This window comes from Nicotiana sylvestris, chromosome 8 (assembly GCF_000393655.2).
Source record: "Nicotiana sylvestris chromosome 8, ASM39365v2, whole genome shotgun sequence".
Lineage (NCBI taxonomy): Eukaryota > Viridiplantae > Streptophyta > Magnoliopsida > Solanales > Solanaceae > Nicotiana > Nicotiana sylvestris.
In genome coordinates, this window is record NC_091064.1 from 137,080,706 (window position 1) to 137,152,794 (window position 72,089).

General features: G+C 40.1%; 1 protein-coding gene across 1 annotated transcript; it reads left to right on the forward strand.

Annotated features, from left to right (window-relative positions):
* Window positions 1-15,830: 15,830 nt before the first annotated feature.
* LOC138875724 (uncharacterized) lies at window positions 15,831-16,202 on the forward strand. The gene has a single exon (XM_070154587.1). The coding sequence runs from the start codon at window positions 15,831-15,833 to the stop codon at window positions 16,200-16,202; it is 372 nt and encodes a 123-aa protein (XP_070010688.1).
* The last annotated feature ends 55,887 nt before the right edge of the window (window positions 16,203-72,089 follow it).

The following is a 72,089-nucleotide window of genomic DNA, read 5'->3' on the forward strand; positions in this document are numbered from 1 at the left end:
TCTTTCAATCAAGTCCAACAAGTTAGATATTTCTATTTGTTAAAAGAGGTGAGGATAGGAGTTTGTTAGGAATCTTTAGGAGCAAATGCTCCCACATATTACGGGATGGTATCGATATTTTGTAGCATGTTGAATTATAAACTGAAATTTTCTCTCCCATTTCTTTCTTCTTTATCTCCTTTTCCTTTTCTCTTTCTTCTTGGTTACAAGAATCTCGAAGAGAACATGAAGATAATGAAATGTAATCCCAGTCTCAGTTTACTCATCTATATTTTACTTAGAAAACGTGTAACTCTATCCATATTATAACATAGCCTGCCTATATATATTGATAAAACACATTGGTCGGCAGGGGGGGAGAATTGGGTGTTATTACTGCACTCGCGGAACAACTTCACCAAGTAATTCAAGGGGAAGTCTTATGGAAAATCAAGAAGTATTCTTGTGTGCTAAATCAAAAAAAAATTGAAATTAGGATTTCAACAAACCAAGATTTGATGTTCATGGGAGATTAGGGAAAACCCATCGTGAAGTTCATGAGATATTCAATTTTTGTTTCTTTTTCTACAAGTAATGTTTAGTGATAACTAGGGATTTTGCTACAATTTATACTCCTTCTTGCTTAAGTTTTTATTAGAAATGTGTACAAAAGGCTCACAATTGTGCTTGATTGCAGGTTTGATCAACAAGGTGACAAGATGTCAAAGATCAACTCAAAAAGAATGAAACTTGCACAAGTATCAAGACAAGACAAAGCTCAGACAAAACGAGGCCAGTGCGGCCGCACAAGTGAGGTTCAGAGAGTATGATATTCAGGCAAAAAGGGCAATACGGCCGCACTAAGTTTTGTGCGTTCCACATTGGGATCAATGCGGCCATACTCGATTTAGTGCGGTCTGCAGTAAGAAGGATCAGAGAGTTGCCAGTTCCGAGTTTCAAGCCAATGCGGTTCGCGCTCCATTTCATGCGGACCGCACTAGAAACCTCCGCAGTTGCACTCCATTCTGTGCGGTCCGCATTGCCTGAGTTCATAGAGATGGATTTTATGTCAAGAGCCTTAGTGCGGCCGCACGTGATTTTGTGCGGTCCGCACTAGCCCCGCATGATATTTTTGTCCAGATTTTTCAGCTTAGTATAAATAGTTTCTTTTCCCATTTTTAGGTCATCAAATAGTTTTCTCTTCAGAGCTGCGCTCGTGACTTCATAGTTTTAGCTGTTTTGAGTAATTTTAGTTATATTTAAACATTGAATCTTCTTGTTTCATTTAGTAATTAATTAATATGAGTTTTTCTTCATCTATTTCTTGCTTTTCTTCTTTAATTATGAGTAGCTAAACCCATTAGCTAGGGTTGTGGCTCAACCCTAGTGTGGGTAACTGATGGGTCTTTTATTTTAGGGCAAGATTGACTATGGGTGTTTGATATTTAGGCTAATTTCATGCTTAATTGCTGAATTAGTGGTTGCAAACACTAGTTTGTGTTTAGTTGACTTGAGCATTTCTTGAGAAAGAGAGCTTGAGTCTCTGAAATTGATCCAAGAAGGAATTTGGGCGTACTCAAGAGATTGATAGCCCCAATTAAAGAGTTAAACCTCGAGAGAGTAATACCTGACTTGAACCTTGATTGCTTGTGCAAATTTGCATACCCAATTGGTCTTGAGAAAGTCAATTCGGGAAAAATCACTTGAACCACCGAGAGGTGTAGAGTGGGTAAAATTGTGCAACGGTTATATCATACTCCCTAAATATGTCAATCATGCCTTAGACTCAAGTATCCATCAATTGACCACCTAGGCAAAAGTCACTACCCTAGTGCCTTTTAAACCATTTGAACGACCCGCAACATTTTACTCTTAGCTTATTCTAGTTTAATTTACCATTGTAGTTTGATAAAATTAGAAGTAAAACAAAAACCAAAAAATGTTTAGAAATGTAATATAGAACACATACCCAACTCTAAATTAGATAGATACCCGACTCCAACATCTAGCTCTCTGTGGAAATCGATCCCGACCCTAAATCGGGTAAAAGTTGCTTCGACCCTCTCTTGCTACTCAATAGTAGTGCAGGGTAGCTTCGACCACTTTTTGGCGTCGTTGCCGGGGAGCTAACGATTTTGGCTATCTATTTAAATAGTTTTGTGTATTTTTCTTTTTTCCTTCTTTGTTACTAATTTGTTTGTGTCACAACTCAGGTACCAAATGTCAGCAAACAACGCCAATGACCCTCTTGGAAATATGATTGCTGGGGAGGAGATAGATGATGTCGGAGATGATGAGGTGCCTCTTGTACCTCAAGGACATCGTAGAGGCCGCCAGGCTAATGCTAATGTTAATGACAATATTCCAGACCCTCATCTTCCACCTCCAAGAGTGGCTCCTAGAGTGCTTCCGAACCAAGTCTATTCAAGTGCTATTGTCCCACCCCAAATTCGGGTGGGCAATTTTCAAATAACCAATGTGATGTTGACCTTACTAGAGCAACCCGGGTACGTCACGGGCGCTGCAAATCAAAATGCTTACAAACATCTCAAGGGGTTCGTGGATACATGTTGGGGGAGCAAGCAAACTAATCTGTCCGAGGATGCTCTTAGGTTGAGACTCTTCCCATTCTCACTTAGAGGGAAGGCATTGGATTGGCTCGAGCGACTTCCCAACCATTCCATCACTACTTAGGATGAGTTTGCGGACAAGTTCATTGCAAAATATTTCTCACCGGGGCATATGGCTGCATTGAGATATGAGATCTTGGTGTTCAAGCAAGAGCCCACGGAACCTTTGCATGAGATTTAGGAGCATTGTAGAAAAATGGTGAAGGAATGCCCCAACAATGATATGACTGAGGTATGATCCAACAAAACTTCTATTGGGGCATTAATACAATAAACCAATGCATAGTGGACCAACTTGCTGGGGGAAACTTCATGAAGCTATCGTATGATGAGGCTTGTGACATTCTTGACGAGATGTGTGACATTTCTTCTGCTTGGCAAAGTAGAGCCAATGTGCCCCAGGGTGACCCCACGATTATCTATTTGCACAAGGAATTACATGATCATGGGTAGGCTATAACTGAGTTGACAACTACAATGAACCAACTAGCAAAGGCACAGTTGCAACAAGTTCAAAATCCGCGCCAAGTGAATGCCATGGAGGGTGTTAACATGATTGTCAACAAAAGAAGATAAAGAGGGCAACAAAACCAAGGGAATTCGGAGCAATTTGATAATGATTGTTATGGATTTCAAAATGAAGATTATAATGAACAAAGTGAAGAGGTGCAATACGTGAATAATTATCAAGGCCAGAGAGGCAATTCTTCCAACCAACAACAATAGAGACCCCAGGGCAATTGGGGCAATCAACAACAAGGCAATGGTAATTGGGGGAACAACAACCAAAACAATAACTAGGGAAATAAGAACAACAATCAAAGCAACCAAGGAAATTGGAATGGTAATAACAACAATTGGGGTGGTAATAACAATCAAGGTGGATGGAACAATGGAAACCAAGGAAACCAGGGTCAAGGCTTTCAAAGGCCCCCAATGTACCAACAACCGAACAATCCACCCCCATTTCCATCTCAAGATCCCAGTTCTTCTAGCAATGATATGGGTAGAATTGAAATGTTGTTCGAGCAGATGATGATGAAGAATGCGGACTCGGATGCTCAGCTGGCTTCCCACAATACCACTATCAGGAACTTGGAGGTGCAGTTAGGCCAAATCTCACAGTCTTTAAATACTCGCCCTAAGGGTGCACTACCAAGTGATACGGTAGTGAACCCGAAGGGTGGGAACAATCATGTTATGGCAGTAACAACAAGTAGTGGGAGAGGCGGTGATGTGCATGCCTCCAAACAAAAATAGATTATGGATGATGATGTTGAGTTGCAAGAAGATGAATTTCCTTTGGAGGATGAAAATGTGAATGAAGAAGTGAGAATTGATATTCAAGATGTCGATGTGGAAACTCAAAATGATGTGAACCCGTCTAGGGAACACATAATAGACATGTCGAAGCCGGTTGTGCCTAAAGCCAAGGCTCCTTTGCCAAGGCCACCTCCGCCTTATCCTCAAAGGCCCGCGAAGCAGAAAAATGAAAATCAGTTTAAAAAGTTCATTGACATGATGAAGTGCTTATCTATCAATGTGCCTTTGGTGGAGGCTCTTGAATAAATGACGGGCTATGCTAAATTCATGAAGGACTTGGTAACAAAGAAGCGGTCTATTGATTGTGAAACAATAAATATGACTCACCAAGTTAGTGCAATAGTGCATTCAATGGCCCCGAAGCTTAAAGATCCCGGTGCTTTCACCATTCCTTGCACCATGGGAGTGCGGATTTTGCTAAAGCTGTATGTGATTTGGGGGCTAATATCAATTTGATGCCCTATTCCATTTTCAAGACTTAGGGTATTGAGTAGCCAAGGCTGACTTCCATGAGATTACAAATGGCAGATAGAACGATGAAGAGACCATTGGGTATTATTGATGATGTGCTTGTTCGGGTGGACAAATTAATCTTACCAGCTAACTTTGTGATCTTGGACTGTGAGGTGGACTATGAAGTTCCTATCATATTTGGAAGACCTTTTCTAGCTATGGGGAAGGCCTTAGTTGATGTGGAAGCAGGGAAACTCACCTTCTGAGTGGGTGATGAAAAGGTGGTCTTTCATGTGTGCAAATCAATGAAGTAGCCCAACAGTACCGAGGTGTGCTCTTTTGTGGACCTCGTCACAGTAGTGATAATTGATGACACCAGTGCAATGATCAATGTGGAGGACCCATTGGAGGCCGTACTGTTGAATCTTGATGTCAATGAGGATGCAAACCGAGTGGAGTGCGTGAATGCTTTACATGGAATGGGATCTTACTCTTATGAGCCTGAGAAATTATCTTTGGATCTCGAGAATAGAAAGACTCCACCAATAAAACCTTCAATTGAGGAGCCTCTAGTGTTGGAGTTGAAATTGCTGCCTCCACACCTCAGGTATGAGTTCTTAGGCTCAAATTCTACTTTGTCAGTTATTCTTTCTTCTTTCCTTACTAACATACAGGTTGATGCCACATTGGCGGTGCTTCAAAAGCAGAAAAAGGCAATTGGATGGACTTTAGCTGATATTCAGGGAATAATCCCTGCATTCTGTATGCACAATATTATTCTGGAAGATGATGCAAAGCCCTCCTTGGAGCATCAAAGGAGGTTGAATGAGGCAATGCAAGAAGTTGTTAAAAAGGAGGTGATCAATTGGTTGGATACCAGGGTTGTGTACCCCATCTCTGATAGCTCTTGGACTTCACCGGTGCAATGTGTACCAAAGAAGGGTGGCATGACCGTGGTTACAAATTCACAAAATGAGTTGATTCCTACAAGAACTATTACCGGTTAGAGGGTATGCATGGACTGCCGCAAGTTGAATAAAGTGACTCGCAAGGATCACTTACCGTTGCCATTTCTTGATCAGATGTTGGATCGACTTGCTGGGTGTGCCTTCTACTGTTTCTTGGATGGGTATTCTGGGTACAACCAAATCTTTGTTGCTCCTAAAGATCCGGAGAAGACCACATTCACTTGTCAATATGGCACTTTTGCATTTTGTAGGATGCCTTTTGGGTTGTGTAATGCACCGGGTACATTTCAGCGGTGTATGATGGTCATTTTCACCGATATGGTGGAAGACATTTTGGAGGTGTTCATGGAAAACTTTAGTGTTGTAGGGGATTCATTTGATGAGTGCTTGAAGAATCTTGACAGGGTTTTGGCCCGTTGTGAAGAAAGCAATCTTGTCCTCAATTGGGAGAAATGCCACTTTATGATGGAAGAAGGAATAGTTATTGGGCATAAAATTTCGAAGCATGGTATTGAGGTAGATAAATCAAAGATCGATGAAATTTCAAGGCTCCCTCCCCCTACATCTGTCAAGGGAGTTGAAACTTTTCTTGGGCATGCGGGCTTTAACCAGCGATTTATCGAAGACTTTTCGAAGGTAGTGAATCCCTTGTGCAAGTTGTTGGAAAAAGATGCTAAATTCGTGTTTGATGAGAAGTGTATGCAAGCCTTTGAACTTCTTAAGCATAAGTTGACCGCCACTCCTATCATTACCGCGCCTAATTGGAGCTTACCCTTTGAACTCATGTATGATGCAAGTGATGTTGCGATTGGGGTGGTTTTGGGTCAAAGAGTGAACAAAATGTTTCATCCGCTGTACTATGCGAGCAAGACAATGAATGATGCTCAAGTGAACTACACGGTGACCGAGAAAGAACTCTTGGCTATTGTGTTCACAATGGAAAAATTCCGGCCGTATCTTATGGGTGCTAAGGTTATTATTCATACCGACCATGCCGCACTCTGGTACTTGATAACGAAGAAGGATTACAAAGATAGACTGATGCGATGGGTCTTGTTACTTCAAGAGTTTGATTTGGAGATTGTGGACCGGAAGGGTAGTGAGAACCAAGTGGCGGAGCACTTCTCCCGCTTGGAGGAGGAGGGGAGGTCTCGTGACGGCCTAGAGATCAATGATTCATTTCTCGATGAACAACTCCTTTCGGTGTCGATGAATGATATGCCATGGTTTGCCGATGTTGCTAATTTCCTTGTGACTAGTATAATCCAGTGTGAGCTTTCTTCTAACCAAAGGAAGAATCTCAAGTGGGATAGTTTGGATTTCTATTGGGATGAACCGTAGTTATTCAAGATTTGCACGGATGGTGTGATCCGAAGGTATGTCCCGGAGGAAGAGCAATTGAGTATCTTGGAGGCTTGTCATTCCTCTCCTATAGTGGCCATCATGGCGGGGCGAGGACGACTTCTAAAGTTCTTAGCTGTGGGTTTTATTGGCCAACTTTGTTCAAAGATGGAGGTGATTTTGTGAAGATATGTGACGAATGCCAAAGAGCGGGGGGAATTTCGAAGAAAGATGAGATGCCTCTCAATACCATCCTTGAGGTTGATATTTTTGATGTATGGGGCATTGATTTTATGGGCCCGTTTGTTAGCTCGTGTGGGAACACATACATTCTTATAGCGGTGGACTATGCTTCAATGTGGGTTGAAGCCATGGCGTTGCCCAACAATGAGGCCCGGAGTGTTGTTGTATTTCTCAAGAAGAGCATTTTTACAAGGTTTGGCACTCCTCGTGCAATCATAAGTGACGGGGGGTCTCATTTTTGCAATAGAGCTTTTGACACTTTGCTTTCAAAGTATGGTGTCAATCACAAAGTTTCTAATCCCTATCATCCTTAAGCAAGTGGTCAAGTTGAAGTCTCCAACAGGGAAATCAAAAGCATATTGTCAAAGACAATCAATGCAAATAGGACCGATTGGTCAAAGAAGTTGGATGACGCTCTATGGGCTTATAGGATTGCTTACAAGACTCCGATTGGTATGTCTCTATATCGGTTGGTGTTTGGGAAAGCATGCCATCTACTGGTTGAGTTAGAGCACAAGGCCATGTGGTCTTTGAGGAAGCTAAATCTTGAATGGGATGTTGCAGTTAATCTTCGTGTGGAGCAGCCTAATGAACTTGATGAATTCCAATTCCATGCCTACTCCAGTTCGTCCTTGTACAAGGACAAGATGAAGTACCTTCATGATAAATATGCTTGTAGCAAGGAGTTCAAAGTGGGCGATTTGGTTCTCTTGTTCAAATCCCGATTACGTTTGTTTTTGGGAAAACTCAAGTCAAAATGGAGTTGACCTTTTGAAGTGGTGTGTGTGTGACCTCGTTTGGTGTTCTTGATTTAAAGAGCAAAAATGGTGAAGTTTTCAGAGTGAATAGGCATAGGGTCAAGCACTACTTGGGAAAAATTGATGACAGCCAGGTTGTGGCACTTCTTCATCTGAAATGATGTGATGGTAACCTGCGTCGTGTCACGACGTTAAATCAGGAGCTTCTTGGGAGGCAACCCATGTGTTTTTCTTCTTATTTTTATTTGATTTTCATTGTAGTATAGGATTGATTTTTGGATTAACTGGTTGTGAGATGCTACATGATTGTGCTGATGCAGTGCAGGACATAATGGAAAAAGTGTTCAGGTCTCTGAAGTTGTCAATGCAGACGCACTACATTTAGTGCGGACCGCACTGGTGGAGGGTGAAATGTCGACCTCTCTGAAGTTTGCCACCGGTGAGCAGGGTGCCTGAGGGTAAGAGCGTGCCATGTCCCAGGGTGTCAGCTGCGACCGTCATGGTAGTGTCAGAAATGCTGAATAACGGGTTCGTGCTCGGGAAGGGTTTGGGGGTTGAACTGCAGGGCATTATTCAACCTGTGTCTTTGCCTAAAAATCTGGACACCTTCGGGTTAGGGTTCAGACCAACAGCGGCAGATGTCAGAAAGGCCCGTAAGTTGAAGAAGAAAGGTTGGGTGCTCCCTAAACCAATTCCTCGATTGTCCAGGTCCTTTGTTAGGCCGGGTATCAAGAAACAGTCATGGGCAAAAATATCAGGTTCGTTAATTGAGGCGGATGGGAATTTGGATAAGGTGTTTGAGAAAGTATTTGCTGAAGTAAACATGGTTGAGGCCGGGGAAGGGTCAAGCAGAGCAGACATACAGTACATCGGACCACGTGCTAACATCAACAATTGGGAAGCTACTCCTCTTCCAGTTCGGAGGGAGTCGTGGTAGTGGGTTTTGTTTTCCTTTTTGTCACCTGGATTATTCCAGGGTTTGTAATCCAGTTGCTATGTTCCGTCCATTTGGATGAGTTAAAACCTTGTTGTCTTTATGTTTAATGAAATGCAATTTTCTTCGTCCCTAATTCTCTTTCCATTTTCTTTTCTTTTCTTTCTTTGTACAGTTCTTTTTATGCTAATATCAATGGCATGACATGCATGAGGAATCTTCGGCCCAGTTTTAAAAGCCAATCTAATCACTCCTCAAAGAGGGGCTACACGAGATATTATCGTATGGTCATCATATCCATATCTACTCTTTCCGACCCCGTTAAGGTATTAAAGCACGGAATGGTTCGTTACTTATTGCATGCTATTCCCCGACCCATTCCTATTAGTCTCGGAGGTACTTGGGACTACTAATCCTTAAAGGGAAGGGGTATGAGGTTTTGCAGTTTTAAAGGACAAAATTGTAAGGCGACAATCAAAACATATATAGCAAGTATTGAGAAAGCATGTAAACAGATACAGCTCAAATAAACCTCCTTAAAACAAAAGAGAGCATATAGATTTAACATGTCTTACACGTAGTGAGTAGGGTCTGATAAAACTTAAAAGGTAAAAGCAGGCTGATTTATCACATATTTTCAGATAAGAAGTCCGAATTAGACATTCCCGCTGGTTGTAATTATCAAAGACTAGCTCAGTTATAGCTTTTACCCTAAAGTTTGCCTAGGTGTTAGGCGAAACCTACAGGCATGATATCTATTAGTTTCAGAAATAAAGCAGTAAACTGATTACAGGAAGGTTGCCAGTTTTTTACCAAGTTCTGCAGATTAAACTTAAAACGAGCGAGGCAATTTAGATTTGATTGATAGTTCCTATAGGCATATTATATAGGCGTTGTTAATTTAAAAAATTTTCATTGGCGTACAGGAATCCTACAAGCAGGTCATCTATATGCAGTCGATTGTTTAAGCCTGTAAACTCATTTGCCTAGTGATAGATGCAGGTGCAAAATGCAGGAAGCCCTATAGGCATATTATCTATATGATAATGTAGCAGTACAGAAACCTATAGACATGGTCTCTATATGATGCAGAAGTGCAGAAACTTATAGACATGATATCTATATGAAATGCAAAAGTGCAAAAAAACATATAGACATGGTATCTATATGAAATGCAGAAGTGCAAAAGCTGAAAGCAGGATACGTGAATGCAGAAGTATAGTAATCCCCTATGAACATGGTATCTACCCCTTTGCATGCACGATTGACCCTCCATTTTTCACTAATAACCCCAAAAGTTATTACAAATTATTACAGCCCAAAATGAATAAGAAAATCAAAATTACATCAGAAATTAAAGTACAACCAAAAGGAGTCTAATTCAGACTCCAAGTCTGAAATATGAGATGGACCAACTCCAAAGATCAGGATCCCAAGCCTTTCTCTTATTTGGATGTGTCAGAGTTCCCTAAGAGCCTCAAATGGACTCCGGGCAGTGCTCACACCCAAACACATACAAGATTAAGAACATAGTACAGTATGGAAGGTCCATCCCTCAAGTATTCAAGTTCAGAGAAAGCTCAAGGTCCCAAGGCAACATTCAACTCTATATAGACAGTAAAGTAGACATGGATGTAAAGGCTATAAGTGAAAGCCAAAGTGCAAACAGACAGTCAGAATGCTAAGATCTTAGAAAAGAATCGTGAGGTTGTAAGGGTGAAGTATGAAGTGTAAAAGTGTTGAACTGAAGGTCTGTTAAAGTGCAGAAGTGTTGTACCCTTTTATAGTGTAGAAAGCAAGCAGAAATAGGTAACAAAATAGTTTGAAAAATTAATTACACAAGGTTTCCCCCTAATTAATGGATTCTGATTTCAAACGGACAAAACTAGTTAAGGAAATGGATTCATCAAACACCTTTTCAAATCAGCATAAAAGGGGTAAATACATTAGGGTCTATTTAAGGACAGGGTCTTAACAGCACACGGTTTGTGTAAATAAGGAAAGGAAATCAGTTAACAGCCAAGAAAATCGAAAATTGAAGATTTTGTATGAATCAACCAAGTCAGAAAAATGGGAATGATTTCAACTTAAGGAAAATCAGTGCCAATCAATTAGACTTATTAAAAGGAATTCTGAATCAATCACAAGTTGGAAAACCATTCTGAAGAAAGATTCCTCATATATAAAAGCATACAGACACGTTAAACATGAAGAAATTTGTCATGCTATTCAGAAGAGCCTAGTGTGGGAGAATAAGAATTGTGTACAAACAAAAGAAGTTCACACTTAGTTTATAGACCCAGAAATAAGTCTGAAAGATGCAAGGGTCCTCAACAGAACCCTAGTTTGATCATATGACCAAACTCGGAGGAAAACCCCCCCAAATTTTAGGGTTTCCGACTCGAGTCAAATACAGAGATGAGTAGGCAACATGCTCAGAGATTTCCTTTCAGAATCTCATGAGAAGACAAGCAGATACAAATATTATTCCAAGCAGACAAAGCGTAGGAGCATAATGAGAGAATAGTCACAACATTAGAAGAAACGTGTTTAAGAAAACCTTTTAGAAGGGATTTAAACAGAGTTCAGTAGAAGACAAACAAAACTTAAGAACTCAGTAGGAGATACATACAGTATAAGAACACAAAAATACCGAAAAAGCATAGCAAAAGATCATATAGGAAGATATAACAAGATAAACATGTGAGCATGGTACAAAACATAGTAAAAATATGAAGCATAGAAGAACATGCATGATAAAGGAAAATATAAGAACATAGTAGACGAACATGCGTGGTAGAAAAGAAAACAGCAGAACATAGTATATACAAATACACTCAACAAAAAGAAGAAGAAAAGTCAGAAAAACATTTTAAGCTTTTCAGAAAAACCCTAAATCGGAAAAAGTGATTTTTGAAAGAAAAATTAGGAAAACGTTTAAAAAACTCAAGCATAGCACAGATATAGAACAGATTTAAGAAAACAATCAAATAAAACCTCGAATAGCTAGTGTTTCATAGGAACCCTAAAGCGAGAAAGGCTTGGAAAAGGTTCGATCTGGGTCGGATAAGTCAAAAATAGGCTCATAATGCTTGGATATGCCGGAGCAAGGTCAAAGAGGCCATAGAACCTCGAATCGGAGAGGATCTGAACGTACACCATTGAGGTCAGACCTCAAAACTTTGAACACCAAGTGTTTAAGAGCAGAGGGAGATGAGTTTAAGCCATCCATGGCCTAAGAGGCCATGGATTCCGGTGAGCTGAAGGTAGAAGACAGTAGGAGATGGTTAGGGTTTCAAGAACCTTCGAGAGAGTTTGAGAGATGAGAGGATTCATAGGCGGCGGTTGGTGAGAAAATGGGATAGGGTTGGGTGGTGTTTGGGAATTAAAAAGGAAAGGGGAAATTCTGGTCGTTGATTGAAATGATCAATGGCCTGGATCAAAAAGGGAAACTGGGTGGGTTGGATAAGCAAGTTAGGGGCGGGTCATTTTAGGAATTGGGCTGGCCCGTTTGAATTTGAAATTGAGGTTAATTGGGGCTGATTTTAGGCTATAGTTGAAATGAAATAGGGCTAGTATTTAAATAAGCACTTTTGCCTTTTATTTTATAAAAATAGTAAAATGATTTCTGAAAACAAATTAAAAGTACTAAATTAATTAATAATATATAAATATTAAATTAAAAATACAAGAATCAATTTTGTAATTATAAACGTAATTAAATCCTAAGATAGGCTAAAATTGCAGTTATATGCAATTTAGCTTTAAAATACATAATAAATTTGTATAAAATGCGTAAAAATTACTTTAGCTATATTTTGGTATAAATGTAAGAATAAAATAAGTTATTCACCAAAATTATGTTTTTGGGAATAACTATTAGTTTTTGTACTGCTAAAATGGGCAATAAATTGATTTAAAAAATCTTTTAAAAATTAGGAAAAAATGCTAAAACACTTGGGCATACTTATATATGCATATATATGCTATTTTGAAAGTATTTTGCATATATAATATGCATAGGGAAAAATTGGGTATCAACAACAGCGTGCCCTGCAGAGTTCTCAGGCTGTGATTACAACACCAGTTGCTACCCCACCTGCTCAGCCAGCTAGAGGTAGAGTTCGGGGAGGTAGAGGTCGCCTTAGAGGGGGAGGCCAGACCAGATATTATGCCCTTCCTACCCATACCGAGGTTGTTGCCTCTGATTCTGTCATTACAGGCATTGCCATAGTTTGTCATAGAGATGCATCTGATTTATTTGATCCAGGCTCAATTTATTCTTATGTGTCTTTTTATTTTGCTCCACATTTGGGTGTACCTCAGGATTCTTTGAGTTCCCCTGTTTATGTTTCTACTCCTGTAGGAGATTCTCTTATTGTGGACCGCATTTATTGGTCGAGTTTGGTTGTTCTTAGTGGTTTTCAGACCAGAGCCGATTTATTGTTACTCGGCATGGTTGATTAATTATATTATATTGGGCATGGACTGGTTGTCTCCCCATTACTCGGCATGGTTGCTATTATTGATTATCACGCCAAAACCATGACGCTGACTATGCCAGGTATACCACGTGTTGAGTGGAGGGGTACTTTCGATCACACTCCAAGTAGAGTCATTTCTTTTCTTAAAGCTCAGCGTATCATTGAGAAGGGGTGTGACACGTATCTTGCTTATGTGAGAAATGTCAGTATTGATACCCCTTCAGTTGATTCAGTTCCAATAGTGCGAGATTTTTCCAATGTGTTTCCAGCTGATCTTTGGGGCATGACGCATGATAGAGATATTGATTTTGGTATTGATCTGTTGCCGGGAACTTAGTCCATTTCTATTCCTTCATATCGTTTAGCTCCTCCTGAGTTGAAGGAGTTGAAGGATCAAATACAGGAATTGTTTGATAAGGGTTTTATCCGTCCTAGTGTATCACCTTGTGGTGCTCCTGTCTTTTTTTGAAGAAAAAAGATGGTTCTATGCGTATATGTATTGATTATCGCAAGTTGAACAAAGTTATAGTGATGAACCATTATCCTTTACCTCGTATTGATGATCTGTTTGACCAGCTTCAGGGCGCACAGGTGTTTTCTAATATTGACTTGCGCTCAGGTTACCATTAGTTGAAGAATCGAGAGCCAGATATCTCGAAGACTGCCTTGAGTACTCGGTATGGTCATTACGAGTTCCTTGTTATGTCATTTGGGCTGACCAATGCCCCAACAACCTTTATGCATTTGATGCATAGTGTGTTCCCGTCGTACCTTGACTCATCCGTCATTGTCTTTATTGATGATATTCTTGTATACTCTTGGAGTCGGGGAGATCATGAGCAGAACCTGAGGACAGTGCTTCAGACTTTGAGGGAAAAGAATTTATATGCAAAGTTATCGAAATATGAGTTTTGGTTGGATACCGTGGCTTTATTGGGTCACATGGTATCGAGTGAGGGTATACGGGTGGATCCGAAGAAAGTAGTGGCAGTGTAGAGTTGGACCAAACCATCCTCAACTACAGAGATCCGTAGTTTTCTTGGATTGGCGGGTTATTACCGTCGATTTGTTGAGGGGTTTTCATCGATTGCAGCACCTATGACTAGGGTGACCCAGAAGGGTGCTCCGTTCCAGTGGATGGAAGGGTGTGAGGCGAGCTTTCAAAAGCTCAAGACAGCTTTGACTACAGCCCCAGTTTTGATATTGCCTATAGGTTCGGGTTCTTATACAGTCTATTGTGATGCCTTGAAGATTGGCCTTGGAGCGGTTTTGATGCAAGACGGTAGGGTGATTGCCTACGCGGCTAGATAGTTGAAGGTACATGAGAAGAATTTTCATGTCCACAATCTTAAGTTAGTTGCTATTGTTCACGCCTTGATGATCTGGCGTCCTTTGTACGGTGTTCCTTGTGATATTTATATTGATCATTGGAGCTTATAGCACATGTTCAAGCAAAAGGATCCTAATTTGCACCAGAGGAGATTGTTAGAGTTGCTGAAGGACTATGATATCACTATTTTGTATCACCCGGGCAATGCCAATGTGATGGTCGATGCCTTGAGTCGCCGGGCAGAGAGTTTGGGGAGTTTGGCTTATTTACCAGCAGTGGAGAGGCCCATGGCGATGGATGTTCAGGCCTTAGCCAGCCAGTTTGTGAGATTGGATCTTTCGGAGCGCAGTCGGGTTCTGGCTTGCGTGGTTTCTCGATTTTCCTTATTTGATCGTATCAGGGAGCGTCAGTATGATGACCCTCATTTTCTTGTCCTCAAGGACAAGCTTTAGCATGGTGATGCAAGAGATGTGACTATTTGTGATGACGGGGTATTAAGGATGCAGGGTCGGATTTGTGTACCCAATGTTGATGGTCTTCGGGAGTTGATTCTAGAGAAGGCCCATAGTTCAAGGTATTCCATTCATCTATGTACCGCGAAGATGTATCAGGATTTGAGGAAGCACTATTGGTAGAGGCAGATGAAGAAAGACATAGTGGGATTTGTAGCTCGATGCCTCAACTGTCAGCAGGTGAAGTATGAGCACCAGAGACCGGGTGGGTTACTTCAGCAGATAGAGATTTCGGAGTGGAAGCGGGAGAGTATCACCATGGACTTTGTAGTTGGACTCCCTCGGACTGTGAAGAAGTTCGATGCCATTTGGGTGATTGTGGATCGGCTGACCAAGTCCGCACACTTCATTCCTATGTGTACTATTTATTCTACGGAGCGATTAGCAGAGATTTATATCCGGGAGATTGTTCGTCTACATGGTATTCCAGTTTCTATCATTTCAGACAGAGGTACTCAGTTCACATCACGGTTCTAGAGGGCCGTTCAGCATGAGTTGGGTACTCGGGTGGAGTTGAGCACAACATTTCACCCTCAGATGGATGGATAGTCGAGGCACACTATTCATATTTTTGAGGATATGCTCCGGGCGTGCGTGATTGAGTTTGGAGGGTCTTGTGATTGCTTTTTGCCACTGGCGGAGTTTGCTTACAACAATAGCTACCAATCCAGCATTCAGATGGCGCCGTATGAGGCTTTATATGGTAGGCGGTGTAGATCCCCGGTGGGTTGGTTTTAGCCGGTGAGGCAAGATTATTGGGCACACACTTGGTTCAGGATGCTTTGGAGAAGGTCAAGGTGATTCAGGATAGACTCCGTACAACCCAGTTCAGACAAAAGAGTTACGCGGACCGGAAGGTTCGTGATGTTTCCTACATGGTTGGAGAGCGGGTTCTGCTTCGAGTTTCTCCTATGAAGAGTGTTATAAGGTTTGGGAAGAAAGGGAACCTAAGTCCGAGGTTTATTGGGCCTTTTAAGATATTGAGGCATGTTGGGGAGGTTGCTTATGATCTTGCCTTACCCCCCAGCTTAGGAGTTCATCCGGTATTTTATGTTTCGATGCTCCAGAGGTATCACGGTGATCTGTCGCGCGTGCTGGATTATAGTTCAGTCCAGTTGGATAAGGATCTATCTTATGTTAAGGATCCAGTGGCGATATTGGACAGGCAGGTCAGAAAGCTGAGGTCAAAGAACATTGAATCAGTGAAGGTTCAATGGCGGAGTCAGCGGGTCAAGGAGGCGACCTAGGAGACCGAGCAGGATATGTGCAGCAGTTACCCTCATTTTTTCACTACTTCAGGTATGTCTCTATGCTCGTTCGAGGACGAATGAATGTTTAAGTGTGGGAGGATGTAACGACCCAGCCAGTCATTTTACAAATTAATGCCCCGATCCCCTATTAACTGCTTCCCCCATGTTTATTTCTGCTATTTTTGTTTGCCAGGACGTTGGGTTTTGAGTTTCGGAGAGTTTTGGGACACTTAGTCCCTAAATGAGAGCTTAAGTGTTGGAAAGTTAACCGTAGTCGGAACAATGTGAAGACGACATCGGAATGAAAATCTGATGGTTTCGTTAGCTCTGTTAGGTGATCTCAGGCTTAGGGGCATGATCGGATTGCGTTTTGGAGGTCCATAGCTAATTTAAGCTTGGAATGTCAAAAGTCAAATTTTTGAAGTTTCCGGTCCGATAGTGAGATTTTGATCCGAGGGTTGGAATAGAATTTCGGTAGTTGGAGTAGCTCTGTAGGGCTGAATGTGATGTGTGTGCAAAATTTCAGGTCATTCGGACGAGATTTGATAGTCTTTTTGATCAAAAGCTTATTTTTAGAGTTTTTGGGATTCTTAGGCTTGAATCTGATGAAAAATAGGTGTTTTGATGTTTTTTGAGCGTTCCGAAGGTTGGAACAAGTTTGAATGAAGTTATGGGATATGTTGGTAGGTTTGGTTGAGGTCCCGTGGGCCTCGGGATGATTTCGGGTGGTTGACAGAAGGGTTTTTGGAGTTTGAGAGTTGCAGCTTCAGCTGGTTCCTGTCATAACCGCACCTGCGATTTGGGTTCCGTAAGGTGCGGAGCCACAGAAGCAGCGGAGTAACCACATAGGAAAAGGAGGAAAGGCAGTAGGGACCGCAAAAGCGGGGTCTTAAGCACAGAAGCGGCCCTGCATCTGCGAAAGGATAGCCGCAGATGCAAAAATCAAGCTTTAAGTGAGAAGTCGCAGATGTAACCATTGTTCCGCAAAAGAGGGACCGCAGAAGCGGTCCCAGGATCGTAGATGCAGAAACAACTGGGTAGAAATATGAAATTTCGAGAGTTTAGTTTCAAAAGTTGGAAATTTGATTTGGAGCTCGGGAGAGGGCAATTTTGAGAGGAAATTGAAGAGGAGATCATTGGGTAACAATTCTTTAACTCTTTCTAGTTATATTATATCAATCTATATCTAGTTTCATCATTTAATTTAGGATTGGAGATAAAAATCGGGGAAAAGTTGGAAGAAAGTTCTTAGACCTAAATTCGACTTTTTATTGGGAATTTACCTTAGATTTGAATAATTTTGGTATGCATGAACTCGTGAGAGTATGAGGATTCTAAAAATATAAAATCTACCCGATTCTGAGACGTGGGCCCAAGGGGCATTTTGGTCATTTTACCTAATTTCACGTATTAGCTTAGAATTTAATTGTAGACTCAGTTACTTGATGTTATATTTATATTATGTAATTGAATTGAATAGATTTGGGCCATTTAAGTTGAGTACATATGGCAAGAGTGTGGTTTCGGGTTTATTTGAGTTGGTTCGAGGTAAGTGGCTTGCCTAACCTTGTGTGAGTGACCTTCCCCTTAGGATATGGTATATTTGATAATTGAAATGCCTTGCACGTGAGGTGACGAGTGCGTATTTGAGCTAATTGTTTAAAATATGGTTTTCTTTAAGTATTTCAATTGAGTTCCTTTTTCCTGTTTCATTCTACTTGAAAACTTAGCCTGTTGTTACTTAGAAAAGCATGTTTAGTTGTTTTAATTGCCTATTTGCTTAAACTGCCTTAAGTGCATTACGTGAAGCATGTTAGGCTAGAATTACCTATTTTCTTAGTACGAAATTTTTCTTAATTGAGTATTCTTGTATTGTTGCTATGTGTTTTACTTTGGGACTACGGGACGGCATCCCGGGAGATCCCCTGTATGTATTTATGATTTGAACTCAGGTGCGGCAAACCAAGAGATCCTCGAGATACCAAGAGATCCCTAGCATATATTAAGGATATCAAGAGATCCTCAGGATACCAAGAGATCCCTTGTATACATAGAGGATACCAAAAGATCCTCTGGATACCAAGAGATCCTCGGCATATAGATTGAGGATACTGAGGGATCCCCGGTTATCATCCTTGTTATGAGTGGTACTTTCTTGTGTTTTGTCTTTATTTATGTTTCAACTATTGTACTCCTTATTATCATGTATAGATTCTTACTGTAGATTCTCAATTGTACTGCTTATCTTATCCTTTCATCTTTATATATATTTAATCTTAGTAGGCCCCTGACGTTCCTCGTCACTACCCGACCGAGGTTAGGCTTGGAAGTTACTGAGTACCGCTGTGGTGTACTCATGCGTTTTTTGGGCATGTTTTCATGTGCAGATCTAGGTACCTCTACTCAAACCTATCATCCTTGAGGCAAGGCGATCTTTCGGAGAATTCGTGGTATATCTGCCGCGTCCGCAGACCGAGGAGTCTCTCTCTATTCTATCTTGTAGTGATAGCCCTTCTATCATTACTGTTGATGTAGACATTCCAGAGTTAGAGCTTTTTACTATGTTTCATAGCTTGTGATTCATGGGTTTCTAGTTTTTTGGGAGTATGTATTGGTTTTGAGAAGTTAAATGTTCTGTATGCCAAACGACGCCGTTAAAATGTTGTTTCATTTCTCTATTTCTGTTTTAAATTGTTTTTCTTTTCTTCTACAAGTCTGGGTTATTTTTCCGCATTTTAGGCTTACCTAGTCGTAGAGACTAGGTGTCGTCACGATGGTTCACGGAGGGCGAACCGAGTTGTGACATCGTATCATCTAGAACCTTGTCGCTTTACCATACAATAGCTTGCGACCTGCACATGTCTATTTATATTAATTGCAACCTTTCAACTTGCTTGCATCATAGATTTCCTTATATCATTTTGGAACTTCAAGCGAGACATCAGATTGTCTTTAACTCTTCTTTACTCTCCTAGTCAGGATTTTCGATACCTAGACCATAGGCTGGAAGATATGCTACTGACGATGCCGCTATTATTCCTAGATACTGAATCCCCCACGCTTATAGTCGTCTATTCGATGTATGAACTGTTCACAAACTTTTGCATTTGAGTATTCCACACGTTATTTACCTTTACCTTAAAATCTCGCATCATATCTTCTATTTCTTTCACGATCTCCCTTCCATATAGGTATAATTCACGTTCATAACTTGATGCTCTATTATAATACTTGTACCTCTGGTGCATACACTATCCGGTGGGAGCTTCGTACTGACTCCTTATGAGGTAAGTGCTCTTCTGACTGGCTTTATCGTAGAGCCGTTATAGAATATAGCTAATGTACTATCTCTTTGAGTACCTCTAATAGTTAAGAGTGATGCTGCAATGTTCTCAACCATGAGGTCTATAATTTTCCGGGTCTAATAATCATACTCCTGATTTACTTAGTTGGTGTAACTCTTTAGTTTCCTCTTCCCTCTGATCAATGTAGGCTTAAACTATATTCCGCTCTACAGCTCATGGTATTGGTTATTACTTTAGTCTTTCATGGATGCTATGGAATATCCATGATACAATCGTCTAACAATTCAATTCTTTATTTATGACTTGGACTCAACTCTCTCCTTTTAACTTATACCGGAGTCTTCTACGGCTGTATATGTTGTATGTATAAAACTCCGAGCCCTTAAGTGTGTTCATAACGTAACCAAATCTGGATCATTGATCGAATAATTTGTTTTGTTCCAACTTAGCTTTCTTTCAAGATAAGCTATTACTTTTCATGGTTTTTCTGCCCCCGTGTTGCGTCCATACTGACTTATCTTAGTGCCCACACATGCCAAAGTTTTCGTGCAACTCATATGATCTCGAGTATTACTTTTAATTTTATTTCCCGTTCATTTTCCAAGGTAGGTTCCACTTTCCTTTGGAGTGCTTCCAATATTGTTGTGAGAATATTGTTACATGACCATTTCCTCTTTAGGTCATTGTGCTTAGGTTGGAGCCTTTTTCCTTATTTCATCGGTTAGTCTTTCGTTGTAGTACTTAGGGAGAACCCTTGACTCTCGTAAAGCCATGAGCTTATTACGGACATTTTGACGTCCTTCCTTTCCTATAATCATCCGTAGTTGCTTACCTCCGTGCCCTCGTACTCATAGGGTTTCTTCTAAACTGATATTTTGACTGCCTTCCCAGTTGTAATGTATACGGTAAAATTGGAGGGTCCAATTTTCCATCATTATGATGCCTCCTAAGAATATTTCACAAGGTTCGAGACTAGGGTCGAGGTTCACCCTCGAGGGCTATCGACGCTCAACCTCGGTGCGAAGGAGACCAACGACTATGATGGAAAAGTGGGGAATTCCCAAGGCGCACAACTAGGACTGACAAAGACTAGTGAGTTAAGTTCACACTCGAATCATGGTGTCAACTAGCTGTCCCATCCCCATATCTTTGTAATTAATGTCTTTTGTACTATGTTAGGATTCCCCCTTATATAAAGGGGATCCTTGTCATTATGTAAACATATGTTTCTCCATACTAAATATTCTAGAACATTCTCTCTGCTCTCTAACATATTATCTTGATCTCATTACTTCATTTATTGCTCATATTTATTGTGTTCTACTTAAAGTTCATCATTTATTGCTTATTATTCGCCATAAAGAGCCGTCTTTGATTTATTTACAACTGTTAGTTTCCATCGACCACCCTCGATAGCTCCCAATCGAGCTTCAGACTCGACCCCCAGGCCCTCGAATAAGCAAGCTCGGGGTCCCGATCGACAGTGATTTGGTTTGGTTAATGTCTCATTTTTATGCTCTTATACTGGCTCTACGTTTTTCACATTGCATCAACTGCTTAACAACTAGCATAAAAATAGATCACGTATTTTTGGAACCACTAAATCGAATCTAATTGTAATTACCATTTTCGCGGTAAACAGTTTGGCGCCCACCGTGGGGCTAAAAATAATAGTTATTATTTTCTTGTTGGTTTTACTACACAATGCAAGTTATCTTTCACACTTTTTCTTGTCAAAGATCTTTAATTTCAGGTCAAAATGCCTAAGCCAGTAAGTGTGCCCGAAAACAACAGCCTCAAAAACTATGGGAAGGGTGGTACGGTTATTCCCGGTATGGGTGTGGCACCACAAAACCCTGAGAACACACTAGATCCGATTCCCAAAGGTACGACCTCATGCGATGCCCAAGGCGTTAACGCCGGTCCTCACATTAACCAGGGAGAGCGCAGAGAGATTCAGTGGGAAACTCGGAAATATCCAACCTGGGCAAAAAGAGAGATTTCTCGGCATGTCGTTCATATGATTATTGGGGGACCGAGATCCCCCAAGGTCCAGCCATCAAATGCACAAAAATATCCGCTGCAATCAAAAGGCCAATCCGAGACCGCATAACCGAAGACACCCTTGCATTCTGCGAGGAGGAACTCGAGACCTTGACAGAACCACACAACGACGCGCTGGTTATTTCATTTATTTTAAGCAATGTTCGAATTAAACGTGTGCTCGTGGATCCAAGTAGCTCGGCCAACGTAATCAGGCCGAAGTTAGTAGAACATCTTGGGTTGCTCGATCAGATCGTACCCACCTCCCGGGTCCTCCATGGATTTAACATGGCCAGTGAAGTAACGAAAGGAGAGATCACCCTACCAATTGACATGGCCTGTATAGTTCAGAACTCCAAGTTCCACGTCATTGGCGGTGACATGAGCTACAACGCATTGCTCGACAGACCGTGGATACACAGCATGAGGGCAGTGCCGTCAACTCTGCACCGGATGATAAAATTTCCAACAAAAGATAGCATAATAATTATATATGGAGAACAATGCGCGGCTAAAGAAATGTTTGCAGTTTACCAGGAGGCATCGAGCCCCATACACTCCATCTCGGATGAGCCTAGGAGCATTCAGACCCCCGAGGACGATGAAGAAGATTTCATCGCCCCTCAAACATTCTTTGCCCCCGAAGAGTCGGATGCAATTAAATAGACAATTGAAGAACTGGAGCAAGCTATTTTGATTGAGCATCTCCCGGATCAAAAGGTATACCTGGGAACGAGATTAACCCCCAAAATCAGGAAAAAACCCATTCAATTCCTTATTAACAATATCGATTGTTTCGCTTGGTCCCACTTAGTTATGACAGGAATCCCGCCGGAAATAACCACCCACCGATTGAGCGTCGACCCTAGGTTTAAACCAGTAAAGCAAAAAAGAAGACCCCAGTCCGAAGTAAAACACGCATTCATCAAAGATGAGGTAACGGAACTCCTTAAAATATGGTCTATTAGAGGGGTAAAGTATCCCGAATGGCTGGCCAACATAGTGGTAGTGCCCTAAAAGAGAAATAAGTTAAGAATGTGCGTAGATTATAATGATTTAAATAAGGCTTGCCCCAAGGATTCTTTCCCATTGCCTAACAACGATCGTCTGATCGATGCTACGGCCGGCCATGAGACCCTCACCTTTCTCGATGCCTACTCAGGGTATAATCAAATTTAGATGAACCTCGAAGATAGGGAAAAGACTTTGTTCATCACGAAGTATGGTACCTACTATTACAATGTAATGCCCTTCGGGCTGAAAAACGCAGGGGCTACATCAACATCTACTTAATAAAATGTTCGAGCATCAAATAGGAAAATCCATGGAAGTTTATATAGATGAAATGCTAGTTAAGTCCCTGCGCGCAGAGGACCATTTGACTCAATTTCAGGAAACATTCGACATCCTCAAAAGTTACAACATGAAGCTTAACCTTGAGAAATGTGCCTTCAGAGTGGGTTCAGGCAAATTCTTAGGCTTCATGGTATTGAACAGGGCGATCGAGATCAACCATGACAAAATCAAGGCCATCGAAGAAATCACGGTGATAAATAATGTGAAGGTTGTGCAATGGCTGCCATGGCGAATACCGACCCTGAGCAGATTCATATTAAGGTCGTCGGACAGGAGTCATCATTTCTTCTCTTTACTCAAAAATAAAAACAACTTTGAGTGGACTCTAGAATTCCAACACGCCTTAGAGGAACTGAAACGGTATCTGACTAGTCCGCCTTTACTCCACTGACAAAAGAGGACGAAACGTTGTATCTATACCTGGCCGTATCCGATAGTGCGGTAAGTACTGTGCTGGTTCGAGAAGAGCAAGGTACGCAGTTTCCTATTTATTATGTAAGTCGGATCCTATGGGATGCCGAAACCAGGTATCCACACCTGGAAAAATTAGCTCTTGCATTGATAAGCGCATCGCGAAAACTGAAAGCCTATTTTCAATGCCACCGTATTTGCATTTTAACAACGTACCCTCTCCAAAGCATATTGAATAAGCCTGTGCTATCGGGTTGATTGGCCAAATGGGCCATCGAACTCGGGGAGTATGATATCGAGTATCAACCTCGAACGGCCATCAAGTCCCAGATTCTGGCAGACTTCGTGGCCGACTTCTCACCCTCCCTCGTGCCCGAGGTAGAAAAGGAACTCTTACTAAAATCAGGCACATCATTCGGGGTATGGACCCTGTTCACTGACGGCACCACAAACGTGAGAGGATCCGGGCTCGGTATAGTCTTGAAGCCACCCACGGGTGGCATAATCAGGCAATCTATAAAAACTGCTAGATTGACTAATAATGAAGCTGAGTATGAGGATATGATTGCAGGTTTGGAATTGGCCAAAAGCTTGGGAGCTGAGGCCGTCGAAGCAAAATGTTATTAACTCTTGGTAGTAAACCAGGTAAATGGGATCTATGAGGTCCAATAAGACAAAATGCAAAGGTATTTGGACAAAATACAAATCAAATTACGCCATTTCAAAGAATGGACTCTGGTCCACATACCTCGTGAGAAGAACAGCGAGGTCGATGCCCTTGCAAACCTGGGATCATCTGTTGAAGAAGATGACCTGCTCCCCGGGGCTGTTATTCAGCTGTCCAAATCAGTGGTCGAGGAAGGTCATGCCGAGATTAATTCTACTAGCCTAACATGGGATTGGAGAAATAAATACATTGACTATCTGAAAGATGGAAATTATCCACGGGCCTAAAGGAATCGAGGGCCTTGCGAACCAAAGCAGCCCGGTTCTCGCTCGATGAAAATGGGACTCTATACAGAAGAACTTTAGATGGCCCCCTAGTAGTATGTCTGGGGCTGGGAGACACAAACTATGTACTCAGAGAAATTCATGAGGGTACTTGTGGAAACCACTCCGGCGCCGATTCCTTAGTCTGAAAGATGATCAGGGCAAGCTACTACTGGGTCAACATGGAAAAAGACACTAAGGAATTCGTCCGAAAGTGGAAAAATGCCAGAGATTTGCCCCTATGATTCACCAACCCGGTGAACAGCTACATTCAGTCTTATCGCCATGGCCATTTATGAAATAGGGAATGGACATCGTCGTACCCCTACCAATGGCACTAGGTAAAGATAAATTCATTTTATTTATGACCAATTATTTCTCAAAATGGGTAGAAGCGTAGGCCTTCGAGAAAATAAGAGAAAAGGAAGTCATTGACTTCATCTGGGATCACATTATGTGCCGATTCGGGATTCCTTCTAAGATAACATGCGATAATGGGAGGTAGTTCATCGGAAGCAAAGTAACAAAGTTCCTTGAGAATCACAAAATCAAGAGAATCATGTCGACACCTTACCACCCTTGTGCAAACGGCCAGGCCAAGTCCACAAACAAAACCATCATCCCAAACTTAAAAAACAAGTTGGAAAGTGTCAAGGGAAAATGGAGAGAAATATTGCCCGAAGTGTTATGGGCATACCGAACAACTGCAAAATCGAGCACAGGGGAAACACCTTTATCTCTAGTGTATGGCGCCAAGGCTCCGATACCAGTGGAGGTCGGGGAGCCAAGCACCAGATTCTGACACACCACTTAGAGCTCGAACAATGAGGCCGGACCTCGAACTATTAGATCAAAAGCTAGATGCCTCGCTGGTCCGAATGGCTGCCCAAAAGCAAAGGATAGAAAGGTATTATAATAGGAGAACAAACCTACGACATCTCGGAGTCGGGGACTTGGTCCTAAGGAAGTCACCCTCAACACCCGAAATCCTAAAGAAGGAAAGCTAGGCCAAAATTGGGAAGGACTGTACCGCGTCCTCGAAGTAATCGGCAAAGGGTCCTACAAGCTCAGTACCATGGAAGGCGAGCAACTTCAAATCAATTGGAACATATCAATGCTGAAACGATACTACTGCAAAGGCATGCGTTGCACTCTTTTCCTTCGACCGGATTTTGTCCCTATAAGGGTTTTGCCGGCAAGGTTTTTAACGAGGCAACATCTACATGCTACATAAGGGAGATCCAACAAGTTTTCAGGGTTTCTTTCGCAATCAACATCAAACACTATACTGGGGGGGGCATTCCCCCGGAAGGTCACCTACTCGAAGAAGCCAAGATACGCCAAAAAGGGTCTCGACAGGAAAATAATGTACCGGGCCAAACGGTCAAACGAACAGTATCCGCATAGAACAATCCAACCCGTAATAGCAAAAACATGTATACTTGTACCAAGTAATCAAAAGAAATCGGTATTTTTGTGAAAATGACTCCTCTGTCAAAAAACGTCCCGAATACTCGGGGACTAGCGTCAACAATTCATAACAAATGCGACCCCGGTTTGGAGCTTCGAGCTCATAAGCCCTCAATGAGGCAACAACAAGACCACAAAATAGCTCCAAAGCTAAAACACGTCCCGAACACTTAGATACTGGCGTCAAAAACTCAATACCACATGACCTCCGATTCGAAAATTCCGAAATCGTAAGCCCTCAATTAGGCAATACCAAGTTTACAAGTAATGGCTCCCGAGTGAAGAAACCCTTGACGACTTGGGGACTACCGTCAAGTGCCATCTCCATCGACTTATCAAAACCCGAGGTCGTAGGGCCACATGCGGGCAGCCTCGGTCTTGTAAGACCTATATATGGCAACAACAATATCTATAAAGCCTTAAGCAAGGCATGAACCATACTTGTACCAAGTACCCAAAACTGTAAGACCTCAAAGACATGTAAAACTTGTAGGACCTTACTAAAGGCATAAACCTGATCTCAAAGTTTCGGCTATATATCGAACTTGTAAAACCCCTAAAAAGACATACCCATGATATAGATGCCAAAACTACTTCACTCGATACTTAAAGGCTCCAGCCAAACACAAGTGACTCTTGTAACAAGGCTATGCCAACCAAACTAACATAACTCGGGGACGCCCGACCGTCGCTTTAAACCACAGGCCTTCAATTACTTCGAATATACTTTGGAAATAACCGGTTAAATAGCCTACCCTCGACATAGTCAAAAGAGCTTCGACCACGTCATCTCCTAAACATTGGCTTAGAGATACTCAGCCTCTGAGCCAAACCTCCCGAGGTGCTCGATCATCGCCATATAACGTCTCACAATTGAGGTTTTTTATTAAGCCATCAAAGAGTCAGGCAAACATTATTTCAAAAAGTCCTTAACGAGGGAAAATTAAATCCTATATTAGAGGTTGCATCGACCCAAGGCATAAGAGCCATTATCGCTAGCCCACATAAAATGTCACATCGACCCAAGACGTCAGAGCCATTATTGCTAGCCCACATAAAAGGTTGCATTGAGCCAACGCGTAAGAGACACTATCGCCAGCACACAAAAAAGGTCGCACTAACCCAAGGAGTAAGAGCCACTGTCGCCAGCCCACACAAAAGGTCACACCGACCTAACACGTAAGAGCCTAAGGGCCAGCTTGCATTTCAAAAACTTGAGGGTCGAATGAGCTCGAGTCAAAACCTATTCGGGGACTGAACCTAAAACAATTAACTGAATATGCCCAAGAGCAAACGCGTAAGAGCCATTGTCACCAACACTAAAATTAAAGGTTGCATCGACCAAATGTGTAAGAGCCACTGCCGCCTACGCTAAAATCAAAGGTCAGATTGACCCATCCTATAAAAGACAGGTCTAACCCGAGAATACTCGGGGACCGACTTTTGACCATCATGGGACGCTCAGCGAATAGCAAAAAACTCAAGGGTGTAACCCAAGGTCTAAAGATCTCGAATCGATTATCAAAAGCATCGTATATTATTCTCAAAAGGCAAAGGGGAAAAGAAATAATAAAAAGCGAAATGCCTATTATACATATAGCTCGCAGAAGTACGTTTACAAGGATTTTGAAAACTCCTTACAAAGTAGGGGCCAACTAGAGCCCCAATATTTTATCGAGCCTGCACCTTTGACGGCCCCGCACCCCAACAGTTTCGGCTATAGTCCCAGGACATCCGATGGCCTCTTCCCCTCGGGGAATCCCACCCCCATTCTCGTCATCTTTTAATCAACTACCCGACATATCTCCAAAAGCAAACAAGGCAACAGCTCTCTCCTCTAGGGTCTTCACCCTCTCGAGCTCGGCAGACAACTCGATATCCCTTGTATGAATATCCTCTAGAGTTTACCTCCGAGATTCTAACTGAGCGTGCTCCACGGCTGGAGTCAATTTTCAGTTCGGCCTCCTTAAGCACTCTCCCGATGAGAGCATTTAGTACAATGGCACCCCCTTGGGGCGCAAATATAAGCGTTTGAGTTTCGGTTTTGATCTCGCATAGTGCGGCTACTAACTCAGAGTGGAGACCTCTATATTTGTCATTATCCGCCCTCGCATCTTGAAGCTGACGCCCGACTGAGGCCATCTTTTCCTGAAGGGTATCCCTCTTAGAGGTTATCTCTCTCACAAGCTATTTGAGTTCGAGGATTTCAGAGTCTCTAGCTCGGAGCCCCTCCCTCAGTAGGGCACCTTCCTTCTCAAACTGCATGAATCAAATCCAGGATGTTAATAAATTGGTATCTGGCAAACATTCAGATGATAGCAAAACGGAAACTACGTAACTTGTTCAACAAGATGAGCCTTCTCACGCTCATGACGGGTCACCTCAGCCTAAAATCGAGCTAAATTTTGATTATAGAGCAACTTGGCCTGAAGCCATGAAAATTACAAGTTAAAAAGGCAAAGATCAGAGCGACAAAGATCAACACGACAGACAGGATATACAAAAGCTACTTGATCGCAAAGCCTGCTCATCTGGCCGAAGATGAGTGAAGCATCGAGCTTGGGAATTCCCTCGAGAGCGGCTGAAGACCTTTCGAGAGCCTCTCTGTCTCCGATAGGCACCCCCGCATCTGAAGATTCTTCATTCGGGACATCTTGCATTCTCTTAGGGATTAAGGTCATTCCCTCAAGGGAATCACTCCCGACAACGGCACCAGCAGGGTCAAACATTCGGTTGACTTTTCCAACCTAAGCTTACTCAAAAATGACTAAGTGTCTCATTCCTTCCAAAACCCTCTCCGAACCAACAAACCCGATAACACATAATACAGCTGAACAAGAAAATAAGAAGTAGAAATGGGAGAAACAGAGCGGTAACTCATGAAACGACCGGTCAGGTCGTTACAATTATGTACATAAGTTGAAGTTGAATAATACATCAATCTCTCTCTCTCTATACTTGTCTTTGATTAATTACAGAATAAATAATAATCTTTTAAAGAGATCACCTAACGGAGCTAACGGAACCATCAGATTTCCATTCTAAGGCCGTCTTCGCACTCTTCCGACTACGGTAAACTTTCCAACACTTAAGCTCTAATTTAGGGACTAAGTGTCCCAAAACTCTCCAAAAATCAAAACCGAACATCGCGGCAAACCAAAATAGCAGAAATAAACACGGGGGAAGTAGTTAATAGGGGATCCGGGCGTTAATTCTTAAAACGACCAGCCGGGTCATTACATAGGAGTAAGTATAAGGACGGACGAGTGAGAAGGTAATCAAAATGGATAAGTCCTCAGGATTAAGCCCATGAAAACAAGAAGAACATATGGTTTATCTAAGTTATACAAAGTTCACTATAGCCTAAATGAATTCAAAGAAATATAAAACTAATAGAATTTAGAAGAGATGGAATGATTCCGTGGTAATAGAATGAGGGTGTAATTGTGATAGATAAAGGATGACATTTGTGCCTTCGATTGAGTAATGATTTAGCGAAGAAAAGAAAGGGATCTTATGAATTGGACAGGATTAAAATACCCATGCAAGGTGAATTGCATGGGGATGCTATGAGATACGGTTATGATATCATAGTATCGCCCAAGGTGGATCAGTCTAATCATTTCATATGTTCCCCGATGAAAAATGATCCCTATAGGCGGTGTTACATAAGAAATCAAGTTATCAGTGGTAGATGGTGAATCAATAATAAATGGATGAAAGTTCAATAGTATGAGATGAATTTAGACCATCAGTCTTAAGGATAAGGAACGAGAGTAACCTGGAGTTAGTTGCAGACCTCAACAATGATAAATCAAAGTAAGAGTTATGGCATAGTATGACCTACGTAGATATGGTAAAGATAGCCTACGAAATAAGATATAGCTATATTAGCAAGTTCTACAAGGTACCGAGCGAAGAACTTTAGTATACCTATAAATTCCCAGAGAGACGTCTTATTAAGCTTTGTATATGGTTACAAAGTAAGGCCTAGAAATTGGCTAAATACTGGACGAAAAAGGAGAGAAGATATGCATAAGCGCACTTACAAGGTCAAAGTCGTACATACTGCATGATAGAAGGTAGCAACAGTTACAAGACTGGAAGGACTCCGAGCATAAATCGTTGTGTGAGAAAGAGGCCTAAAGGGGAGAATGCCCTAGCCTTTGGATTTATTCACAGAACAACTACCTAAATGACAAGGAGAGTATTAAGGTATTCACAAGAGCTATAATTTATGAAAATGACAAGAGCATCACTCAACATTCGAGAACGAATGTTCCAAAGGAGGGAATGATGTTATGCCCCGCAATATTACATCGGTATTATGTCCCGCAGTATTAAATTACGACGATGTTGTACCCCGTAGTATTGTACGTTGAATGTGTCGTAAGGTAATTGACACCAGTCAAAGTAAAAGAATATTTGGGGATTATAAGGATTACACTATTTCAAACAAGTGATGAGTAAATTCGTGAAGGTAAGAGGGAAAGCAAGTGAAAGAAAATGAAAATTCGTCCAAATTTGGCATGTTAGGAAAAAAATACGGACTGAGCGTTAATACCCGATATTTATGGGCTAGTACCATACAAGGTACCATATGACCATGATAGTATGATATATATAAAAGGGTATTAAAAATAAGTAGAGTTTAAGTAATTTGAGACAATTTCTAATTATGCATGTAATTGGTTAATTACCGGGAAACGGTATACTACCTAATTACCTAATAAGAGGATAAAGATTTAACCTTCCAACCTCATCCCTACGTGGCAGCCACAAAAAAATTAATTAAGTGACTCATATGTCACATTCCAAGGGGGCATACTAAGAGAACCTTTGGGGATTAGTCATTAGCTAAGGAATAGTAACATGATTTCCATAAGCAATGTGAATTGGTTCAACAAAAATTCCTCCAATACTTTCCTGTAAAACCCATTTCTGAAAATTTCATGGTTTTTCATGAAACATGTTTGAATCCAAACCAAGAAGTGGTTTAAGCTTAGGAATTATCCTAATCCTAGTTTCCTTATCCTTAATTCCTTTACTAGTTGAATCAAAATGAAACAAAGGGTGTGATTTAGCTTTAGCTTCATTCTATGTTTGGCAGGGAACACATCCCACTTACATAGCAGAGTTGTTTTCAATCTCTAGGTATGTTAAGGCTAAGCCCTCCTTTCTTTTGGCATGATCCATACGATATAAACGAAACGAGCAAATGCACAACTACAATAAATTACTCTATTCGTAGAAATGCTAGAGATGTGTATATTCTTATTCTTCCATGTGTCATAATATTGTATCATCTGTTCATGGGTCTCAAAAATACGTAAGTTGGTAAAGTTATTTCATAATATTAATCAGAGGTATAATGGTCTTATGACGTACGAAAGATTTTATTAACGTATTTCATATGCATTTCATGCATTTATACATGCACATTGATCCATGAACAGGTGGCGTTATATACGCATATTTATATGTATATGGGATATGGGAAAGGATACAGCATTATATATGCACCACCACCTGATCAGCTGGTATACATTGATGATTTTACCTATAGTGGCCGAGATGATATGATAGGATGCCCTCAGAGGCCTGGTGATGTTATAAAACATATACTTATGCATGACATGACATTCATATGCATATGCATGACACTATAATTATGTCACAATTTATAGAGTTATCCAGACTTATAGGTTGAGTCATTTACTCTATATTTCTTCCACATCTATTATGTACTTATTTATGTGCCTTACATATTCGGTACATTATTTGTATTGACATCCTTTTATCGTGGGGACACTTCATTTCATGCCCACATGTCCCGATTGATAGGTCGAGAACCCTCTAAATAGGCTATCAGCTCAGCGGAAGACGTTGGTGCGCTCCATTTGCATCGGAGTTGCTTGTTTGGTTAGTATGATTTAGACGTGTATTGTTTCGTATAGCGGGACTCTATCCTGACCTTTATGAAAATTGTGTATTCTTAGAGGTTTGTAGATAGATGTAATGTACGTAAAAGATTGTACGACCTTGTCGGCCTATGTTCAATATACCAGTGGTTATTTTGGTCTTATAGGCTCGTATGTCTTATGTATAAGTTGGTATCACATGTTGTATTCTACTTATCTCACGCTAGCCTTACGGCTCAGTTATCTATGATAGTATGACATGAAATGATACATTATGTTGGTACTCGGTTGAGTAAGGTAACGGGTGCCCGTCGCGGCCCATCGGTTTGGGCCGTGATAATTGTAGATCAACATTGAGGTAAATCAACAATGGATGGATAAAAGATACAAAGTACGAGATGAGATTAGACCATCATTCTTAAAATGAGCAGTAATGAAAAAGTGTTAAAAGACTTAGCTTTATGCATATAGGATAAGCAACAAGAGTAACCTAGAGTTTTGTTGCAGACCTCAGTAACAATAAATCGAAGTAAGAATTATGGTATAGTATGGCCTACTTAGATGTAGTAAAGATAATGACTCCCAGAGGGACAACATGACATAATTTTGTACATGTTCACAAAATGAGGCCTAGAGATCGGCTAAGAGCTGGAGGAAAGGGGAGAGAAGCATCGCATAGTCGCACATACAAAATTAGAGTCGTACAGGCTGTATGATAGAAGGTAGCAAAAGTTACGAGATTAGAAGGATTCCGACTACAAGTAGTGGTGTGAGGAAGAGACTTTAAGGGGGGAATGCCCTGGCCTTTGGATTTATTCAAGGAATATTTGTCTGAATGAAAGGAGAATATTAGAGTATTCGCAAGAGCTATGGGTTATGGTAATGATAAGTGCATCAGTCAACATTCGAGGACGAATGTTCCAGAGGGGGAAATGATGTTACACCCCATGTTTTCGTACGTGAAAGTGCGCCATAAATAAATTAATGGAAACTCGGAAATGAGATGTTACATCCCACATTTTTCGTACGGTAAAGTTTCATCGTAAGTTAATTGACATAAGTTCGGGAATGGGATTATTGTGAGATTATATGTATTATGCTATTTCAAACAAGTGATAAGTAAATTCGTGTAGGTGAGAGGGTAAGCAAATCAAAGAAAATGAATTTCGTCAAAATTTGGCATTTTGGGATAATATACGGTCCGAGCTATAATACCCGATATTTATGGAATAGTGTCATACAAGGTATCACATGACCATGATATTAAGGTGTATAAGGTGTGTTAAAAGTGAGTATTATTTTAAGTAGTTTGAGATAATTCCTAATTATGTGAGTAATTAGTTAATTATCGGGTAACGGGACATTACCTAATTAATTAATAAAAATCATAAGATAAGATTAACCCCTCCCCCAAAAAAATGTGGCAGCAACTTGCTATCTAAAGTAAGGTACATATTAAAACAATGACTCTTAGTCATTGCTATCTAAAGTAAGGTACATAAGACAAGTCTACCTACGTGTAAAAGTCTCACGACCCTAAAACCGAACCGGTCGTGATGGCGCCTATCGTGAAACTAGGTCAGCCAACACAAATCCCAAATCAAACTATTAATTCATAAAAGACAGTTTTAAGCTATTAATTGACAATATCTAATAATAGGGGTCTAAATAACTAGTGCGGAAAAATAACACAAACCCGACATCGGGGTGTCACAAATAACGAGCAACTAAAAGGTCTATCTAAGTACAATAAGGCTATCATAGTTCGGAAAATCAAGATACTTAGAATAGTCTGTGTAAGGTAAGAAGGAGAAGTGCAGGGCTGCGAACGCCAAGTAGCTACCTTGCCGACTCTGAAGACCTGCTAGAAGAATGATCAACGCTCGCTATCGCAACCTGCATCTCCTGGATCTGCACACAAGGTGCAGGGAGTAATGTGAGTATGCCAACTCAGTAAGTAATAAAACTAAATGAAAGCTGAGCAGTAAGAAAATAGATAATTCCAAGTGATAGCACTACAGCAAAACAGTACGTTTCCAAAACAGTACAAAAATCAATTATCTGATGAAAAATTAGTTTCAGTAAAAACCTTTCAAAAACAACTTTCAATTGTTTTCAAACCAATGATGAAACAGTGAGTAAAAAAATAATGAAAACATAAACAGCCCCTCGGTCAACACATGCATCATAAATTGCCCCTCGGGCATAACATCAGTCAGGATCAACCCTTCAGGCTACCTCCCAATCACTCATAATCGGACCCTCGTGAAACATCACATCAGTCACACTAGGTACCCGCGCTTACTGTAGGTGTACAAACTCGAGAGGGGCTCCTACAGCCCAAGCGCTATCACAAGCCATCTCGTGGCATAATAAACCAGGCCTCCGACATTTCATATATCACAAAATAGTACAACATGCTGCTGCGCACAGCCCGATCCCATGATATACTCACAACACAGGCCCTCGGCCTTACTCAGTTAGAAACCTCTAAAGCTACTCCGGCTAATATTAAAACAAGGTGCTCAGCCCAAAATATCATTTATGCATCAAATTAGAATAAATAAGTCTGCGTTATGAAATCAGCAAAACATAGTGTGACTGAGTATAGTTATTAAATCAAAACAGTGAGGAATTTCAATAAACAAAACCCCTAAGGGTCCAAATAGTTGCCACGAGGCCCAAATATGGCATTCAGCGTAAAACATAGTAATACTTTCTAACATAAGGTAATATCAAGTAGTTTCAGTCAAATACGCAACTTAAAAGTAGCTACGGGACGGACCAAGTCACAATCCTCAACCGTGCATGCCCCTCACGCTTGTCTTCTAGCGTGTGCGTCAACTCAAAATAGTACAACAATGTGAAATCCGGGGTTTCATATCCTTAGGACAACATTTACAATCATTACTTACCTCAAAGCAGACCGAACTAAAACATGCGATGACTTTGCCTCTCGATTCGGCCTCCAAATGCTCCAAATCTAACCAAAATCATTATCACATCATTAATACACGCTAAAGGAACAAAGCCCAACCTAAAATAATCAAATTAACTCAAAAATACTAAAATTGCCCAAAGTCGACCCCCGGGCTTACGTCTCGAAATTGAACAAAAATTATATCACTAGAATCCTTATCCTCCCACGGGTCTATACATAACGAAAAAATTGAAATCGGACCTAATATGGTCCCTCAAATTCCAAATTTAAACTCTCCAATTCAAAGCCCTAATTTCCCAATTTTCACCCCTAATCTCTTCAATTCCCATGTTTAATCAACTGAATTTCACCATAGATATGAGTATTAAGTTCAAAAAGTTTACGTCAGCAAGTGTCCCCTTGAATCCCTCATCAAAACCCTCCAAGAGCTCCAATCCCTTCTCTAAAATGGTGGATATGGGCGAAATTTGCGAAGGGTTTAATTTATACCTTCTGCCAAGGCATTTCCGTACCTGCAGCCCATATCACGCTTATGCGGACCGCATCTGCGGTCAAAATAACTGCACTTGTGGTCTTCACTTAATTCACCAACTTTCGTACCTACGCCCTAGGCCTCGCACCTGCGGGCTCATAGGTGAGGTCAATCTCTCTGATCCTGCGACAAACTTTCGGAACACTCAAAACGACATCAACAAATCAAATCACCCTCAGATTCAAGCCTAAGGATTCCAAAACTTGTGGATTCCACAAACGATGAAAAAACATATCAAACCTCATCTGAATGACTTGAGATTTTGTACACACGTCACAAATGACACAACGAACCTACTCAAATTTCTGGAATACCAATCTGACCCCGATATCCAGATTTACACTACCGACCGAAAAACACTAAATTTCCAATTTCTCCAATTCAAGCTTAATCTACCACGGACCTCCAAATACATTCCAATCGCGCTCCTATGTCCCAAATTATTTAACGAAGCTATTTGAACCTTAAAAATCCAACTCCAAAATCATTTACCCACAAGTCAACTTTCGGTTGACTTTACCAACTTAAGAGACTAAGTGTCTCATTCCACCCTAAGACCACTCTGAACATATCACCACTAACCTGATATGATGAAATACAGCTGAACAACACACAAGGAAGCATAAATGGGGAAAACGAAGCAGTAACTCATGAAACGACCGGCCGGGTCGTTACATCCTCTCCTTCTTAAACAAACGTTCGTCCTCGAATGAGTTAAGAAACTTATCCGAAGCCTCAAACATGTGAGGATATCTACTCCGCATCTCCCACTCGGTCTCCCAGGTAGCCTCCTCCATGGGCCAACCTCTCCAGCGCACTTTCACTGAAGCTATATCCTTTGATCTCAACTTTTGGACCTAACGCTCCACAATAGTCAGTGGCTCCACATCATAAGTCAAATCAACGTCTAACTGAACCGTGTTGAAACAAAATATGAGACGGATCGCCAATATACTTCCGGATCATAGAAACATGAATTATCGGATACACGCTCGACAAGCTAGGTGGCAAAGCAGGATCATAAGCCACCTCCCCATTCCTCTGAAACACCTCAAAAGGCTCAATGAACCGAGGACTAAATTTACCTTTCTTCCCAAATCTCATAAGACCCTTCATGTGTGGAACCTTCAGTAGAACCTTTCCCCCAACCATGTAAGACACATCACGAACTTTCCTATCAGCATAACTCTTTTGTATCAATATACGAAGCCGCTCCTGAATCACCTTCACTTTGTCCAACGCATCCTACACCAAGTCTGTACCCAAAAGCCTAGTCTCACCCGGCTCAAACTAACAAACTGGACATCTACACTGTTTTCCCATATCAAGCCTCATATGGAGCCATCTGAATACTCGACTGGTAACTGTTGTTATATGTGAACCCAGGAATGGTAGAAACTGATCCCATGAACCCCCAAAGTCAATGACACAAGCGTTAAACATGCCCTCCAATATCTGAATAGTATGCTCGGACTACCCGTTCGTCTGAAGCTGAAAAGTTGTGCTCAACAACCTGAGTACCCAACTCTCGCTACATGGCTCTCCAAAACTGCAAAGTAAACTGAGTACCTCTATCTGAAATGATGGAAATTGGAACACCATGTAAGCGAACAATCTCTCGGATATAAATCTCTGCTAACTGCTCTAAAGAATAGGTAGTACACACAGGAATGACGTGTATGGACTTGGTCAGCCGATCCACAATTACTCAAATAGCATCGAACTTCCGCAAGGTTTGTAGGAGTCCAATTACAAAATCCATGGTGATCCACTCCCACTTCCACTCTAGAATATCTAACCGTCGAAGCAAGCCGCCCGATCTGTGATGCTCATATTTCACCTGTTGACAATTGAGACATCGAGCTACAAATCCCACAATATCCTTCTACATTCTCCTCCACCAGTAATGTTGTCTCAAATCCTGACACATCTTCGCGGCACCCGGATTGATGGAATACTGCAAGCTCTGGGCCTCCTCCAGAATCAACTCCTGAAGCCCGTCTACATTGGACACACATATCTGGCCCTGCATCCTCAATACCCCATCATCACCAATGGTCACATCTCTGGCATCGTCGTGCTGAACTTTGTTCTTAAGGACAAGCAAATGAGGATCATCATATTGTGGCTCTCTGATGCAATCAAACAAGGAAGACCGAGAAACCACACAAGCTAAGATCCGACTGCACTCGAAATATCTAATCTCATAAACCGATTGGCCAAGGCCTGAACATCAACTACAAGAGGTCTCTCCCCAATAGAAATATATACCAAGCTGCCCATACTCATAACTTTCCTTCTCAAAGCATTGGCCACCACATTGGCCTTACCCGTATGGTACAAGATAGTGATATCATAGTCCTTTAGAAGATCCAACAATCTCCGCTGCCGCAAATTTAAATCCTTATGCTTGAACAAGTGCTTAAGTCTACGATGATCAGTAAACACCTCAGAAGACACACCATAAAGTTAATTCCTCCAAATCATCAAAGCGTGAACAATGGCAGCCAACTCTAGATCATGAACAGGGTAGTTCTTCTCATGGGGCTTCAACTGATGAGAAGTATAAGCAATAACTCTACCTTTCTACATCAACACACACCCAGTACCAACTCTCGAAGCATCATAGTACCCTGTATATGAACCTGAAGCTGATGTCAACACTAACACTTGTGTTGTGGTCAAGGTAGTCTTGAGCTTCTGAAAGCTTGCCTCACACTCATCCGACCACATGAAAGGTGCACCCGCTTGAGTCAATTTGGTCAAGGGTCATGCTATAGATAAAAATCCCTAAACGAAACCACGGTAATATCCCGCCAATCAAGAAAGCTACGAATTTCTATAGCTGAAGACGGCCTGGGCCATGTCTAAACCGCCTCTATCTTTTTTGGATCAACCTGAATACCCTCAATGGACACCACGTGCCCGAATAAAGCCACTAAACTGAGCCAAAACTCATACTTGGAGAACTTTGCATAAAGCTTCTCCTCCCTCAACCACTGTAATACAACTCTCAAATGCTCAGCATACTTCCCCTGACTTCACGAGTATACTAGAATATCATCAATGAATATAATGACAAACAAGCCGAGATAAGACCGAAACATGATGTTCATCAAATGCATGAACGTTGCTGGGGAATTGGTCAGCCCAAAGACATCAGAAGGAACTCGTAATGACCATATCGGGTCCTGAAACTGTCTTAAGAATATTCGAGTCCCTGATCTTCAACTGGTGATAGCCTGGCCAAAGATCAATCTTAGAGAACACCCTTGCTCCTTGAAGCTGGTCAAATAAATCATCAATACAAGGTGGAGGATACTTGTTCTTAATTGTGACTCTGTTCGGCTGCCTATAATCAATGCACATCCTTATTGTACTATCCTTCTTCTTCACAAATAGATCTGGCGCACCCTAAGGCGACACACTAGGACAAATAAACCACTTATCAAGGAGTTTTTAAAGCTACTCGTTCAACTCTGTCGGTGCCATAAGATACGATGAAATAGAAATGGGTGAGTTCCCGGTACCAAATCTATACCAAAGTCAATATCCTTGTCTGGTGGCATGCCCGGCAAGTCGGCATGAAACACATCTGGAAAATCCCTCACTATCGGGACTGAATCAATACTAGGAGTCTCTGTACTGACATCCCTTACAAAGGCCAAGTAAGAGAGACAACCCTTCCCAACCATCCACTGGGCATTCAAGAATGAAATATCCTACTGGGGACAAAATCGGTCGAACCTCGCCACTCAATCCGTGGCACACCCGACATAGCCAACGTCACTATCTTAGCATGATAGTCCAAAATAGCACGACACGGAGATAACCAATCCATGCCAAATATCATATCAAAGTCCACAATACAAAGTAACAAAGGTCCACTCGGGTCTTTAGACCCCCAATAGTCACCACACACGATCGATGCACGCGGTCCACAACAACAATATCGCCCACTAGAGTAGATACACAAATAAATAAAACAAGAGACTCAAGGGGTGTATCCAAATAACGAGCAAAATATGATGAAACATATGAAAAAGTGGAACCAGGATCAAATAACACAGAGGCATCTCTGTGGCAAACTGAGACAATATTTGTAATCACCGCATCTGAAGCAATAGCACCGGGTCTTGCTGGAAGTGCATAAAAACGTGACTGACCGCCACGTGATCGACCTCCCCCTTTGAGGTGACCTCCAGTTGACCGTCCTTTACCCCTAACTAGCTAGGTAGGGGTGAAGTACCTGGTGCTAAAGTCGATGGCTGACTCCTCTGCTGAGACGGACCCCCAAGACGACGAGGACACTCTCTCCATATATGCCCCAAATATCCACACTCATAACAACCCCCTGGTGGTGGAGACGGGGACTGAAGGGAATCCCTAGCACCGTGATGACTAGCAGAAGAACCTGGCATGGAAGAGCCTTGAACTAATATAGCACAGGATGAACTCTAGGCTGGAAGAGCACTAAGTGATGATTAGCCCTGATGAGAACTGTGAGAACCATGGCCCAATGAAGCCCCACAATAAACCGGGTGAGCTAACTGAGCATGTCTGAGTGGACGGCCTCTACCATGCTAAAACTAACCCCCATGAGGAGCACCACTGAATCCACCCTGACCACGAGGCCTCTTAGCCTCCCTCTCAACCCTTTCCTAATAATGAACCATCTCAATCTGTCGAGCTGTGTAAAAAACCTCATCAAAGGTAGAACGAGATACTCTCTCTTTAATCATAAGTAATCGAAGCTGAAATCCGAGGCCATCTATAAACCTCCTAATCCTCTCTCGGTCTGTGGGAACCAACTAGACCGCATGACGAGCCAACTCGGAGAACTGCATATCATACTATATAACAGACCTATCAACCTAACGAAGCTGCTCAAACTGCCTGTGTAGCTCCTCTCGCCGAGACTCAAGTACAAACTTCTCCAGGAAGAGAATGGAGAACTACTGCCAACAAAAGGATGTTGCGAAAATCGGCCTACGCCTCTTGTAAGCCTCCCACAAACTAAGTTCAGCCTCGAAGAACTAGAAAGTAGTGAATGAGACCCCACTGGTCTCCAAAATACCTACGGTCTGAAGTATCCTCTAACACTTATCCAAGAAACCCTATGCATCCTCACCCTCAGCACCACTAAATGATAAAGACTAAAGTCTACCAAACCCCTCCAATCAGCGTTGCTCGCCTCTGGCATAACAGGGGCTACATAGTCCTGAGCATCTACAATCGGTTGGGCTAGAGGTGCCCCCGATGTCTAAAGTCCCTGCACGACCTGCTCAGGTGTGCGAGCAGCGGGAGTCCAAGTGCCTCCCCAGCCTGAGAAGTAGCTGCGACTGTAGTAACTAAGACCGCCTGAGCCAGGCCAGTGCACACTAATAGAATCTAGGCCAGGGCTTCCTGAAGGCCTAGGATAACAATAGGCACAACTGGTGCCTGAGCTGGTACTGCTGGATAAGACTAGGCCCTAGGTCCTTTTCTATAAATAGGGCTTGAGGCCCTCTTGTTACACTTTTCGAACTCTTGACTCTTAGAAATAGTAAATCACTGTTCATCTGCTTATTTACTCGAAATTAACTACTTGGAATCATTAATCTTCATTTCATCTCACATCTGGTAACTTAAATTCTTTTTAATTGATTTAATTTTGTTATTTTCCTTTACTTTTTGTTTTTCTTGTCTTTTATTTTGTTCCTCCCGTAGTTTCTTCAATTGGTTAGGTTAGGGTAGTTAAATTCTTGATTAATGTATACTTAGATAGTTAACAACACTGGGCAATCAAGTAGGGACTTGCCCATGAAGGGCTCTAGCACTGTGCTCCTCCAAACTGCCTACCGAATGCATTCCATCTTGAGGGGTATTTTGGCCATCGGCCGGCTCGGGGACATCACCCAATACGCCATTAGTGGCCTCCTCATTTCGAAGTTGGACCACTACGACATCAAGCTCTGACTCAAGAGCCACCATCTCTACAGCCTGAGGATCGGTTGTCACCCAGGGAGCTATCAAGAAATTATTTTCCCCTCGCCTTCAATTTGGGGACTTCAAGCTACTCCCGGAGTTAGGGCTACCGGGTCGACCTTACTTAGGTGAAAAATAGGATTAAAATCAAAATTCATGAAACCCTAAGTTAGTGTTGCCTCTGGGCATTCAGTGCGGACCGCAGTCGATTCTGTGTAGTCCGCGGTGCCCTTATGCATTCCGCAGTAACATTTTGTGCGGACCGCATTGCTAAAATACTTGAAAGCTTAACTTTGGTGACTGCGGCCGCACTACATTTTGTGCGGTCTGCATTGGTCCCTGTGCGGCCGCACTACCTTTTGTGTGGTCCGCACTACCTGGATACAGAGAGTGGGTAGTCTAAACCCCACCTCTGTGCAGACCGCATGACCATTTTGTGCGGTCCGCATTGGCCTCTATGCGGTCGCACACCATTCTGTGCGGTCCACACTGCATATCTTCTGCAACTGTCTACATTTCTTTCTGCAACTCTGCTTTTAATTGATTCTACTGATACTAACAAGCTTATTGGATTGTGTTTGCAGACAACGGTAAAACAACGAGGTAAAGATTCTAAACAACCAAGTAGAGGAGAATCCTCCCAGGGAGGAAAACTTGAAATGGTAAGATTAACTGTTCAAGCCCGGCAAAACATTAAAAACATGACAAAGATGATTAAAGCTACTGATAGGGCCATTGACATGTTTGGGAGTGAGTACGATCCCTCTCGGTAGATATATTCAGACTCAATCCCATAGTGCATCCCTGACTGGCCGAAGAGAAATAGACTAAAAGACACTCCTCCCACTTATCCCTCTTCCCAAGCGTTAGTAAATGTATCTTCTAGGTCATCTGAGGGCTCAGCTGAAGGCGGTGAGGATGAATACTCCACCTCTTCCACAACTTCATTATTCAGAGAGGGTGTAGTAGATGATGATGAGGAAGTAGGAGGAGAAGGAGAAGTAGGAGAAGGGGTGAACCTCAAGTTGGCCGGGTTGCGAGAACTAGGAAACCGGAGGTATGGCAAGACTGATTTGTCAGTGAGGTAGATCAAGTTTAAGGAATGGTGGCCGGTGAGGAAATTAATTCAGGAGAGGAGCTTTCTGGATAGGGACTTACTTCCTCACAACCCCAATATGAGGAGGCAGTTTAGGGAGAGAGTTGGCTGGGAGTATTTCTTGAACAAATGTGAGGATGCAAATGAGCACCTGGTCAAGGAATTCTATACCGATGTTTCCCACATCAAATAGGGCACAAAAATGACCAAGGTGCGAAATCTGAAGGTGCTTTTGAAGGGAAAACAATAAATGACTACCTCGGCTTTGATGAGGAGGATGGGGAACTGTATATGGCAAAGATGGAATTGGGAGAGGAAGTCCGTCCCTGGTTGGCACAGTATCTGGCAATCCCAGGTACCACCGCCGATTGGCTAAATGCAGGAGTGAAAATTTTGAGAAGAAGTTTTGAATTTCAAAGCCAATGGATGGGAAACATTTGTGTATGGCATATTGGACCCCACTACTCATGACAACTCCCTCTTTCTTCATCGGGAAGTTTTGGTGGCATCGATCATGGTAGGGTACCTGATTAATATCAGGAAGGTAATGTCTCGGGTAATCACACTTGTAGGCAATGAGCATGATAGAAACTACCCTTTCCCCAGCTTCTTGACTATGTACTTCAGGGATCTCAAAGTTGAAAAGAGGCCATTTGATATCAAGGTCAAAGCGAGGGCCTCATTCTCTTGGTACAGCATGAAGGGGGATGACAACCCAAAGAGCAAGAACTTTAAGGGAACAACTACTGCTCCAACTGGCCAGTCTGAAGAGCCAGTTGTGGTAGTGGCTCCTGCTCAGCCTGCCTACACCTCCACAGACATTCCTCCTAGCCCATCCACATCAGCAGATCCGGAGATACCCTCTTCCCGAGCTTACCCAGTGACTGCCCACGGACTGAGCTAGGCTTTTCTCAATATCAACAATTGGATGCAGATAATGTTATCCAAGTTGTCTATCCTCACTACCACAGTAGAGGCTCAGTCGGCTCCTCTGCCTCCACAGGTCCCACAGTCCATAGAGGATGCCCTCAAGGAGATTCTAGCCAACCAAAAGAAAATCATTGACACTCAAAAGGTGCTCACAGATGCAGTTGATTCACACAGCAAGGCTCTCAAGTAGCTTGCTAAGGAGCACAAGAAGTTGAGAAAGAAGCGGGCTTCCAAGGAGTCCGTAAAGGCGCTGAGGGTTGATGTTGACAGGATGAAGAAAGATCATCTGCCTTTGGACTTATTGCTACATGACCTAGTACTATCAGCTCATCCCCAGCCCGAGTAGTCCTAGAGGCCTCCCAAGAGGAAGAGGATGATTCCCAGAGCGGACGATGCAGTCATCCAGTTGGCAGACCCATTGGAGGCCTCCTCCAGTCAGCCACAGGATGCACCTAAGGAGCCTGTCCAGGTCCAGGCCCAGGTCCCAGCAGTAGAGCAGCAGGCCATAGGGAACTAGTGTGAGGTTCCCGAGCAAAGTGATGGCCTGGGGACCACTCAGGATACCATGCCGGCAGAGACAATGCCAGCTTTCATTTGAGGGGGTAGGCCCTACTTTTATTTATTTGGATTACTGTATATATTTGACAGTTTTTATGTTTTCTTTATTTTTCATCTTTGGGTTGTATATAATTTTAACATTTCGTTACATTTATCGTACTTTTATTTTACTTTGGGTCTGTATATAAAGTTATGTTACATTGTACATATTCATCCCATCTATTATATATTCGATAAATCCCCTCTTGTATATATTCATTTTAATTTCCGCAATTTTTCATTCTTAGCTTCTTATTTATGTTCGTAGCTTCGTGTTTTGAAAGTTTGCAATAAGCCTTTGGTTTTCTTAATGCCACGGTTCTTTCCAAAGGTGGAGTTTGTGTGATCCGGGTGGCTCTTCTCAATGAGGGATGGCGTGACAACCTTCTTAAGAGTTTCAGTCCGTTTTTCTTTTTGTTTTTGGTAGTTAGTGATAAGGGTGCCTCAGGCAAAGCTTCACTTGGGCCTAGCACATTTGCCTTTAATCTTATGGTAAAAAACAAATTGTTGTGTTTAGGATGGTGAAAGTCGTGACTTTGAGACTCTTGTGTTGACCGATAATCATGAAGTGATTTTTCGGGACCATTGTGTCCTCAAATCTTATATAAGGTTGTTGTGGGCCCCCGACTCTGTGTCTTTAGCAATCCTATAGCTTGTGTGGTGAGAAATTGCAGTGCAAGTCCAAGTCCCGATCCATTGGTCTAGAATTTGCCCTGAATGTTTGTTGAGGTGAAATCCTAAGTGAATTTTGACTTGAGACATGATTATAGGCTCTCCTTGGTCGAAATGATAGCTTGAACACTTCCATAACCTACCAATGATAAGATCCCTAGTCAACCCTTTTGAGCCTTAGACCTTTTTCCTTCAAAGAACGATGATACAAGCATTTGCCTGTTCTAAAAGATACCCTCTCTTGGCACCTGATCTTTCCTTTAGCACATGGCAAAAGTATAAGTTTGGGGGGAGAGACGAGGATGGAAACAAAGTGGTAAAAAGGTACAAAATGAAGAAAAGGAAAGGCAAGGAAAAAAGAAAGAAAAGCAAAAAGACAAAAAGAATGCTCAAAGTAGAATTGAATAAAAAGGGATTCAAGAAAAGCAAAGAATGAAAGGTGTGGAAAGTTTAGAAAGGTGAAAAGATTTGAAATGTATAAGAAAGAGTGACAGTGTGTCTCTCTAACCCCATAGAAAGAAGTGAAAAGACTGAAAAGTCAAATGAATTTGATCCAAAATGAAACAAAAGAAGTGTTTAAGGGAAGATGGAACCTACTTAGACCAAACATTACCTACCCTAAACCAAAAGCTTTCACTATGTCTCCACAAAAGCCCTATATGATCTTGAGTTGAATGAAACTTACATTAGTGGTGACTCACATAAGGAGAAAGCATATGGTACTTAGAGCCGGACTCGTGACTTTTCCTTGCAAGAGATGAGTGATTTCCCATTAACCTCGTCCTGAGTGCCACTATTCTAAAGGTGAGGTTTGCTTAGGGAGAGTTGAGGATGTATGAGTTTGGGTTCCACAATGACCAAATTTATAGAAAGAGTTCTTTGATGTGTTGAGTCAACTCTTGATGCTCTTGTATTGCACTTAATCCATGGTATTTCAAAGAGTAAATGTTGTTAATGATTCATTTGTATTGAGGGCAATTGTTAGTCCCAATTGATGTTAGATGAGGTTACTTTAGGACAACTGAATTTTCTGAGATTTTCACTTGAGGGGTGGGTCTTATTTTGTTTGCTTGAGGACAAGCAAAAGCTTAAGTTTGGGGGGAGTTGATAACTAGGGATTTTGCTACATTTTATACTCCTTCTTGCTTAAGTTTTGATTAGAAATGTGTACAAAATAGTTCTAAAGGCTCACAAGTTGTCCTTGATTGCAGGTCTGATCAACAAGGTGACAAGATGTCAAAGATCAGCTTAAAAAGGTGAAACTTACACAAGTATCAAGACAAGATAAAGCTCAGATAAAACAAGGCTAGTGCGGCTGCACACCATTCTGTGCGGTCCGCACAAGTGAGGTTCAGCGAGTATGATATTCAGACAAAAAGGGCAATGTGGCCGCACTAGGTATTGTGCGGTCCGCACTGGGATCAATGTGGCCGCACTTGATATAGTGCGGTCCGTAGTAAGAAGGATCAGAGAGTTGCCAGTTCCGAGTTTCAAGCCAATGCGGTCTGCACTCCATTTCATGCAGACCGCACTAGAAGTCTTCGCGGTCGCACTCCATTCTGTGCGGTCCGCATTGCCTGAGTTCAGTGAGATGGATTTTTATGTCAAGAGCCTTAGTACGGCAGCTCTAGCCCCGCAGTGGTATTTTTGTCCAGATTTTTCAGCTTAGTATAAATAGCTTGTTTTCCCATTTTTAGGTCATCAGATAGTTTTCTCTTCAGAGCTACGCTCGTGACTTTATAGTTTTAGCTGTTTTGAGAAATTTTAGCTACATTTCAACATTGAATCTTCTTGTTTCATTTAGTAATTAATTCATATGAGTTTTTCTTCATCTATTTCTTGCTTTGCTTCTTTAATTATGAGTAGCTAAACCCATAAACTAGGGTTGTGGCTCAACCCTAGTGTGGGTAATTGATGGGTCTTGTGTTTTAGGGCTAGATTGACTATGAGGTTTGATATTTAGGCTAATTTCATGTTTAATTGCTGAATTAGTGGTTGCAAACACTAGTTTGTGCTTAGTTGACTTGAGCTCTTCTTGAGAAAGGGAGCTTGAGTCTCTGAAATTGGTCCAACAAGGAATTGAGGCGTACTCAAGAGATTGATAGCCCCAACTAAAGGGTTAAACCTCGAGAGAGTAATAACCGACTTGAACCTTGATTTCTTGTGCAAAGTTGCATACCCAATTGGTCTTGAGAAAGTCAATTCGGGCAAAATCACTTGAACCACCGAGAGGTGTAGAGTGTGTAAAATCGTGCAATAGTTATATCATACTCCCTAAATACGTCAATCATGCCTTATACTCAAGTATCCGTCAATTGACCACCTAGGCGAAGTCACTACCCTAGTGTCTTTTAAACCATTTGAACAACCCGCAATATTTTACTCTTAACTTATTCTAGTTAAACTAGTATGGAGAAACATAAGAATATAGTTAGCCTCTCGCATAAAGATCAAGCCTAGCTACAATCTATCTTGCCCTTGGCTCGTGGACCGATCAATAGTTAGTGTTTTATTTTTTTAAAAGTACTTAGAGATGCATGTTTTTCACCTGCAAGGAGTGTTAATTAAGGTCTTTTAGTCCGAGCAACATGAATAAAAAGACTTACATAATTTTTCATTTTGTAATGAAACGTGAATGAATGTGCCATGTTTGCTCAACCTTCTGTTCTACCAATTTGTATCAACTTATAATTATAAATACAACCTTTTTTTGGGTGAAAAATTGTATACGAGTAAATCAAGCCCATAGAACATCTCAATTTCCGGTAAGACAAACGAGACTAGAATGTGATCACAAGGAATCGGAGTCTGGGCGAAAAGCCTCTCACATCGGGAATCGACCAAAACATCCGCCCTTGGAAGCATCGGGGCTACATCTCCCGGGTCCGGTTCGAATCACTCAACTTTGGAGAGCATTATTACACGGCCGAGCACGACTAACAAAGAGTCGTGACATCCGTGCCCAACCAGATATCACAACATAAATCTCGGCCTGTATCAGCAGTGAATCAGTGATTAGCATAAAGAAAGATTTTTATCATTTTTTAGAATTGTACTTAGGGTGAAACTCTCCTACTCTATAAAGGGGGAACTAACTATTCATTAGGGACACTGTAACACGCATATCAAGGTAATTTATTTTAATACTCTTTGTTGTTCAAAGTTCTTATTCTTGTTCTTAAGTTCTTCATAAGTATAAGCTTGAGATCGAGGGAAGTTTATTCATCGAGCCATCAACCGAGCTCGGAATCATCTTTATCAGTGGTTTGGTCATCTATTACATTTTTCATTTGTTAAATCTAACGTTATTAATCACTCGTATTAAATTAATCCACATATCCTTAAAACTATAAACAAATTCAAATATTATCCGTTTTTTAGGGTAAACAGTTTGGTGTTCACGGTGGGGCTAATGATCATAGTGGCAATTTGATACAGATTTTCATAACGCACTCTATTTTACACTTGTTCTTTACCTTTTAATTTCAGGTCAAATTAAAAATGTCAAACTCCCAATCTGCCCATTTCAACATTGATGCTGAGTCTGGACACCTTGGCGTGAACAACAATGTGGTGCCCAGTAACGAGGTGCCCTCTATTGACCCCAATAGAGTTCCTGTCGTGGATCCGATCGATGCTAACTCAAATGTGGATATCGAAGGAAACATGCCTACCGACCCCGAAAACAACATTCGGGGGGAGCCCGATCGATAGCATGTAGTACACACGACGGTGAAGGTGATGAGATCAACTTACGGGTGACCTTGGAAATGTTACAGGCTCAACAAGCAACAATAGCGCAGTTGCAAAACTAAAGCTGCGCCCCAGTATAGTTGAGCCCGAACTATCCCGAGAAAACACTTGTAGAAATGAACCGGCCATAGAAAGGCCGGGTGAAGCTGAACCCGGGACTAACCCCGAGGTAATAAAGATTCTTGAGGAACTGACAAAATGAGTGGATCGGGAGAAAGGAAAATCGAAGCAAATGATAAAAAAGTGGAGACCTATAACTCCAGGGTTGATCAAATTCTAGGAGCACCCCTGATATTAAAAGGCCTAGATTCTAAGAAGTTCATCCAAAATCCTTTCCCTCCGAGCGCAACTCCAAAACCGATCCCAAAGAAGTTCTGTATGCCCGAAATTCCAAAGTATAACGGGACTACATACCCAAATGAATATGTGACCTCCTACACATGTGCCATCAAGGGAAATGACTTGGAAGATGATGAAATTGAGTCGGTTCTACCGTAAAAAATTTGGGGAAACCCTGTCTAAACGAGAAATGATAAGATATCACAACCTTCCCCCCCCCCAATTCCATTGATTCATTTTCTATTCTTCCAGAGGCCCTCGTAAAAGCTCATGTCGGGGCCATCAAAGCCGAGACTAGAAAATCATACCTCTTTAAGGTCAATCAAAGAGATAACAAAATGCTCAGGGAGTTCGTGTTGAGGTTTGAAATGGAAAGGATGGATCTGCCCTTGGTTGCGGGCCATTGGGTTGTTCAAGCATACACTCAAGGACTCAACCCCCAAAGCTCTTTGGCTTCACAACAGTTGAAATAAAATTTGACAGAGTACCCGACGATATTTTGGGCTAACATCCATAACATGTACCAATCAAAAATCAGAGTGGAGGATGATTAGCTCGGGGCACCCTCTGGGTTCGTGTACCCCATAGAACTAATGGCAGGTCTAAAAGAGTCGTCGATCATGAACCAAGACCAAGTGGATATCGGCATCAACTGTATAGCAGAGATCGAAGGGACAGTGGATCCGATGCAACCCATCGAGGAATGAAAAAAGAAGCGATCGAGGTTATAATAGTTGGGGACTTATAAGCAAAAACGATTTTGACAGGCCAGTCAAGGCTAGGGAGGCACTGAGGTTATCGGAATACAACTTCAGCATCGATGTTGCCGGTATCATATCAGCTATCAGACATATCAAAGATACCAGTGGCCTCGACCATTGAAGTCCGATCTTCCCAAAGAGACCCCAACCAGATGTGCAAGTATTATAGAACTCACACCCACAAGACCAAAGATTACCCACAGCTAAGAGAAGAAGTGGCTCGGTTGTTCAATAACGGACATCTCCAGAAATTTTTGAGTGATCAAGCCAAAAATCACTTCAGGAATAGGGACTCTAACAAGCAGACCGAGTAAGAGGAAACTTATCACGTCATCAACATGATCATCGGCGGAGTCGACGTCCCCCAAGGGCCAATGCTGAAGCGCACTAAGGTGTCCATTACAAGGGAAAAGCGAACCCGAGATTACACGCCGGAGGGAACCATTTCTTTCAACGATGAAGATACCGAAGGCACCGTGCAATTGCTTAATGATGCCCTGGTAATTTGTGTGCTCATAAATAAATCTCGAGTTAATCGTATGTTAATTGATCTAGGTAGCTCTGCTAATATCATCAGATCGAGGGTCGTGGAGCGGCTGGGTCTATAAGACCAAATAGTGCCTGCAGTCCTAGTCCTAAACAAATTCTACATGGCATGTGAATTTACAAAAGGGGAGATAACCCTACCGATGAACACTGCCAGAACCATTCAAGAAACAAAGTTCTATGTCATCGAGGGCGTTATGAGGTACAACGCTTTATTTGGAAGACTGTGGATTCACAACATGATGGCAATACCCTTGACACTATACCAGGAATTGATGTTCCCCACATCTGAAGGGATCAAAACAATATATGGAGAATAGCCGACCGTAAAATAAATGTTTGATATCGATGAGGTGATCTCGATGCCTGCACTCTCGAGATTAAATAACTCAGAGTTGGTTAGGAAGGAAGGAACTAAACAACAATCACTGACATCGGCCCCGACCAAAACAGAGAAGCAAAAGTAGGCGAGGATGATGATTATGGAGTTCCCAGGCCGTTCGTCGCCCCTGACGATTATAATGGCACCAAGTCAACGGTCGAGGAGCTGGAGCAAGTCATACTGATCGAACACCTGCCCGATCGGAAGGTATACCAGGGCACGAGGTTAACTACCGAGCTACAGAAAAAACTCTTTGAATTCCTTATAGCTAATGGACTCTTTAGCTTGGTCCCATCTTGATATTATAGGAATCCCACCAGAAATAACTACTCACAGCTGAGCTTGGATCTGAAGTTCCACTAGGTTAAGCAGAAGTGGAGGCCTCAGTCTGAAATAAAGCATGCATTCATCAAGGACGAGGTATCCAAACTCCTTAAAATAGGTTCCATTCGGGAAGTTAAGTACCCAAACTAGTTAGCTAACGTAGTGGTAGTGCCTAAAAAGGGAAATAACTTAAGAATATGTGTAGATTACAAAGACTTGAACAAGGCATGCCCTAAGGACTCTTTTTCTTTTCCTAAGATCGATCGCATGATCTATGTGAAGGCCGACCACGAGATACTCAGTTTTCTCGATGCGAATTCCAGGTACAACCAAATCCCGATGGATGCGGGCGATCAAGAAAAAAATTCCCTCATCACTAAATTCGGCACCTATTGTTATAACGTAACGCCTTTTGGACTAAAAAATGTTGGTGCCACCTACCAACGACTAGTAAACCGGATGTTTGAAGAACAAATAGGAAAATTAATAGAGGTTTACATTGATGACATGTTAGTTAAGTCCCTGCGAGCAAAGCACCATTTGGAACAGTTGCAGGAAACCTTCAACATACTGAAAAAGTACAATATGAAGCTAAAACAAGAGAAATGCACATTTGGGGTTGGGTCTGGGAAGTTACTTGGATTCATGGTGTCCAATTGGGGAGTAGAGATCAATTCCAACAAAATCAAATCTATAGAAGATGTCACCATGGAAGAGAATGTCAAGGCCGTTCAAATGCTAACCGGGCATATAGCCGCCCTGGGTCGGTTTATATGAAGGTCCTCCGATAAGAGCCACCGGTTCTTCTCATTATTGAAGTAAAAGAATAATTTTCCGTGGACCCCGGAGTGCCAGCAAGCTTTGGAAAAACCCAAACGGTACCTTTGGAGTCCACCTTTGCTTCATACTCCGAAGGTAGACGAGCAATTGTACATGTACTTAGTGGTATCCGAGATGGATGTATGTGGAGTCTTAGTCTGGGAAGAGGAAGGTACACAATTTCCTATCTATTATGTTAGCAAGACTATATCCGCACCCGCAAAAATTGGTGTTCGCTTTGCTAAGCACCTCTAGGAAGTTAAAGCCATATTTTCAATGCCATCCCATATGTGTTGTAACTACTAACCCATTGAGGAACATAATGAAAAAACCAGATCTCTTAGGACTATTGGCCAAATTGTTCGTGAAAATTAGCGGGTACGATATCAAATATCGACCCCGAAAGGCCATCAAATCTCTAATTTTGGCAGACTTTGTGTCCGACTTCTCGCCGACCTTAATACCCGACGTCAAAAAGGAATTGTTGTTAACCTCGTTGACTTCCTCAAGAATCTGGACCCTCTTTACGGATGGTGCCTCGAACGCAAAAGGTTCTGGACTCAGCATCATGTTGAAGCTGCCTATGGGTAACGTAGTTAGGCAATCTATTAGAACTGTGAATTTGACTAAACATGAAGCCGAGTATAAGGCCATGATTGCAGGTCTTGAATTGGCTAAAAGCCTGGGGGCCGAAGTAATTGAAGCTAAATGTGATTCCCTCCTTATGGTAAATTAGTCAATGGGACAATCAAAGTGGAAGAGGAACGAATGCGAAGATACTTGGATAAACTACAGGTAATGTTGCATCAATTCAAGGAATGGACCCTACAACACATACCCCTGGATCAAAATAGCGAAGCCGATGCTCTGGCTAACTTGGGTTCGTCGGTTGATGACGATGAATTCAGCTCGGGAACGGTTGTAAAACTCATGAAATCAGTAGTGGAAGAAGGTCATGCCGAGATAAACTCAACAAGTTTAACTTGGGAATGCAGACACAAGTATATAGACTATTTGAAGACTGGGAAGTTTCCCATGGATCCCAAAGAATCGAGAGCTCTGCGCACGAAGGCATCCATGTTTAGCTTGTCCAAAGATACTATATTCAAAAAAATGTTCGATGGCCTACTCACCATATGCATGGGGACGGAGACACTGAATATGTTTTGAGGAAATTCACGAGGGCACCTGCGGAAACCATACGGGGGGGAGGGCATAATCGTTGGTTCGTAAGATAATTAGAGCCGGTTATTAGTGGATCGACATGGAGAAAGATATGAAGGATTTTGTGCGAAAATGTGAAAGCTATTAAAGGCATGCACCAATGATCCACCAACCCAGGGAGTTACTATACTCGTTACCGTCTCCCTGTCCGTTCATAAAATGGGGAATGGACATCGTCGATCCCATATCATGGGCACCCGGTAAGGCTTAATTTAAACTATTTATGACTGGCTATTTCTCTAAACGAGTCAAAAGCTCAAGCGTTTGATAAGGTCCTAGAAAAAGAAGTCATCGACTTCATTTCGTACCACATAATATGTCGGTTCGGTATACCGGCTGAGATAGTGTGTGATAACGGGAAACAGTTCATCGGCAGCAAGAAACACTAATTTTTCGAGGACCATAAGATCAAAAATATCTTGTCGACACCCTATCACCCTGGTGAGAATAGATAGGTATAGCCGATGAACAAAACAATCCTTTAAAACCTTATGAAAAGGTTGACCGAAGATAAAGGGAAATGGAAGGAAATCTTGCCCGAAGTGTTGTGGGCATAACGCACGACCTCAAAATCCAGTACCGAGGGCACTTAATTTTTTTGGTCTACGGTGCTGAAGCATTAATACTGGCCGATGTGGGAGAACCGAGCCTCAGGTTTCAATATGCAACCGAAGAATCAAACAACAAGGCCATGAGCATGATCCTAGAACTACTGGATGAGAGGCCCAAGACCGCTCTTGTCCGGTTGGCCGCCCAAAAGTAGTAGATAGAAAGATATTACAACCAAAGAGCCAACCTCGGAAACTTTAATATCGAGGATTCGGTGTTAAAAAGAGTAACACAGAACACTCGGAACCCGAACAAAGGGAAGCTAGGACCGAATTAGGAAGGTCCGTATCTGGTCATCATGATTACTAGTAGGGTTTGTATAAACTCGAAGCAGAAAACATCGCATAGCTACCAAACAACTAGAACGGGACCCACATAAAACGATAATACTGCTAAGGTATGACCTCATTCACTTTTATTTTATTTTATTACAAATTGGGCTACACTTGCAGGCAATAACCAAAGTAGAATATAACTGTTAGGTCTGAAAGCACGCGTTGCACTTTTTTCCATTGAACTGGTTTTGTCCTAAATGGGGGTTTTGGCAAGGTTTTTAAAGAGGCAGCAGTAAATCATGCTAACTTAGAATCGAATACCGGTTTTAAATCAGAGTCAATCCTCACACTGACAGTATCCGAGCCCTCTCGAAAATCGACCTTGAATACTGGGAGTCATCACCATCGGATCAAGATTTTTAGTTAGGAAAGAACATTTGTGCTTGAATAGTCTAGGCTCGGTGGATAGGATTTATTGTAAGGGCCAAACTGTCAAATGAGTCGTACCCGTGTAGGCAACCTCAGTCGTGATACGAGCTTTTACACGCTTACAATTTTATACCTTACACATCGAAATGAAAGAAACTTCCTACCTTGGTAACAAACAATTTTTGATGCTTAAAAGTATTGCGCCTAAGGGCTATTCTTACCCGGGAACTATCGAGCCCAAGGGCCACCCTTATCCTATCCCAAAGGGCTATCCCCACTTGGGGACTACTGTCCGAGATAAATTCAGGCAGCGTATGTTGTCAAAACACGGAGGCACAAAACATATTAGGCAGTGCCCAAACCTAAAAGGCTACATCCACCCTAAAAATGGTTCGGAGATATCCGAAGCTCGTAATCAAAACATATGGACTTCAACAAAATTCTAAACCTGTTAAAAGTTTACCCCTAAAAAAAATACATTCTAACAACATTTAGAGAAGCATTTTGGGGAAATTTCATGTTCACTCCAAGCTTACACAAGTTCGAGCAAAAATTGCATCGAGGACATGTCTTGTTTGGACCTCCAAAAAATGACTTATTACTATGTTTGATTCTGTGCAAAGGCATTAGAAATATTTGCAATCGTAAAAAGATTAAGATAATAGACTTGGACATTGCCAAAAGAGAAATGTTTTATATTCTGGAATGTTTTTATAAAGGCCCAACAAAAACAACCTCAATAAAATATATGTACAGGATACAAAAAAAACATAATCCTAAGGCATCTATGCCTAATCATCACCAGAACCAGACTCATCACCAGAGCCGTCGGGGCCTTCGGATTCTTCGGAGCCCTCAGAGACTTTTTCACCTTAGGCTTCACTTAGCTTCTTGGCCTCGACCTCAAGTGTTTTTGCCTCCTCGATATCGGCCGACAGGTCGAAGCTTCAGGCATGAATCTTTTCGAGGGCCTCCCTCTAGGATAGCCGCCTCATGTACTCGGCAATAGTCTTAGGCGAGCCTCGACTGCTTCGACATCAGCCTTATACTGGGCCATCATCTCTTCAGCATCGGCGGAGGTTGTGCCTAGCTGAGACTTTATAGCTTCACATTTGTTACCGAGTCCATCTCTACCAGAGCCGAGCTCAATTGTGATATGAGTTCATCATTCAATTAGGATCACTTGTCGGCTTTTTCTTTCATTACCCGGAGTTGAACCTCTACCGATGCTAGTTGTTCCTGTGCGCCTTCCTTCTCCCAAACTAACTAGTCCATTTTGCTCTTCTAACCATCAACCATGACTTGGACTTCATTCATTTCAGCTTAGAGTTGGTCGATCTGGTCAATCCTCTACTGAACCTGTGAGGTTTGGTCGTTAGTCTCTATGACTGTCTTTATTGCTAACTTCAAAAACCTTTACCTTTTCAAGTAGATTGACATATTCCCACCTCAGGATCGAAGCCTCCTTTTGAGCCTTATCCAGCTCGGCCTGAAGGTTCTTGATGGCCCCTTTGTGTTGCTCTCTTAGAAGCTTGTACATATCTCTTTTCTCGGCAAGCTCCTTAACCTCAAGCTCGATCTGGTTAACCTCAGTCTGGTACCGAAGAAACTTTCGTGTAAGGTACCGCGACCTGTAAAAAGGTGAAAAATGTGAGAAATCTAAAAAAATAAGTCAAAGTTTGGAAGAGCATAATGATGCCTTACCCGATTCAGTGCCTGCTACACCTCATTGAATAGGCACGACATGTCCACCTCATTCATTTTCGCCTGGTCTTCTTCGATCACCAGGCATCCGAGGTAGCTCACTACTTCCACGAGAGCATAAAGAACCCAGACATCCTCCGGGACAATGATGATTATCAACCTCTTACGGCCAGGATTCACACTCAGGGCGGGGAACTGGTTGATTAACTTTTAGCTCAAGTCCAGCCTGCCGACTTTTGAAGACGGATCTTTTCTCGCATTTCCAGGTCGCCCAGCCCAGAAAAGTCTTCCAAGATCGATGAGTCCACGCCGTAGAAAAAGGAACAAACGGGATCGTCCGTTCCATGAACCCCTTCGTTAGACCTCTCCTTCCCTTCTCGGGCCTCTTCGAGCATGGACTCGGTATGGGAAGGTGACCCTGAAATATTTATTACATCGGGTGCCTCCTTCAGAGCATAGCCGGCATCCCAGGAAGTCTCAGCCCCGGTCTCCTCATCAACCTCCCGAGTCCGAGGAAGATCGGCCTCATGGATCTCCTCCTTAGTAGCTGCCTTCTCCTCAGGAGCATTCGACCCGTGGGCCACGAAAAAATTGTATTCCTCGGGCTCATCCCTGAGCCGAAGAAGCGAGTCCGAGTCGGGTGCTCGGGAGCTAGAACTTTCCTTTGGCTTACGGACCAACCTTTTCTTTGGCTTCTTCTTCTCTAAGCTCGGGGAGCCCGAAGCCTTTCTTTTCTTCTTTTCCCCTGCTGCAGCCATGAGCTTCCCCAAAGCGGAGGGGTCAACGAACAAGGACACATCTTCGTCCCCTCCTGAAGGCCTAAGTTCAACGGTCTTAGTCAAACCTACAAAAAGAATAATAAAGAAAAGAGAGTAAGTACAATGCGAATGGGAGAGCCCGATGTTACCTATTCGGGGAAGGGTCTACCGTGAGAACAGGCCTCCCATTGGCCCTTCGAGAGTTTGCACCATGTGTGCTCAGAATACGTCATCTGTGAACAAATGCCCTCGATCTACTCCTGGAGCCAAGGAATAGCGTTTGGGACTCGAGCAACGGCTGTACTACCACAAGTACCAGTGAGAAAAAAAGAGATGAACGTAAAATTCGCATTCAAAAGGACACTGTACTTACGAGATGCATTCCACTTATTGGGGAACAACATGAACTCGGGGGGAATCAAGCCTTCGATATTTACCCGAACGAAGCATCCCTTCCAGCCTTGGTCCCAATCCTCATCAATACTTGAGAATGGGGCTTTGCTAGCCCGGTGTATGAGCTTTATTAGTCCCCCTCGGAAGATTCGAGGACTGTATAGGCAAAGTAGGTGATCGATCGTGAACCAATGGGATTTAGTTTTGTTCACAAAGTAATGAAGGAGGATCACGATCATCCACAGCGACGGGGTGGATCTGACCGAGGCATACTTTGTACCTCTTGTAGAAGTCCAAGATAATCGGGTCCACCGGGCCTAATATGAAGGGATAAAAGTAAACACTTAGATACCCCTCCACATGGGTAGTGATGGCGTCTTCAGGCCCGGGGACTACTACGTCCTTACCCTCCCAGTTACAGTCCCCTCGGACTATGAGAATGACGTCTTCGGTAATGGAGAATATATACCTTGATACTCATTTACCACGACCCTACACCATTGTGGGCTTTTCGGCCTTAAAGTCATCTGCGACTGAGCAGCCCCCGGGGATGAACATTTTCAAGGGAGGCTTGGGAGCCGGTTCATCTGTAGTCGTGCCAAGAGTAGACGTCTTGAGGACGACTATATTAGGAGTGACCGCCTCGACTCCAACGGTCATTTGGGAAGAAGAAGAAGAAGAAGCGACATGTTGAGGAAAAGATTTGGATGTTTTAGCCATTGTTATCTGAAAAAGCTTAAAAGGTCTAAGAAAAGATTTTTAAAATGAAGAGTCAAGTGTGTTGATTTGGGTAAAGACTATGTAAAACCCCAGAAATTACTGAGAAATTTTGAATAACGAAGGTTATGATATGGAAGTATGAAGAATGTTAGTAACAGCTTTAAGAATCGAAGGTAGAAGCTTGGTCAAATAGTGAAAAATGAACGAAGAATGAACGTTTTTATAGAGGTTTCGTGATGCTTCACATTCAAAGGAAACATGCCGATGACTGACACATGTTCGAAGTTAGAATGACACGACTGACATGACGTTTCGGCTTATTTGTCGTTTCTGTTGCAGCGTATTAAAGAAGGAGGTGAAAAGCATCTGTCATCTCTCATCATTTCGTTTCTAAGAAACGAGGGGACTATAAGTATACAGGTAAAATCAAGGCTGTTGAACATCTCGGTTTCCCTGTAAGACAAATGAGACTGGAACGTGATCATAAGGAATCAGTGTCTGGGGGAAAAAGCCTCTCGCATCGGGGATCGATTAAAACATCCGCCGTCCGAAGCATCGAGGCCATATCTCCCGGGTCTGGTTCGAATCGCTCAACTTCGGAGAGCATTACCAAACGGCCGAGCACGACTAACAAAGAGCCATGATATCCGTTCCCAATTGGATGTCACGACGTAAATCTCGGCCCGTATCAGCAGTGAATCAGTGATTAACATAAACACTACAAGAAATCTGTCCTTTAGTGGAAATATTTTGTGGCGACTTTGGTCGCCACTAAAACACAGTTTTCTTGTAGTGAAAGAAAGATTTTTATTCTTTTTTAGAATTGTACTTACGGTGAAACTCCCCTACTATATAAAAGGGGAACTAACTGTTCATTAGGGACATTGTAACACGCATATCAGGGCAATTTATTTCAATTCTCTTTGTTGTTCAAAGCTCTTATTCTTGTTCTTAAGTTCTTCATAAGTATAAGCTTGAGATCGAGGGCATGTCCTTCATCGAGTCATCAACCGAGCTCGGAATCACCCGTATCATTAGTTTGGTCATTTATTACGTTTTTCATTTGTTTAATCTAATGCTATTAATCACTCGTATTAAATTAATCCACATATTTTTAAAACCATGTACAAATTCAGTTGTTATCCATTATTAAGGGTAAACACAAATTCTATATGTGTACACACGGAAAGGAAAAAACAAAAAGGACCCAAAACTGAAAAAGTACGGCAGAATTTTCAGGGATAGAAATAAATAAATTTATCTATTGAGTATTAGTATCACTTTAGAAAGACTATATCACTTTTCCTAAATTCTATTAGGTCACTTCATAATGACAAAACTCTAGCAAATTAAACAATTAAGAGAATATGTCAACCGTCATTTATATTTTATGTGTCTCTCTTTCATTTTAATTAGTTGTTAAAAAATAATGACACATTTAAAATAATTTAAATTTATACTTCTTATTTTACTTTTAGTGACATGCTTTTATAGCTACAAGAATATTTGATCACAAAATCTAAAGGTTTTTTTCCTTTCATAAATTCTATATACAATCAAATATCGTCACATAAGATGAAACGAATAAATATATCAGAGAAAGGGGGAGGGAAATGAGAGCAGTCCGTTGCGAACTTTTCAACAATTTGAGCTCGAGCTTCGTTTTCCAGTTGAATGAGTCTTTTAGCTTCTTCAAATCTTTTTTGACATCTTGGTTAGTAAGGACTCGAGCGCTTGATGCCATCTTGAAGAACAGAAAAGTTCTGGATGTGAAGAAAATGATACCATTATTGACCTTAAATAGTTATTAAGAATTTATTTATTTATTTATTTAATTTATCAGTTTATCTTAAGATGGCACTTGGCTCTCACGCCAAGTTAGTCAACTCTTAATTTTTATTTTTCTTATCTGTTTTTTTTAATCTTGGGGGTATAACGTAAATGATGTTACATCATACATGGGTTGATGACTTGATGTTTATAGCTATAAATTGTAGTAGTACGTATATGGAACAATTTTCGATCTTAAATGCATTAATTCAATTTTAACAAAGTGAAAAAAGAAAAAGTATATTCTCTTGAAGTATAGGAGAAGGTTACATATTTCATCCCTTTAATTCGGGTCTGTTATGTATGTTTTGCACCCCTAACATATGACCTCTTTTATGATTTATATCCTGTCCTACTTTAATTTTTTATTTTGTGATTTGCACCCTAACATCTTTAATTCCTTGCAAAACACAAAAGCTACTCTTTTATTAAATTTCCTAGAAGGGCAAATAACACATAAGAAAAGAAAAAAGGCATATATAGAATTAAAAAAGAAGTAAAAAGACGTTGCTTCTTCAAGTTACCCATCACATAAGAAAGGCAAAAGCGTTCTTAATTTCAGATAACCAGTCTCAGCATATAGAACTTAATAAAAATACAAACACATCATCCTCAAATCCTAGTTTTATACCATTTTCCCCTCCTAGTAGTCCCTTTGTTTTTATCTGTTCTTGACATTTGGGACGATCTAATTACCCCACACACTAAAAATAAATAAATCTAAGAATAAAAGGATATATTATTTGTATTTTGTTTTCGCCCTTATGAACAATTTACAAACGAAGTAATTTTATTATTTTGTATGGAAAAAAAGAAATTAAAATAGGTGCAGATCGTAAAATAGAACACACATCAAATTGCAATGGACCCCTTTAATAGAAGAATGAGTAATGCAAGAATTGTAATGAAGAGATTATATATGGTGCTAGATGTTTAATTTATATATTAGAGAAATTAGTTTTGAAGATTATGAGGGCATTTTGTTATTTTAATGGTTTAATTCATGTATTGATTATATCTCACATAAAACAATACGTAGATTCTTCTTCGAAATTAAGCAAAAACATTGCACTAAAAAATAAAATTTTCAACAAGACAAACTGTCTTTTTCAAGTTAATTATACAGAGTCGATGAGAATTCTATACCATTCAAACAACTTAATTTCGAGTGTACTTAGGTGTGGTAACCGCAACACGCCTATAACAAGCTGTCTTCTGTACAGTCTCGGAAGTTCATCAAACCAAGTTGAGACATACGAGATTCCAAGGCATGCAAAAAAAATTATGCGTACCACAACCTAAATCCATAACACATATTATCTGTTTTAGCATAACAAATTTTATTTTTCTTCTGAGTCACGCCATCATCATTGAGTAATTAAGCTAAAAAATGCGTATGTCATGTAAACTTGTACTATATTTTTGAATGAGTGACTACTTAAAATAGTCTAGTCATAAGTCTTGGATTGATTTTATTTTACCAAATAAGAATGAAAATTTAGTTTCATGCCATTTATTTATTTATTTATTTATCAAGAACATGACAAAATAGTGAGACAGAAGATATAGATGATACGATTATTTCATCCTTCCTTCATGACATTAATTGGTGAGAGAAACTGAACTCTGACTTCTCATCATTAGGCCTCAACATAACTAATTGAATTAGCTCTATTACGGATGAAATATGCATGTTAATTGAAATTCATAGACTGAAAAAGAAGAAATAATATTCGTAGTATGGAAATTGTCTCCATCAAGTAAAAAAGGTAGAGAATTAACCAAAAAACAAAAATATTAATTGAAGACCAGGTGAGAGTCCAAATCAACAGTCCTTTGCCTTAAACATTGCAACCAAAAGATACATCGTATTTCATTCTGGAAATCTACCCTCTTGCATTCCCTTCTTATTTATGTAATTTTCTATGCTTGAGGATAGTATTTATTCTTGTTGGCCTTGACTTGATAATTTAACATTATTCACTCGAGGACTCGAGGTTAATTAAATCCAATAGAGCCAGTTCCAGTCATGAGATGACTTTTCCCTTACTCTTTTTCATTCACAATCTTTCTTTGCTCACTGCTCTCTCTATGGGTTGAGTCTCTTTTTGAGTCGCCCTCTATAACTAAGTGAGTTGAGCTCTTTCGGCTCCTAGATCAGCTGTGATCTTTCCTCATGTTGGTTTGTTTAACACGTTTTTTCTCAATGAATACAAAACACACATGCTTTAGCACCTGGTGCAACAACAAGTACCGGTTTATTGGGTCAAAGAACTAGGAAATTCTTTTCTTTCTTTTTTTGCTTTTTTTGTGGGAGTCTTATTAAAGAAAGGTTTCAACCTCGCATAAGCTAAGGTACCCCGCTCATTAATCACTTCCCTTACATAGTCAACTATTTCTGGGTTAATATATTTGAATTAATCAAAGGAATAATAACACTACTAGAATTCCGAAAAAAAGCGACAAAACATTAGCGACCAAAGTTGGTCTGTAAAGAAAAGCGACCAAAGTTGGTCGCTTAATTGGCGAAAATAATAAAATAATTATTTGATATATATTAGCGACCAAGGTTGGTCGCTAATTTCGTCAAAATATTGACCGGACTGGTCAGACTTGCTTGGTCAAAGGTATACTGGATTAGCGACCAACGTTGGTCGCTACAGGGGGACCCACTTATAAAATTATAATAATTATAATATTATCTAAAAAAAATTATAAAATATAAATAAATATAATTTAAAATTAGCGACCAAAGTTGGTCACCAATTAAGGGGTAAGCAGATAGCGACCAACTTTGGTCGCCAAAAATGGGACCCAGTTATAAAATTTTAATAATTATATTTTTATTTACAAAATTATAAAATATAAAAAAATATAATTCAAATTTAGCGACCAAAGTTGGTCGCTTAAAAAATAGAGACCAACTTTGGTCGCTAATCTGGGATCCATTTCTAATGTTTAACAATTATATTATTATATTAAATATTATATAAAATATAAATAAATCTGATTTAAATTTAGCGACCCACTTTGGTCGCTAATTTAAATTTATGTATATTTAGCGACCAAAGTTGGTCTCTTTTCAGGTCAACAATGGTAAAAATTAAAAATCACTTTTGTATATATATATATTTATATAAGCTATATTTGATATAATATTAGCAAATGCATTAATACTTAGTGCATAGTATAGTATAGTATATATATACTAAGTGTATTATATAATACACTATACTATATATATAGTATAGTTTATTATACATCAAGGTATATTCGATATATATAGTATAATATAGTATATAGTATATAAGCTCTCTCTCTCTCTCTCTCTCTCTATATATATATATATATATATATATATATATATATATATATATATAAGAACATGAAGCGCTCGGAACATAGGGACGAGTTCTTTTAGGTATTGATACACTTGTAAATTGATTCATCGAACGGGACTGAGCCACATCATACCCATATACAAATATATATATATATATATATATATATATATATATATATATATATATATATTAACAATGAATTAAAACGTCTCAACTTATATTAATTAATATATGTATATATATATATATATATAAAAGCTATATTCGATATAATATTAGCTAATGCACTAATACTTAGTGCATAGTATAGTATAGTATATATATACTAAGTGTATTATATAATACACTATACTATATATATAGTATAGTTTATTATACATCAAGGTATATTCGATATATATAGTATAATATAGTATAATATATAAGCTCTCTCTCTCTCTCTCTCTCTCTCTCTCTCTCTATATATATATATATATATATATATATATATAAGAATATGAAGCGCTCGGAACACAGGACCGGGTTCTTTTAGGTATTGATACACTTGTAAATGGATTTATCGACTTATAACCCACTCATATATATATATATATATATATATATATTAACAATAAATTAAAACGTCTCAACTTATATCAATTAATATATGTATATATATAGCTTATATACTATATATATATATATTATATAAGCTATATTCAATATAATATTAGCTAATGCACTAATACTTAGTGCATAGTATAGTATAGTATAAATATACTAAGTGTATTATATATACTAAGTGTATTATATGATACACTATACTATATATATAGTATAGTTTATTATACATCAAAGTATATTCGATATATATAGTATAATATAGTATATAGTATATAAGCTCTCTCTCTCTCTCTCTCTCTCTCTCTCTCTCTATATATATATATATATATATATATATATATATATATATATATAGAACATGAAGCGCTCGGAACACAGGGACGGGTTCTTTTAGGTATTGATATACTTGTAAATTGATTTATCGACTTATAACCCACTCATATGCATATATATATATATATATATATATATATATATATATATATATATATATATATTAACAGTAAATTAAAACATCTTGACTTATATCAATTAATATATGTATATATATATATATAAGCTATATTCGATATAATATTAGCTAATGCATTAATACTTAGTGCATTATATATATAGCTTATATTGAATTAAAATCCTAAATTTATACTACATATGTACATAATTTTAAATTGAATTAAAAGTAATCTAATTTTTGGTCAAACGGTCAAAAAATAGCGACCAAAGTTGGTCGCTATTTTGGTCAAACGGTCAAAACTTATTTAGCTACCAAATTAGCGACCAACGTTGGTCGCTATTTTTAATTCCAGCGTCAAAACCGTGTTTCCCCTCCCATTCTTTCAAAAAATTTCCCCAAAATCTCTCTTTTCTCTCTCACACTCAACCCCCCCCCCCTCCGACTCCCACCAGCAGCGACGCCACCCACGCCACCGACGACCACCGATGGCAGCAACTCCACCGCCGGCAACCTCCATATTCAAGGTAGTTTTCTCTCTCCTTTCTTTGTTTTTTTCGAAATACAATAATTTTGTTTAATTTCTCCATGTTAGGGTTCAAAGTTATATATTATTTGTTCAACCATGTTAGGGTTCAAAGTTAATTTCTCCATGCTAGGGTTCAAAGTTAGCTCAACCATGTTAGGGTTCAAAGTTAGCTCAACCATGTTAGGGTTCAAAGTTATATATTATTTGCAATTTTTAGGGTTCTTATTAAAACATTTTGTCCAAAATATTTAGTTGTACCTACTAATTTGGGGAAGAAATTGTTAGAAGAGAAGAAAACCAAAGAGTTGCACCTTTAGGATTATGTATTGGAATTTTAGTTTATAAATTGAAATTTTAGGATATGACTTGAACTTTTGTGGATATGAGTTGAACCTTTAGGATATGAATTGAAATTTCGGTTTATGTATTGGAATTTTAGTTTATAAATTGAAATTTTAGAATTTGACTTGAACTTTTGTGGATATGAGTTGATTCTTTAGGATATGAATTGAAATTTTGGTTTATGTATTGGTATTTTAGATTATAAATAGAAATTTTAGGATATGACTTGAACTTTTGTGGATATAAATTGAACCTTTAGGATATGAATTGAAATTTTGGTTTATGTATTGGAATTTTAGTTTATAAATTGAAATTTAGGATTTGACTTGAACTTTTATGGATATGAGTTAAACCTTTAGGATATGAATTGAAATTCTGGTTTATGTATTGGAATTTTAGTTTATAAATTGAAATTTTAGGATATGACTTGAACTTTTGTGGATATGAGTTGAACCTTTAGGATATGAATTGAAATTTTGGTTTATGTATTGGAATTTTAGTTTATAAATTAAAATTTTAGGATATGACTTGAACTTTTGTGGATATGAGTTGAACCTTTAGGATATGAATTGAAATTTTGGTTTATGTATTGGAATTTTAGTTTATAAATTGAAATTATAGGATTTGACTTGAACTTTTGTGGATATGAGTTGAACCTTTAGGATATGAATTGAAATTTTGGTTTATGTATTGGAATTTTAGTTTATAAATTGAAATTTTAGGATATGACTTGAACTTTTGTGGATATGAGTTGAACCTTTAGGATATGAATTGAAATTTTGGTTTATGTATTGGAATTTTAGTTTATAAATTAAAATTTTAGGATATGACTTGAACTTTTGTGGATATGAGTTGAACCTTTAGGATATGAATTGAAATTTTGGTTTATGTATTGGAATTTTAGTTTATAAATTAAAATTTTAGGATATGACTTGAATTTTTGTGGATATGAATTGAAATTTTGGTTTATGTATTGGAATTTTAGTTTATAAATTGAAATTTTAGGATATGACTTGAACTTTTGTGGATATGAGTTGAACCTTTAGGATATGAATTGAAATTTTGGTTTATGTATTGGAATTTTAGTTTATAAATTGAAATTTTAGGATATGACTTGAACTTTTGTGGATATGAGTTGAACCTTTAGGATATGAATTGAAATTTTGGTTTATGTATTGGAATTTTAGTTTATAAATTGAAATTTTAGGATATGACTTGAACTTTTGTGGATATGAGTTGAACCTTTAGGATATGAATTGAAATTTTGGTTTATGTATTGGAATTTTAGTTTATAAATTGAAATTTTAGGATATGACTTGAACTTTTGTGGATATGAGTTGAACCTTTAGGATATGAATTGAAATTTTGGTTTATGTATTGGAATTTTAGTTTATAAATTGAAATTTTAGGATATGACTTGAACTTTTGTGGATATGAGTTGAACCTTTAGGATATGAATTGAAATTTTGGTTTATGTATTGGAATTTTAGTTTATAAATTGAAATTTTAGGATATGATTTGAACCTTTAGGATATGAATTGAAATTTTGGTTTATGTATTGGAATTTTAGTTTATAAATTGAAATTTTAGGATATGACTTGAACTTTTGTGGATATGAGTTGAACCTTTAGGATATGAATTGAAATTTTGGTTTATGTATTGGAATTTTAGTTTATAAATTGAAATTTTAGGATATGACTTGAACTTTTGTGGATATGAGTTGAACCTTTAGGATATGAATTGAAATTTTGGTTTATGTATTGGAATTTTAGTTTATAAATTGAAATTTTAGGATTTGACTTGAACTTTTGTGGATATGAGTTGAACCTTTAGGATATGAATTGAAATTTTGGTTTATGTATTGGAATTTTAGTTTATAAATTGAAATTTTAGGATTTGACTTGAACTTTTGTGGATATGAGTTGAACCTTTAGGATATGAATTGAAATTTTGGTTTATGTATTGGAATTTTAGTTTATAAATTGAAATTTTAGGATATGACTTGAACTTTTGTGGATATGAGTTGAACCTTTAGGATATATATTGAAATTGTGGTTTATGTATTGGAATTTTAGTTTATAAATTGAAATTTTAGGATATGACTTGAACTTTTGTGGATATGAATTGAACCTTTAGGATATGAATTGAAATTTTGGTTTATGTATTGGAATTTTAGTTTATAAATTGAAATTTTAGGATATGACTTGAACTTTTGTGGATATGAGTTGAACCTTTAGGATATGAATTGAAATTTTGGTTTATGTATTGGAATTTTAGTTTATAAATTGAAATTTTAGGATATGACTTGAACTTTTGTTGATATGAGTTGTACCTTTAGGATATGAATTGAAATTTTGGTTTGTGTATTGGAATTTTAGTTTATAAATTGAAATTTTAGGATATGACTTGAACTTTTGTGGATATGAATTGAACCTTTAGGATATGAATTGAACCTTTAGGATATGAATTGAAATTTTGGTTTATGTATTAGAATTTTTGATTGCGGGAGGATTTTTTAGAAGGGGTTGATGACTTTATTAGACATGCAATGGAACTTCCACCAAGAATAACTAAGATACGGTACCCGGTAGAGTGTGCCTTTAATTGTTCTTCTCATTAGCGACAATGATGATGAGAAGGCAATGGCATGTGTATCAAATAGTGATGGTGTAGGCAAGAAACATTTCCTAAGTAGATAAAAGAGGTCATAGAGGAATTCTCTACTTCATTTTCCAAGAGGAAAAGAAGTTTAATTGAGAGTGACAAGGTTGTTGGTGATGGAATGTTTTCCGTTGGTCATGGCAGTTCCCATAAAACGGGGATCATAAGACTCTATGATGACAAAGATGAAAGGAAGTTTTATTCTCAACTTTCTTCCAAATCTGATCTGTAAAAGCTTAATGGAATTGGTGATATTTATTCGGATTCAGACAATGATTTGAGTGACAAAAGTTTGAAAATGCTAATAAAAAGAATTAAAGGTAAAATATTTTTCTTGGAAGAGTAGGATGCTTCACGTTCATGCAGAGTTTAGCATCCTTCTCTATCAAGAAAAACGTTTTACCTTTAATTCTTTTTATTAGCATTTCCATACTTTTGTCAGTCAAATCATTGTATGAATCCGAAGAAATATCACTAATCCCATTAAGCTTGTACGAATCAGACTTGGAAGAAAGTTGAGAATAAAATTTCCTTTCGTCTTTGTCATCATAGAGTCTTATGATCCCCGTTTTATGGGAACTGCCACGACCAACGGAAAAAATTCCATCACCATCAACCTTGTCACTCTCAATTAAACTTCTTTTCCTCTTGGAAAATGAAGTAGAGAATTCCTCTATAACCTCTTTTATCTACTTAGGAAATGTTAAATTCCTACCTACACCATCACTATTTGAAACACATGCCATTGCCTTCTCATCATCATTGTCGCTAATGAGAACAACAATTGATCAAAGACACACCATGTCAGGTACTGTATCCAAGTTATTCTCTGTATCCAAGTTCATCCCGAGTAATAGTACCACGAAGATAATCACCAAAGCCACCAGACAACTTTATGATGCCAATGAAGCAAGATGAGCTATTCAATGAAACTCGTATTGTAAAGAAGAAGAAAGAGATTGATTCAGAAAGGTGGGTCGAGAGTCGAGCCTCGACTATACATGTAAGCTTTTTTACTTTTCATTAAGTATTTTGATTTACTTTTATATAAATTTTGAATTACTAATTCAATATAATTTTTCTTATAGGTTCGCTTCACAGCTGATGTGGGGGAATTCATACGTAGTCAGCCACCTAATGAGTCAGGCAAGGCAATCCAACTTTCGGACGAGGATGCTGAAAGAACACTCCTTGAGTACTTTATATACTTTGAACTAGACAATAGAACCAGTTTTCGAATGGAATTGTAATAAGCGTTAACTTAGTTTTGTTAGCTTAATGTGTTAGTTCTATTGAACTTTATACTTTGTTGCTTTTAATTGTTGTTGTCGTTGGCATAAAATGCCTGATTAGGATTTTTGGTAAGCTGGCAGGTGGTGTAGCTGCCAAAAATATACCAAGAAAAGTGACCAACTTTGGTCTCTAGTTGGTCGCTTTTCACTTAAAAAAAACAATTTTCTGGGCAATAGCGACCAACCATGGTCGCTACTTAACCCAGATTTCTCAAAAAAGCGACCAACTTTGGTCGCCATTCCATTTAAAAAAAACAATTTCTGGAAATATTGCGACCAAAGTTGGTCACTTATAATTTAAAAAAAATTAATTCTTGCAGTTGGCGACCAATTTTGGTCGCTTATTTTTAATTTTTTTTTATAAAAATTAATAATAAAGCGACCAACTTTGATCTCTATTTTCCAGATTTTTAAAATATTATATCTTTTTCATACCAAAGTTGGTCGTTTTTTATGATTAATAATAAATAAAAAACGTAATTTACATTTGGAGACCAACGTTGGTCGCCAAATTTATATTATTAAAATAATAGAGCGACCAACGTTGGCCGCTACTTTCTTTACAGGAATATTTGGTCCTTTTACCTTAGAGACCAAAGTTGGTCGCTAATTAGCGACCAACTTTGGTCCATAAGGTAAAGGGACCAGCTTAATATCGACCAACCCATTTTGGTCGCTATTTGGCCAATAAGCGACCAACTTTGGTCGCTTTTTGTGGTCGCTTTTTTTCCGGATTTCTAGTAGTGTAAGTCAATTTGGTCGGAATCTAAAGCAAGGAAGCTGACCACAAGATTGGTGTAACGACCCATCGACCATTTTGAGTATTTTAGCCCCGATCTCCTATTTATTGCCTCCTCTATGTTGCATTATGGTTACATAACTTGCCGATGTAGTTAGTTTTAGTTTCGGGTAAGTTTCTGAGTGAAATGGGACACATAGTCCCTAAGTTAGAAATTTAAGTTGAAGGTGTTGACCTTAGTTTGACTTTTGTATAGACAACTTTGAAATGGAGTTTTATCAGTTCCAATAGCTCCGTATGGTGATTTTGGACTTATGAGCGTGTTCAGATATTGATTTGGTAGTCCGCAGGTTGTTTCATCGTGAATTCGCGAAAGTTAGAAAATTGAAGCTTTAGAAGGTTGTGAAGTTTGACCAGGAGTTAATTTTATTGATATCGGGGCCGGATTCTAATTTCGGAAGTTGGAATAAGTCCGTCATATCAATTATGACTTGCATGAAAAATTTGAGGTCAAATAGAGTTGTTTTGGTATGATTTGGCATTAGTTTTGGAAGTCGGATGTTCATAGTTTCCATAGGCTTGAATTGTGTTGTGATTCATAGAATCGATATTGTTTGATGTGATTTTAGGCCTTGAGTAGGTCCGTCATGTGTTATGGAATTTCTTGGTATATTCGGATGGGTCCCTGGGGCCCCGAATGTTAATCAAACTGAAATTGGGATGATTTTTGGACTTAGTGTTTGTTGAACCTGCTGCTGTTCTGGTGTCATCGCACATGCGGAGGGTTTGGCCGCAGGTGCAGAAACGCAGGTGCGTGGTGTTGATCGCAAAAGCGGGGAGCTATGGGCCAGGCAGTGATCGCAAATGCGAAGTGCTTTCCGCATCTGCGAGCTCGCAGGTGCGAGGAAATTGGTCGCAGATGTGGATGTAGCCAGGAAGTCCTAGGGTCGCAGGAGCGGACTCACTCTGCAGGTGCGTGATTTTGGCCTGTACAAGCAGAAATTCATGGCATTATTTGGAACCGCACCTGCGATGGATTTTTCCGCAGTTTTGGCATCGCAGGTGTAACAGTGAGCCCGCAGATGCGAAAATCGTTGGGCAGAAAAAGGCTTAGGTCGAAGGTTTATTTCATTTTCCCTCTTTGGACTTAGAGAGCTCGATTTGTGGCGATAGTTTGAGGGATTTTCAAGAAAATCATTAGGGTAAGTAATTATAACTTGGATTCGGCTATATTACATGAATCCATCATTATTTTGGTCATTTGATTAGTGATTTGAGTTGGAAAATCTGGGAAAAATTGTGAAACTTCTTAGACTAAATTATGGGGATTTGAAAGGCGATTCGAGGTCGGATTTGAGTAATCTTGTATGATTAGACTCGTTATCGAATGGGTATTCGGATTTTGTAAGTTTGGTCAGGTTCCGAGATGCGAGCCTGTGTTTGTTTTTTTCTTTTTAGTAAATCCACTAGGCGATGTGCCTAGGGATAGTTTTTATAAATATAAAACTCAAAAACAAAAAAAACATTGTCAGGAGGTCTTACAAGATGAAATAAATAAATTTTGATGAGTACATAAACCCTATTATTAATGTTGAGCGATGTACTCAACATATATATCACAATTTGCAACCTAATAAAACAAATAAACACTAGCCCTGCTAAGTCTTCATAATTGAGGCCTATATGTAGTCTTCTTTTGTTGCAAAGTTGGCCATTTTCCCATTTATGTATCAAGTGTGAGAGTAATGAATCCAGTTTTGAAGCCACCAAATGCATGTCCCAGCCTATATCTTCATCTTCCATGTGTGTGTACATCAAATAATCATCCTCATAACAGGTCGCTTTTGTAATCGCATAGTCTACTGTCATGCCTTGCCTGTGTATTTCCATCTTCATCTCTTGTCTCTCTTTGTTTCTTCCATTCCAACCCCTTATCCTTAGTCCTTCCTCTTGATGTCTAGGGTTCAGTAGTACAGCTACAACATAGTAAAACACAACCCAGTCCCACACATCCTCATGTGATTTTATGTACCAACAGTGTGGCACATATATGAACATGTCTTGTTTGTTGAAGAAGTCGTGTGAGCTCCGGGAAAATTCTGAACCAACCTTTGATGTGTAGCATTCCTTGGATATAGAGTTAACGAAGTGCACTGAGATTGCAGCCCATATTACACACATCGATTCCATATTTAAGCACCAAAATTCCACATCATATATGATAACTGAGTCCCTATTCTGCAAGTGTTCCTCCTGTGAATATTTTCTCTTGTGACACTTAAGCTGCATTTTATTCCTGTACCTCATCTGATCTGTGCAGCTTACCTTGTTGGGCAATGATTGATATGTGAAGCTGGAAACGAGTTCTAGTTCACTCAATTTAAAATTCCTCTGCCCATAATCCTCCACAACCTTCATGCTTATGACTACTATTGATCTTTCTCCAAGGGAATGAGCACTAGGTGCTAATACCACCCTTTGAAGTCGTATCAATAGGTAGGGCATGTTCACAGTAACATTTCCTGCAAAAAAAAAAAACTTCGTTAGTGTAAAAAATCATCACCATGCTCTTCTTCATAAGGATTGGAACATGGTAATGGACAATGTGCTCTCCAGCAGAACCCAATGTACCCGCTGTAGTTTAGAGGGTTGCATGTGATTTCTAGTGTTGTTCTGCACAAATTTTTGCCTGGCTCCCTGTATGTGATGTTGAAGTAATGGCATGCATTGGATTTTTGATCCACAGCACACTCCTTGATCCTGTTATCTCCTAGTTGCCTACAATTCTCATTGTTTCTAGTGTCTAGTAAATGTGCACAAGCATGC

Bases quoted from the DNA above. Each gene is read 5' to 3' on its own strand.
- LOC138875724 (XM_070154587.1), top strand. From the start codon at position 15,831: ATGGTTGGAGAGCGGGTTCTGCTTCGAGTTTCTCCTATGAAGAGTGTT.